This window comes from Python bivittatus, unplaced genomic scaffold (assembly GCF_059951505.1).
Source record: "Python bivittatus isolate LINGU-HERP-01145 unplaced genomic scaffold, Pbiv_v1 ctg000080_np1212, whole genome shotgun sequence".
Taxonomy (NCBI): Eukaryota; Metazoa; Chordata; class Lepidosauria; order Squamata; family Pythonidae; genus Python; species Python bivittatus.
In genome coordinates this window covers 51025980-51098068 of record NW_028277035.1, presented here as the reverse complement: position 1 = coordinate 51098068, position 72089 = coordinate 51025980, and the positions used below count along the sequence as shown (strand labels likewise).

Genomic DNA, 72089 nt, shown 5'->3' with positions numbered 1-72089 from the left:
TGCCAGGGATTATAAGAAACCACTTCTAAACATTGCTTTTGGCAAACACCAATATTTACTGAAGAAGTTCTACCAAAGTTTCCACTGGTATTATGTCTTACACATCCTCTTTTTATATTAACGCAATTGTTTTACCCTCAGCGGATGTTATTGACCTTGAGAACAGCATTTTTAGGCAGCGAATGCCATAGTGAGTGGATGTCTCACACTTCCTCTTCCTTCTTCATCGGAATCAACAGAAAGCCTGTCTTCTACTGCTGATGTTCACAAGGGGATGGGTTACAAGGGGAGTGAGATTCCCGAAGCAGAGGCAGCCTTTGGTGCCTGAGGCACAGAGTGAATGGCGAGCACTCCTTAACACACACATGCACCCCAGTCACATTACACATCATCCAAGGCCAGATCCATTCTGGGGTCTGAAGCAGAAAATCCTTCGGGCATTTTTATATGGCAGAAAAAATACAGCAATCATACATTAAATCACTGGTGATTTGCTACCTTTTCATTATGCTCATGCATCCTTATGTCTAAATAGGGCTGGCCCTGATAAAATATTGTGGTTCAGTGGTTGCTTTCAGTTAGAAATCTTTTTCAACACATGATTTTCATACAAGGTCCAAGCCTTTTCAGTGGTAGGGCCCTCATAATGGAAGACCCATCCTTCTATCAGGCTATTGCTAAATTTTCAGTGACTGTTTTCAGTCATGATTTATTAAGTTAGTTGTAGTGCATATATTTTGTATGCAGATGGCCTAGGCTCCATAGGTAGGATTATCAGACTGAAGGATTTCAGAGATAAGAAAAAACTATGGTCGAAACTCTGGAAGATTTCTATGATTTCTTCAAATCATCAAATTCTGCAGTCTAGACAAAGCTGATCGTTCTACTCAGTGATGCAAATATATTAGCAAGCTATTATATTATAGAGGGAAACCACATGTAGGAAAAACCTGCATCAGTTCCTTCTGTGCCCTTGGCATTCCCATGATATTACAACAAAAGAAAAATAGTAAATTCAGATCTATTAAATCAATACCAAATGAAACATTTAAAGCACAGATTTTAAAAACTGCAAGTAATGTATGACTAACAGGTAAGACAATTACACAATGCTGCAAAGAGGAGACAGTAAACATTCTCAATAACACTAGAAAAAATATAAGATGCGATAATTGTGTTAGGACTTTCTATCGCACCATTCTCTCATGCCTTTCTCAAAAGTGGTATTTTAGGCCCACATGAGATCAGGTTTGAAATGTTTGTTCCATATACGTAGAGTGAGGGAAAGATGCACTACAAAATATGCACTACAATATTGTACAATATTGTATTGATGCAAACTCTCCCACTTACATACTTGTGTGTGATGTTGCCACCTTGGAATGCAAGTACAGAAGGGTGGAGTCTGTGTCGTGACATCACAATGTGTCTTGTCATTTTGGCATCTTTGTAGTTAGGAATGGATGTCTGTGCTCCAATATAGAGTAAGTGAGTTCAGAGAATGGAATTACAGCACCACGATAGAAATCATATTCAGTGAGACTGTTTCAAGGGCTGTCCTTATTAGTTTAGTAGGTACTGGCGGTCAATCAAGAACAACGTGACCTCAGTATCTCTTGGATTATCAAGTAGCCTAAGCTGATTTGCTGCATGTCCCATCCCTCTTGCCTGAGTCATGTTAAGTCAAGTCTTTTGTGAAGCTTATTTTGCTATGTACCCCTTTTCCCTAAGAAAATAACAAGCCCAGATGATGAAATAATAACAGCTTCTGACCATGCCTCTGATGGTTAAATGTTCAGCACAGCATAAACTTGGCTTCACACCAACAAAAGGGAATTAGTTGGTCAAGATGAGTCTGTTTCCATTTTTGATAATACTCAGATTTCCAGTGGATTTCTATTTCCAGGGTGTTTATTGCCTACAATAAAACAATACAGTATAGAAGGGCTAGTGCAGATTATTTAAAACATATGGATAGTTGAGTAGAGGGAGAAGCTGAATGAAACTTGTTTCTGAACTCTTCTTGGAAACTCCTGTACAGCAGAACTGTCATGCATGTACATTTTAGTTACCTTTGATATGCACAGGGACTGACCAAAAAAAGACTGATGAAGATATAGAAATCAGGATTGGGACTTGTGGGCATAATCCTGAGCATAAAGTACATGTGGGTTTGTTACAAAGTGGCAGCTATATGAAATATGAATCTTTTGGAACCTGTTGTATTGGATCACATCATTAGATCATGTCCTGCTTTCCTTTTTTTTCCCAATGAAGAGAGGAACTTATGAAAATGAAAAGAAAGATTCATTCATCTGACATGAATGTGCATTCAGAACCTGAAATCCCGACTATCTTCAGGGGTCCCCAATCTAGTTTTTAGGTTGATGGGCAAATTCAGAATTTTGAGAGGGTGCCATGAGTAATATTGCAAAATGGCTGCTGTGGTACAGCAGGCATGGACAGTCACCATTATCAAAAGGCAAATGGATGGGATAGCATTCAGACATCTCTTCTAAGCTCTTGCATCTTGAGTTGTATCTAAATAAGCAGTTCAAAGAAATTGGCAAGAACAATTGAATGGGAAAAAATTGAATGACAAAAATATTAATTAAGACCATTTATACAAATTAAAGGAAACACTGCAACTACTTTGATGGCTTGAAATGGGGAAGACTTAAGAAATCTCTAGTTAAAGGTGAAAGAAAAGAGCACAAAAGCCTGTCTGCTGCTCAACATTTTAAAAAAAACAAAACATTAAGATTATATCAACTGGCAATGCCAAACCAGAGCAAATAGATGGAGAATAAACTGAAGTAACAGGCTGTGTTTTCCTATAGTGTTGACTGAAGTCATGGCAGAAAGAGAAGACTGCTACCTGGCAGAAAGACTGTTACAAGTCTAGACACAGTGTGAAAGTGCAGAGGCGTCACATTGATAACAAAGGTACATATTGCAAGACTATGGTTTTCCCAGCTGTGGAAGGTGGATCTTCTGAAAAGATGAATGAAGAAAAATTGATGCCTTTGAATTGTGGTGCTAGACCTCAAGAAGAACAAATCTTTTAGGTGCTAAATGAAGTAAGACTAGACTGCTCACTGGGATGTTACCAGTGAAGCGTAGATACTTTGGACATATAATAAGAAGTCAAGAGTCATTGGAGAAGTCTTTGATGTTTAGAAAAATCAAAGGAAAGTGAGAAAGAGTCTGACAGACGTCATGGCTAGGTAATAACACTGATGACATAAGTGCGAGCGTACAAGGATTTGAAGAAGCAGTTACTAACAGACAATCCAGTCACAAAAGGTCAGAATGATTTAACAAATCTGTTTGGACTCGGATCCAAGATTCTTGAGTTCAAATCTCTGTCAAATCTCTGCCAGCCCTGGGCTTAGTTACCATTCCTCCTCCAAATCTACTTTACCAGGTTTTCACAAGGACACAGTGAAAAACTCCCCTGACATTACTTTCAGCCCCTTGGAGAAGAGTAAGTAGTACATGTGACCTCAGATTTTAAGGAATATGTTTGTAATGAAAGGTAGTATTTTTTGCAGGTGATTTTGAAAAATATCCTTCCATTCTATAACTGGATGAACTGCTGGAAGGTTACCTTTGAAGAAAACCCAATTCACTGGTGGACAAGTTAAAAACTGAGCCAAACATTCATGCCAGTTTGAGCTGACTTAAACTGAAATCCACATGATTCATTCTTGTAGGTTGCATGTTATTTGCCAGATGAAATTAAGCAGACAGGATATCAATCTCAGCATCTAGTTCTCTTCCTCTAGGCTACATTTTGTGGATGTGTTGTTGCCCCCACCCTGCATGATTCCTACTGCATTTTCAGGGATAGGCAACGTACATTTTTAGTTTTTCAGCAGTCCAAGGAAATATCCATCTCTTCTTTGTAAACTCCCTCATTCATCCCATTCCATTTATTGCTTTAAACAAGTTTTGGGGGAAGGGGTAGGATGACTTTTCTTCCCCTTGGCAGCTGCCATCTTCTATGGTCATCTTCTTGCCCCACAGTGCATTCAAGGAAGGACATTAGATGTGCATATTCTTTCTTTTAAGCATCAGCAGTTTAAATGAAAGAGAAGGGTGGATTTAAGGGGGGAGAGAGGGGAGGAGAGGAGAGGAGAGGAGAGGGGAGGGGAGGGGAGGGGAGGGGAGGGGAGGGGAGGGGAGGGGAGGGGAGGGGAGGGAGTTGTGCAACTGTGTCTGAGGTCACTGATCATTGTAAGTTATGATTGGCTTAGTGAGTTGTGCAAAACCAGCTCACTAGGATTTATTTAATAAACATCAATTAAGTAAACTATGGCTTAGCTAAACCTTTCTGGTCTGAGCTAGTTAACAGTGATTTTTAACTAAGACTGCACAGGGCTTTGCATTTGAAGGCTAAAAGATGCTTCAGAACACATGGAGGTGAATGCATTGCTTCTGGCTGCAGTTCCTTAAACCAAATGCATCTTCTCCTAGGACTGGCTTGCAATTGCATGATCCTGGGAAGAGATGTAGCTGCTTTAAGGTGTTGCAGACATGTGCTAAGGGAGGGCCCATGCTTACACTGAAGTACCTTTTTGCTTTTTAAATCCAAAGCTCTGCACAGCCCTAATTTTAACTGTTCTGTTTAAATATTCCTTTACCCATTAGCTACCTTGAGTGCGCTGTGGTTGGAAAGCTGGGGAATAAATCAAATAAATATGAGTAAATAAATTCATACAATATGTGAACTCAATCTGTATTATATGCTGGACAATAATTTCCTGTTTTTTGTTTTTTTCCAGTTCATCTTTAGATATGCAGAAGTGATTCCCCATCTGGAACCCTCACCAAAGGGCTGAGAACATGAGGAATCCCTTTCTGACCAATCCTAATCTTTGGAATCTTCAGCTGAAATGGTCTGCCAGCACAAAATGAGAATCTCCTCTTCCTGAGATGCTGGGAAAGAGGCCAACAGTCAGTAGATAGACTATAGTGAAATAGTTGGACAAACAATATAAGATAATGTCTTGGAAGCCTTTTGTGATATGAGCTTCAGAAGGTCAGAGCCTGTCCTCATACTGTATGAACAGAGAGGCTGGTCTACAGCCTGCATTAAACATATCATAGTCATTTCGAGTGTTTTTGAAAGTGTATATACCTTTCTCAAGCTCCTTGTAAATTCTTCCTTAAAAGAGCTTTCTTGGATTGGGTTGGGTTGGCTCTTTCACAAGTGCAACAAATTAAGGTTTTGTTTTCCTTTTTCAGAAACCCTCCTTCAAGGAGTGGCTCAGGAACAGGTTTGTACTGGTATGGCTGGATGTAAACAAGTCAAAGGGAAAGAGGATGTACCTGTCAGGTACTTTGATGCAGCATGCACTCTGAATGGGCTTAAGAAAGCATAGCTCATGGTTGGCCAGCCTCCAGCAACAGTCTGTTAGTTCACAAAACTAAGGCTACTTTTTGCTGTAATTGGAAATAGGCGACTGCTGTTTAAAAGCAGTGATGAAGTCTGATGTCACACTTCCAACATGGACTTCTCTGCTGCTTGATGGGGTGTATGACACAAGAACACTGACAAAGAAACACTAAGTCCCTTCATTAATTGAATGAGCACACCAACCCCACTCAAATAAAGGATAGTAGCTGATATTGAATTATGAAAGTTCACTCATCCTTTCAAGTCAACAGCATTTTAATATTCCAGCTATTACTGTAAGTGATGAAATACCTAAGTCCTCCTCAGCCAGTGATAAAAGAGCCCTTAGGCTTTCCACTACAATCAGTGTATAGTTGAAAAAAGCACATTGCCACCTAGTATAGATCTTCTTGAGCTCATGGGATATTTGACAATATTTGACTGCCATTAAAATCATGGATAGTCAATTGATAATGCTTAACAGGTCAATTGTCTAGCAACCCAGTTCTAGATCTGAATATGTAAAATGGTATCCCAGTGCTGTAATCACCTCTGAACTTGTTTAAAAAATGGTTTGAAGTGTACATTTAAAAAAAAAAAAGATAAAGAAAATAAAATTAGACAAGGCCCAGAAAGATAAAATACTCTTCTGAGAGAAAATACCAGCAGCACACTTGAAATCAAATCCAATCTTAAAACAGATAGAACACTATGAACGTATAATTTCAATCATTTTGCTCCAAATTTTTGCTACGAAACAAGAAACTGAGTAGAATCATTTCAGAAATAATCATCAAGCAGTCCTAGTAACTAATTTTCTCCTCCACTTCTTGGTATTTGTTCCTAGTCTGCTTTATGTGACAAATATTTTTTAACATGTGTGAAATTTATATGTGATATGAATAACACAGTGAAACAGTAGCATAAGTAGAGTCTGGCTGCAATTCTATATCTCAAGTGGGTTTAATACCCCATGATAAATGGGATATAACCCCCACCCCACTGCCCACCCACCTTGGCCCTCTGTAAACTTCAGCAGTCTTTATATAAAAGGGAATATGTGTAGCTCAGGGTTGAACTGTGGAGTTCAACTGTGGAGTTGAACAGGTGGCAAACCCCACATTCACTCACTCTGATGATGTTACCTAGTTGGATAATGAAATGTTTGCAAGCAAAAACCAAGCTCAGAGAGCACAAAGAATGCCATAGTCTTTATACATTTACCACTGGAACTCTGGTGTAGGTGAGAGGAAAAAAAAGTCCCATCGGGGGGAATTTCTGGGATAATGTGGTACCTCCCATCTCCTGGATATTTTCTCAGTACAGGCTGAAGTTTACACCAGTTCTGGACCTGGTATAAAGAATGCCTTCCTCTGAAGAGAAAGTGACCAAAACATATTCTTGGCTGTCTGAGCATTTCAAAACTATATATTGCATTGCATCTTGACTAATATTAGAAATAATGTCATTATTTTTAGTTGTTATTTTTACTTGATGTTTTAATCCTCTGGTGTAAGCCGCCTAGAGTCACTTTGTGATGCAGGTGACATACAAGTTCACCAATACAGTACATATAAATAATGTGAAAGAATTGAGGTAGAAGAGTGTGACTATGGACTTTATTACAGAATCCCCTTGTATTTCTGTGACTCCTTTTGCAAATCTAAGCAAATTTCTTAGCTCCCTTCTGGATATCTTTCTCAGAGTCCAGAGTAGATTAGTAATAAGATGCAGCAATGATTCTCTGTGGCTTTGCACAGCCCAGGAGTGAGTGGGCACATTTCAGACTTGGGAGTTTCTCTATTAGCCACATGCAAAACAGCATAGAAAGGAAAAGAGAAGAGCTGAAAAAAACTGGTAAGGAAATAGTACCAGTTATTTACTGTAATATATGATCATAGCCTGCATATAGAAATCAGCATCTCAGCTAAAATAGAAATGATTTTACAGGTGAAGAACACTGTGCTGGGAGATATAGTAAACTATTGACAGGAGAACAATCATCACAGGATTTTTTCTTACTTGGGTTTTATTTACTGTACTTCAACAGTTGGATCTTAGGCACTCAGAATCTAGTAATCTCAGACTGTCTTCTGCCCACCATTAGAAGGGTGGTTGTTATGGCACAGTAGGATGGACACCCATGGCTGAGTGGCAACGCTACAACATATGGACTTGTCCTCCTGGGGGCTAAGGATGTGCAAAGTTTTGAAAACATGCTTTGCTTCCCTGATGCTGCGACACTGCTTGATGAAGCAACAGGGGCCTTCCCCTGGCCCTCCCCCCCCCCCCATTTCTAAAGAGTGAAATGAAGCGTCCATGTTGTTTTGGTTCATGCTGATCTTCCAGCATTTCTTATAGCACCGCATACACAGATCACTACTGGAAGCATTAGAGAAGACTGTCAGGACCACACACATTTTCTCAGTGAAGCAAATGGTATCACTGCTGTGCATTGACAAAGCAAATAGTGTCATCTTCACAGTGCAAAGTGTCTCATCAGGACTAATTATGACTGTCTTGCATGGGCCTATTATGCATGCTGCAATGCAAACATATCTCTTTCATCCACTCCAATGCCTTTTCAATCTGAATAACATTAAAGCTGCGTTAGATATTTATAAAGCATCACTGTCCGGTTTTTGCTAATGCAGAAGTGTTACTTTCATACAATATAACAGGGGTGGTTAGCCTGCCTGCAGCTTACCACCATCACCCCTTTTTAACCCCCCCTTTTTATCTCTCTGTCAGTCAGGGGTGAAAAGGTGAGACTCACACACCCCTTCCCAGAAAAAATGTATTTAAATGCATACAATAAAATACATAGATATAAATTGTATTGCAAAGGAACCTAATTATGCTCAGACACAGTGAATTCAAATACTTTTAGATAGTGAGATTTATTACAGCTAACAAACATTTTTGGAGACTAGAGACTATACATTCGTTGCCTACAATCATTATTGAATGAAAAGCTAAATTTCAGCTAGAGTTTGGTGAAAACAACACTGTAGTTTTTTTCCCATCCAAATTCATGGACTTCCTGAAATCTCTAGCAGATTAAAAATCCCTGCTCTAGATCTTCCAACTGCAAATGCCAAGAATTGGCAGCAGATTTTCTTGATGTTTTATGACATGCTGTAAAATAGTTGAAAAAGAAAATCTAGAAGTCCCTTGCAGGAAAAAGAAAAGGGAAATCTTTCCTGGCTCCATCTTCTGGTATGACATGATCCCACCCACTCAGAGTCACCACAACACTCACGTTCCTGCAAATATTAAAGGCATATCTAAAAATCACATTGCAACTTATCCTTCCAGTCTATGAAATGGAGATACCCAAGCTCTAGCTACAACCAGGAAACCCCGTCCTTCAAAATAGTCTCTGGAGATGTCACTGAATATTGGTTGATAAGCTGCAGCCTGTGACAGAATGACTTTCTGTAAAAAAAGGAATATTTAATATTCCTTTTTAGGAATATTTAAGAACACCAAGTGAAGGGTTTTCTTTACAATATGTTCAGCTCAAATATATATTATTATTCAAGTCTCAATTCAATTTCAACTAACTTATGGGCAATTGTGGAAAACAGTCAATGCAGCAAAGACAGCCAAGAATCTTGTGGTATCTTTTGTCCCCTTCCAAGAAGGGCAGAACCACAAAGGAAAATGGAACGGTTGCATAAATTAAAGCGGCATTCACAGGAGGCTTAGATGTCGGGGGGCGGGGGGAAGAGGGGACTCAGTTTTTAATTCCAAAGGGTCACAGATTTGCTCCTCCATGGAAAAATCACTGGAAGGACAAGGCAAAGATTTCACATCTTTTATGACTCAGAGGAGTACCTCTCTATACTTCTTATAATCTGGAAAATCTAGAACACTGTATATTTATAGCTGAAGCAAAACAGGGAAACAGAAACCCTTTCTCCAGGATGGCCATTTTTCCAGTTCATTACATTTTGGATCAGGAAGGAAGAGCCAGGACTCTACACATTCCATCTGATACTTGATCAATACCAAAATAAAATGACTTTTTAAAAATGGGCTCTGTGATGCCCAAACGTGCTCCAGCAAACAATGTTAAGATAGGAAAAAAATGCCTCTGTAAAGAAATGACAGATGATTAAATGCTCCCCTTTGCATCAGGACTTAGCCAAAACCCTGTCATCATGAAATCCTGGGAATTATTAGAAACTGTGCTGTAGATAAATTTAGGAGATAAATGTAAGCTCTTCCAGTTTGCAGAGTCAGATGTTATAGAATGGCCTACAACTCCAGTGGTGCCCAGTTCATGCTGTAGCATCATTCTTCAGCCATACCACCATTCATTAAACTGGGCATTGCCAGCTGGTCATACATTTCAGCATAATCACTTTTTATCCTATAGTCCAAAACAAACCAGAAAATAAAAGAAATATGGAGGGGGGGAAAGGGTTTTCTCAATACCATTGTGATTTGTTGCATATGACTGGTACCTTAAAAAAAGAAAAGCTGTGCCAAAATCTGTGCATTGGTTATGTATCATATACTAACAGCTCAGTGCTGGATTTCTGTCCCCTTTGCTGTATATATTGGGGATGCACAACACTGTTGTGCCAGAGGTCATTGTTCACCTTTGGATGGCATGCCACAGGCCACGCTCCAAAAATAAGGAGGGCCAGATCAAAGAACTGCCTTGGGCCAGGACAACCATTAAAATAAATGAAAGTTGAAATTAATTATAATTATATTAATTTAATTAATTACTGTTAGTATGTCTATTCCTCGTGTGTGTAATCATTTATCTTCTCTATCACTTTAAATATCAGCATTGGGTGGAAATTTTTGAGAGAAACGTAGGGTTCGCATCTGGCTTTGGAGAACCACACCTCTGATTTAGGATTCCATGCAACATAAAAGAGCAATACAAGCTCAGTCTCAGCGTGTGGCTCCTTGTCCCTTTTCAGAAGCATAATGCATCTTTTGGGGTAAAAAGCCCCTCTCCTTCCCCCAATATCCCAATGAGGAAGAAGGCCATGGCAAACCACTTTGAAAATGCTGCCACAAAAACTGCAGGGATCTGTCTAAGCAGTTGCCAGGAGTCAAGAAGGATTCAAAGACACACACACACACACACACACACACACACAAAAGAATCAGCTCGGCCCTGAACTCCGTATACACAGAGCTGGCCTGTTCGTGCTGATCCAACATAACTAAAGTGCCAACGCACACATGCATCACACATCAACTATCTGTGTTATTGCCAGCACAGGACAGGAAGCGATCAACTAAGCTGTGATAAGGAGACATGGTTATCTGCTTGACTACCATTCACGGAGCACAGTTACAAAGTCTATGGTTACCAAATTCTTCACAGACCTTTACCTTTTCTGTTACGTAATTCAAAACATGGTTAGAAGAGGCAGTGAAATCCAGTTGAGGAGGCTGATGAGAAAAAAGATAACACTTCATCAAGTATCTTTTTTTTAACTTGAAGGATTAAATCTGGTTGCAATATTCTACAAGCACACTCATTCTTTTCATGAGATTAATTATTTCTCAGTCCTACCTTGAAATGACCCATCATGCAGGACTATGAATGTAATCTGTGATCTTTCTAGCAGTAAAATGAAGACCAGTTAAATGAAGTTTCTCATTTGGCTCTGCTCAGGCTGAAGTGAGATGGACATTTCATTTAGAGGAAAAGCAAATTTCACCACATACAAAGCAATCCACATCACACTCTTTGAAATCAGTAGCCTGAATAAGATAATTGCATTTGGGATTAGGAAGAATTTCATTTCCCCACACTAAAATTGGACTAAAAGTAATGTAATGTAATATAATGTAATTCTAGTGGTGACCTTTATATCAATTATGCCTGTTTGAGACATGATGTAAAAAAAAAAAAAATCCTTACTTCATATACGGGTGAAGGGGGCTATCTGAAATCACTGGATTGTTCATCTCAGCTTTTCTTTTTCTTACTTAAAGATAAAACTTCTTTCAAGTCGAATTTGATTCCTGGTCACTCTATAGAATGTCCCTACAGTTAGTTTGGCAATAATTCAGAAATGTTTTGCCAGAGTCTTCTTCAAGGAAGCTTTTTACACCCTTCTCCAGTCTATAACTTCCACCCAAGGACTAATCAGGCCTGACTCTGAGTAGCTTCCAAGTTCAGACAAGATCAGCAAGCGAGTTGCCATTATTCTAGGTGCAGTGAGCAAACAGACTTTATTCAGACTTACCTCTGAATAGTATTGTGCTGTTAATTAGTCATAGATAAAATCACAACAGACACCTTCTTTTTTCTTTGCTTAGAGGGGATGAGCTATAAACTCCATTCTGAAGCATGTGCTACATAGGCCGGAAGCCTGAGGTTCAGTTTGTAACCTGTCCAGCTAAATATTCCAGTGATGAGAAAGATCTCTATTAATTGGAAAAAGAACCCAGAGAGAAATTTCCAGACAAAGCAGACAATAATAGGCTACTGTAGATGAATGATTACTTTGACTACATTTTTCTTAAGCAGAATTAGCATGAACAGGCCAACTTCACATGCTCATATGCCAATAGAAATCACAAAATCACAGAGGGATAAGACAGACTATCAAGTCCAAACTTGCTATAAACAAGGTAAGATGCTCATCAGATACCATCTTTAATTCACTCTATATAGTGGAGACTAGAACAAGGTACAATTAACTAAAGGGAACCTGCAGATGGATGTCTGGTTGGAGAACCAGGCTCAAATGACTTAAACTAAGGAACCATGTGGCTTAGTATTAGAGCACACCCAAAGAATCTTCTGTTCTGAAAGGCTCTTGAACCACAAGAAAAGTCTGAAACGAATATGATGCAGAAGACAACATTTTCCTGAGTTTATTGCGTTGCTGGATTACAGAACTTTTTCTTTCTGTCTGCTCCTTGAGCCTTTGCAATCTCCTGTGCAACAAGTTTTACAGAAACATACATGTATAAGAAATAAAAAAGAAAGTGAGTGGGGCAAGGCTGGTGACATCTGGAGACCCAAAGGACATTTGGCTGAGGTTCACCTGTAGCCTTGAGGACAGAAGATTTTCACTTCTGTTGTTGAACCAGCCCAGGTCAGGAGACAATCTGAACTTGATTTCAGAACAAGGCTATAGTGATATGTATATTTAAATGTAAAACATCACAACAGAATTTTAATTGGTCAGAAATAAATTGATTCAGTGCTAATTACAATCTGAACACTGTTGCTCACTTATATATATATATTCATGGAGACACATGCCAATTTATATGCTAGAAAATGATAAAATTGAGAGAGGAAGGTAGGTAGGTAGGTAGGTAGGTAGGTAGGTAGGAAGGACGGACGGAAGGACGGAAGGACGGAAGGACGGAAGGACGGAAGGACGGAAGGCAGGCAGTTGAGCATATGGGCATGTCTGGCCAGGTGGCAACTTTATATCTGGATTATGTCCTCTCTTATCAGAATAGTGCTTTGGTGGCACAATACAGCTGGCTTATGTCCACCAGCACTTTGCCTCTTTCTTTTAATGGGCTGTTTGTCCAAGTCACTTTCCAAACACTCATAGCAGTATGATAAAGGTCAGTGCAATGCAAAAGGCAGAAAGAAGTCCCATGAAGCTGCTGTGCTTGGCAAGAAAAGCCAACAGTACGCCCAGGAAAGGAAGGACTGGAAATCTGTAATGCAATTTATGAAAAGAAAGCAAAGGGAGAGCATAGGTTGGGGCTGTCCACCACTAAAGCCCACTGGAGCAGAAGGGGAACTGAAAAGCCACCTTGCCACCTTGTACTCCTCCCCGGTGCTCCATCTGCTGCTGAACTGTAGCATGCCAAGCAGCAGGAGGAAACAGGTTAGCTGGCCTCCAGTCTGCTTTTCAGAATCAGGATCAGTTGTGAATCAGCACAGCACTGCTAGGCACAGAAAGCATTACTGACAAGGAAAAAGCAAATTCCATTAACTCAGTCCTGCATTTTCTTTGCAAACTGTAATAAATGGCAATTGCGGGGGGCGGGGGAGATGTTCCCTTCTTAGGCAGAGCATGCTATGACCCATGAAGGATGCCTTTGAAATGCCACCAGTGGGTGATTTATATAAAAATCAATCTATGGGCCCACTGACTGAATGCAACAAAATCCGATGAGAGTAAGTGTCCAGGAACTCAGAGCATTCTAATTCTGCCATACCAAAATGTTTATTAACTGGAGATAAGGGGCCTTGAATCAGAGCTCTTCCACATAGAAGATAAGCACTCTGTTGCTGAGTGTGGCTCCTCACTGAGTAGCAATAAGATGGCCAACACAGGCACAGTTTTCTAGAGCTCCTTTGTTATTAGGGACTGTATAAATGGAGCTTCCATTAAGCCCCCCCAGCCTCCCCCCCCCCACTTCATGCTCTTGGGAGTGCAATTATCACTACATACACGCTTATCACTACAGAGCTGAACTTCTATAATATGTTGTAAGTGGGGGTGCCTTGGAGAATTACCAGGAAGCCCAGTTGGTACAAGATATGGCAGCCCACTTACTGACAGGTATTAACTACCAGGAGCCTCTTACCCTCACGCTGAGGCCTCTGTATTGGTTGCTGAGAGGCTTCCAAGTACAATTCAAAGTGCTGATTTTGACCTAAATAAATCCATATTAGGCATATTTGCCGCCTTGAGTTATTTATAAAAATAATAAAGACGAGATTTTAAAAATCTAAAAAAATAAAAAGGGACCTTCAGGACTACCTACTCCATAGTGTGTTCATCTTGGAAGAAGCTTTTGGGGATGAGCCCAGGAAACCTTGTTTATAAAATAGTCTCTGTTTGGAAATTACATTGGTCCCCACGGTGATTGTCTTTTGGAAATTGATGATTGTAGAAAGCCTTTGGTGGTTGAATGCCACTGTGTATATGAACTGAAACATAATTTTAGGATGTTTGTTGCTGGTTTAATTGATTAAAATTTAATAAATACATAAAGGTCCATAAAAATATTCTGCAGGGGTTCTGAGATGCTGAAGAAAATTGAAAGGGCTGCCTGTCATTGCCAAATAAGCTTTCAGTTGGAGACCCAGAGCTGGGCCAATGCTGGGACTGAGAGCAATTTATGGGTTAGTATTACCTTTATTTTTAAATAAAGCACTGGTCGTCAAACTTGGGGTCACTTTAAGGCTGACTGAATGGGACTAACTGCAAGATCATATTTATTCTCTGTGTCTACAGTATGATGCATAAACTTCATGTGCAGAAAAAAAAGGAACTTGTTAAGGCAGTACAGGTTTGAATATAAACAGCTCAACAACAAAGTGTAAAAGCTTGGAGTCCATTCATGGTAAAAGTACCCTGCCTTGATATCTTTGAATCAACATGCCAAGTTTTCTATCAAGTTTGTTCCTGCACAAGTGACACAATGTTCTGTTTCTAACTTGTTTCTGGTTGTTAAACCTTGACTGGAAAAAAATAAGTAAAGGAATTTGTCATCAAATTGTTTTTTCGCTGCTATAAGATTGGAACTATGCCAATGATTCATTGGCATAAAATAGTCTAAATAGGAAAAAGTGGGTCAGGTGCCTCATGCAGGAGTCTGATTTTCATTTTTTACTGTAAATAACATGTAGATAAGCCCAATGTCAGGTATACACTGAAGAGGAAAGCAACATTAGCAAAAGTGATTGTTGATTGGGGCATTGGGCATTTGCATAGCACACTTACCTTGGGAACTGAATTAACCAATTTTCTGGGTTCAAAAAATACCCTGAACCATACATTAACCAAATGAGCTGCATTTTCACAAGATGCTAAGCTACCAAAAACAAACAAGCAAAGAGTAATACTTTGAGCAAATGTATTTGGTTAAGCACTTTATATGAACAAAACCCCTGAGTTTGTAGCAAATGGTGACAGTCACAGCATCCAGGCACCAAAATAGACACCATTCAGAAATGTAAGTACTGTCCTGTTGACCAGAAGCATGGTGATTTTGCTGTCCTCTATGAAAGGATGAAGTGGCAAAACAGCCTCAGACAGGACAAGAAGCAGTAACTAGTCTGTGACTTTTTTAGCAATAACATTTCAAAGAAAATCTTCTTTGACATCCCTTTGATCTCTTGAGAAATTATGTTCAGTACCCCAACTGTACACCCAGTTGAACAGGCATCCAGTCCAATTGAGTATATGCACACTGATATTGTGGCGGGAAGAATGCACCAGTATTAAAACATGGAAGGGTTGTGTGCAGGAAAAAGAGTAAATGAAGAGAGTAAATTCAGATGAAAATCTAGAAGAAGAGAGAAGTGGCAAAAATTCTCTTTATCGTGTAGTGGGATGTTATTGGTACATTTCTCCAGCACTTACATGCATCTTATGGTCCTTGATAAAGGGCAGTCAGTTTTTACATAGCATTCACATCTGAGCAGGAATGTTGCTCTGTGGTACTGTATGAGGAGATGAGTGGTTTTTCTACCCTTTCATTTAGGTATAAGTGGGGATAGTTCCCAAGCAGCTGGTCTTTATGCAAGGCAGAGTCTGAGATCAATACTCTTCAGTTGTAGAACTGCTGGAATATAGCCACCAGGAAAAATGGGGATTGGTGTTTTGCACAGAGACACACTACTGGTCGATCTTGCTGTTCGTCACCGAAGACAGATTTCTTGTATATATTTTATACTTGGTCATTAAAGTATCTGTATTGTATTGTATTGTATTGTATTGTATTGTATTGTATTGTATTGTATTGTATTGTATTGTATTGTATTGTATTGTATTGTTGTAAGATGGGATGGGTGGGCTTCTTCCTTCGGCAAACTGATGTTGCCTAGCAATCAGAATTATCTGTCCAGGTGCCTGTCTTCTTCCATTTGCTCAGCCCGTGCATGTATTAACAGACATGATCCATCCACAGCTTTTTCTCACCCCAAAGGAAACTAAATCCTCTGGACATTCTCTTGAGAAATATAATGAAGAGTGTACAGCATAAGCACAAAGTTAGTGGTTGTTCTCCATCCATATATGAAGCACTCCATGCTGCATTCTGTAGCCACCTTGCATGTTTTTTCTTCTACTGATGCTTCCACTTCTTCTCAACACCAGGTATGTATGTGTCTAAGTGCACTTCATTCCTACCCTGAAAGGAATTTAGATGCTCAACAACTTATGTGACAATAAGAGGTTTTCATGCAGCCTTCCGCATTGCAGTGCTCTCCAGATGATGTCTTCCCCAATTTAGTGCCTTTCACTGGTTATAATGGTGGCTAGCAGTCTCACGCATGTGTAGGGCACCTCACTGAGAATGACTAGTGTCAACTGTTACTGGATTATTTGCTTCACCCCAGTCTTAAACTGAAATGTATTAATAGAATCAGAAAGTTAGAAGGGGCAATTTGGGCCATTCAATTCAAACCCTTACTTAGTGCAGGAATCTGCATTAAAGCATCCCAGACAGATGGATGTCTAACCCTTGCTTGAATACATCCAGTGAAGGGAAAGTCACCACCTCTCTAGGTAATTGGTTCCACTATCAAATTATTCCTACTATTAGGAAGTTTTTTCTCACATTTAGTTGGGATCTGCTTTCCCTTCCTATAATTTTAACCTATTGTCTTTTATCCTGCATGGTGAAACCATGAAGAACAATTCTTGATCTTCTTCTCTCTGGCATCATTCAGATATTTGAGGAGCACTATCATCTCTCTCTCCTCAGGCTTCTCTCCTCAAGAGTAAATATCCCCAGTGCCTTCAGATTCTCTGATTTCTTGTTCCTTGATCATCCGTGTTGCTTCTGTTTGAATCTGTTCCAGTTTGTCTGCAGCATCTTTCTTAAAACTGTTCACAGTACTTAAGGTGGGGTCTGACCTACTGTATGTAAAATAAAATTGAATTATTAGTTCTATAAAGCCATATTTCTGTTGTTGCAGCCTAAAATTGTATTTGTCTTTTTTGCCACAACATCACACTGCTGATTCATTTTCAATTTGCAATCTATTATTATTCCAAGATCTTTGTCACAAGTGCTATTACCAAGCCGTGCATCTTCCATCCTATAGCTTTGCATTTGATATCCCTAAATGAAGAACTTTGCGTTTGATCCTTTTAAAATTTCATTATATTATTTCCAGCACATGTTTTCTAATATGGCAAGAAAGTTTTAACTTTATTTTGTCTTTTGTCTTCTGGGTATTAACTATCCCACTCAGCTTTATGTCATCTCCAACCTCTTCAAACTGATTATAAAAATACTGAAGAATATAGGACCCAGGACTGAGTTTTGTGGCATCTTCCTGAAGTTTGATGGTGAATTATTGATGAACAGGGTACCATTTATAAGCCAACTGCTTATCCACTTAATTGCCATGCCAGCCAGCCCACACTTAAGTATCTTACTAATCAAAATGTAATGTATTACTTTGCCAAAGTCCAGATATTTACCAAAATCTATTAAGGAAGTTACTTGTTCAAAAACGATATAAGGTTAGTCTTGAAGACTTATTCTTGACAAATCCATGTTTATTTCTATTAATCACCACATTGTTTTCAAGGTGCTTACAGACTGATTTCTTTAGGAACTGCTCTAGAAGTATTGATATCAGATCAGTTAGTCTGTAGTTTCCTGGATATGTAATTTAATTTAATTTATTTTGACAGGGATATTTGCCCTCCATAACTTCACCAGTTCTTCAAGATTTTTCAAAGATAACACGTTCAAATATTCAACTAGACCATCAGCGGTTTCCTGCTGTATCCAATGATGCAGTTATTCTGGCTCTGGAGATTTCAATTAACTCAAAATAAAATGACATTCCAATACCATGTTTCTATCAATCCAAGTTTATTCTCTGTTTTATGTTGGTACACATTCAGAGTTGATAACCCCATACTTAGTAAATATCCTGGTCATTCTGACCAGCTTTATTTACAGTTTTTATTTTCAGATATATGTGAGCTGTAAAGCTAAATTATGTTATGTCATATGCAAAATACACTGTTGTTTGATACAGTTTATTTTATGTTTTGCACTCAGCCATATATTATATTATAATATATTATAGTAAAATATTATATATATAATCTATTTTACATTAGTGAGTTTTATTACGTATTGGTCTTTGACACAATGCAATAAAGATGTCTTCCACTTTTCAATCAAACTTCAATCCTACCCTTTCATTCTGTTCTTCTTCCTAATTGCTAGGCAGAACATCTATACCCTTGCTGGAGAAGACTAAGACAAAATCGGAGTTGAGTAACTCATCCTTTTCTTTGTTACATGTTAGTAATTTTTTTTATCTTTGTTTATGCTTTTCTTTTCCCTTTATTTTGAATCTACCCAAAGAATCCCTTTCTGTAGTTCTCCTACCTCAAATCATTTTGAGCTTTACCTTTTCTGACACTCTCTCTTTTACAATCCCAATACGTTTTCTGACACTCTCTCTTTTACAATCCCAATACCTGTTGCTGTTCTTCTCTTGTGATTATCCTTCTTTCCATTTCCTATATGTAATCATTTATTTGTTTGCTTGTTTGTTTCAGATATTCCTTAAGATTTTTATGTAGCCACACTGGTTTCTTTTCCTGTCCTCCATTTTGTCTTTCACTGGAAATGTTTGTTTGCAATTCTGCTTGTAGTATTTCTCTCTATGTCTGACTCTCCTCTCTTTACAGTTCCTATTCATTGTATCTTATAACCTAACTAATGAGAAGGAAAAAGAAAGCTTTAGCACCTAAAAGAGCAGTCTTCATACATTCTTTCTTGACCCATTTCCTTCCATCTGGCATTTTCCAGATACGTTGGATTTTCAAGTCTCAGAATTCTCAGCCAACAGGAGATATAGTCACAAAATGGTAGTAGAGTATCTAATTGGGAACCACTTTTCTAGACGTTTCTATGGCTTGTTTCCCTTAGACCTATATCTTTTTACTTTGCATTATCATAATCATCTTCTTGAAAACAGCTTGATTACATCCTGCCATCATAAATTCTGCATGGAAACAGTTGGGACAGATTTATAGAGGATGTGTTGCTAGAACTATCTATGATTCACAGCACGTTTGTTCTCCAATGTGTTTTGCCCAGAGGAGATAAGATATCTTCTGGTAAATCATTTATAGATGTTTGGCAGCCTGGATTTCCAGGGTTGGGCAGTTATACTGAAAGTGAATCTATCCCTTAAAAGCCATGATGTGAAAAATTGTGATGGTGTGCCTGGCTGGGAATTTCCATTAGGGAAGAATAAATCAATACATTTTCTTTCTTTCTTTCTTTCTTTCTTTCTTTCTTTCTTTCTTTCTTTCTTTCTTTCTTTCTTTCTTTCCTTCCTTCCTTCCTTCCTTCCTTCCTTCCTTCCTTCCTTCCTTCCTTCCTTCTTTCTTTCTTTCTTTCTTTCTTTCTTTCTTTCTTTCTTTCTTTCTTTCTTTCTTTCTTTCTTCTCTCTCTCTCTCCATTACACGCACACATACACATACTACGCCAAGAAGTTGAATGTGAAAAGAGTTCATTCCTCTTATTTCTAGTATTTTATTAAACACTAGCTATAATGTGTGTGTATGTGTATAATAAACCTTTTTCTGTATCATGACAAAATAGCTCCAGAAAATTTGTCCAGATTATTTGCAAGCCTTCTTTGTTCATTTGCTGAAAAAAAAAATTAATTCAAAGGTTCATGAATGACACCATTTTTCTGCTTCATTCCACAAAATTCCTCCAAAAGCATTCTAGAAATAATATTAAGACAAGGTGAGGGAACAAAGTCACAGGTATTTATTTACTCTGCTGCTCACCCATGAAAAATATTCCTAGTAGGAACTTGCTGAGATGGCTAAATTGACTTCTTTGATTAGAGAAAAGACAATATCTACGTTTATTGCTGACTGCAAACCCCTTACAGACTTTTTGCGTAAAACAGAAAAAAATGAACTTATGATTTATGGTTTTGATGATTAGATAGGACAGATTATAGAAAGAAGAGAGTTATGTTGTAACCATAGAGTAAGAGGTAAATTTGTAATTGTGCTTATAACTGCTGTAAAGAAGATTGGAAGCTACTTCTTTGTATTTTTTTTCTTTCTTTTCTATTTTTCTTTTACTTTTTTCTTTCCTTTCTTGCACTTTTAGCTTTCTCTTTGATTTCTTTCTTTTTCTTTTCTTTTTTTCACTTTATATTAGTTTGTATTGGTTTTTATCTTCCTTTTTTAAGAATATATATATTCTTAAACTATATATAACTATAGATATAACTATATATATAACTTAACTATAACAACTATATTCCTAGTTGTTGCTGTTAACCAAAATTGCTAATTGCTAGGCGATTAAAAATCACCAAGGCACTCCTTTTGTATGGACTGAATTATTACAAATGCCCAATAGAGAACTGCATATTTTGAATGCTGCCCTATGTTTCAGTTAAAAAAAACCCCCAATTCTGGACATATATAAAGTTAGCATTATGGGTTGAAGTATTTTAGTCTAGCCTTCCCTGTGACTTTGGCTGTATGTGCATGTGTACATGTGCAAATAAATTGATGCACACTGAGAAATGGAGAAAATAAAGTTCTACCCTTGGTGTATATGAAGTGGGATGGGATAAGTTTTCCTCCTGGCACATTCTTCCCTTGGTGAAAAGTCACAGGCATAGATTCAGCCAGAGTTTTCACACAGCCTGGGGCTTTCCACACTCAGTTACAAACACTCTGGTTGCTTGATGAGGTTCTTATGTGAATTGTAATCCTACTATATCTTGCTCATTTCTTCTTCTGTTTTTAACTCTTGAGGTCTCTGATTTTTTTCCCCTCCTTTGAACTGGTAAAGTGGGGTGGTTGTTTTTTGTTTTTGTTTTTTCTAATCTGAACAAGGTAAAGTTTATCAAGTTCTCAACTCTCTGTATTGAGCCTGCATTTACCGATGTAGTCTGGCAAGCAATACAAGAGGCTTTGTTTAAGTTTTGTTTAAACTTCAAGAGTGGACCTTCTGTGTTTTGTCTCAGTACAACTGTCATTGCAAAATACTGGGGAACAGCAATAGCTGATGACACTCTTCAGAACATTTCATGGCTCAGACAACAAGCAGAGCATGATTTTCACTGGGAAATCTGTGAAAGAGAACCTCAAGAAAATGTCAGTATACAAAGGTAGCATTACAAAGACTTTCAGATGACCCTGAGCTCCAATTTCTTTAAGTTCAAATTTGTGTGGTTTATAACTTTCTGACAGTTGTCTAATGCATGGCAAGTTTAAGGTATGTTAATGGCAAATGACTGTAGGAGCTCTGATCTAAAACATTGAGAGGGCACTGGGTTGACTGTCTCCAGGTCTAGAATTAAAGCATGGATGAGTGAAACCTGAGCCAATCTGAACGCTGAAATGACTAGATCAACTTCCTTCCAAGTACCTAGGAGAATCAAGAATCTGCTGGAATTCAGAATTCTGCAGTGAACTTCGCATCTGGAAAATAAAGTGCTGGTCAGGGGAAAAGATAGAAAATGACATATATGAGAGAAAGATGCACACAAAAAAAATGTGGGTAGAAAAATGGTTTTAACAAGTATGTAACTAGGTGAAGTGTTTAGAAAATAAAAGTTGTGCTGAAATCTGCCCTCATTTTTCCTGAAAGGTGTTGTCCTCCTCTCTTTAATCAAAGAGGCTTTGGCTATTCTACCTTTTTCTACTGTTCAGAATTTCTTCTGAAGATATATTTCTGCACTTACTCAGGGGTGTGGGGTAGTCAAGGTGGTAGAAAGTGCCACTGTCGTAATTTTTCTGTTATATTTCTTTCCGTCACTCTGCAGCCTCTCTGGCTGCCCCTTTTTATGACGTAAAAGGCGTTTTCTTATGATGTCACTCTCTTTGGATGTAATTGCAGCCAAGGAGACTATGGAGTGGTGGAGAGATGAGGCCATAATAAAAGGCAGGATGCTCATACAAGTAACTCAGGTAATGCAGAAACCCGCTACCCAATCCAAGGGAAGTACACCTCCATTGCCCTCCCCTTTGGGACAGTTTTTAGAATCAGTTTATGTCCCATCAGACTGAATGTGAAGGGTAAAACAAATGCAGAAGAAACTTTTCTCACAGCACCAGTACAAAACTGTGTGTGTTCCAGGTTCGCTATGAAAATAAGTGCAAATATTGTGGAGACAATTTCTCCTGAATGCATACACTGTGGCTCCAAATGCAGTTTGTGGCTGGCCAGATAAGAAATGTGGCCAAATGAAATGGATAGAATTGCCCATACCCATTAAGGCTCGGCATAGGTATCCAAAGAGCAGTTTAGGAATGATCAGCTGATAACCTATCCCTTGATGCTTGCAAGGATGCATTATAGTTCTTTGTTTTATTCCCTACCTTCCTATAGATCTGGAAAAACCTAAGCTGGACCTGCTTAGTATTTGGATGGGAGGCCACTAGGCAATTCCAGGGCCTTAGGCTAGACTGGAAAGAAAAACCCAAGACATAATGGGAAAAATCACTTCCAGATTGTTTCCAAGAAAATTATATGGATGTTTCCATATAAAACATTACTGGTTAAACTCATACAGGGAAGTCTTTACCTTGTAATTCACAGTGATCTGGGCACTGCTACTGTACCCTGATCTGCCAGGCATGGAACAAATGCCTACATTCTCGTCCCGGTAGTTGTCCCTTGTATTCTTGGCTTTCAAGGGTGCTGTCTATAAGAGCTCCAACCATCTGCATAAGGCCCAATCAGACCTCTGTTCTCACAGGTCAACTTCAGCCCTTATGCAACAAAAGTTCCATAGGCTTTGGCTGCTGAACTCCAAACAGGGCACTATTGTTCCAAGCTCTTCCAGTAATCACTTGCTTTCTTCTTCCTACCAAGAATATCCCACACGGCTCTTTGCACTATTAATCATCTGTGCTTTGTTTTGTTTCTATGCGTTATTCAACATGAGTCATATCCCGTTGGGCCTGTGGCCCCAGTCCTAAATACACTTGCTGGTGAGTTCTGCTGGCTTGAAATCTCACTGAGCTTTTTCTTATGAAGCTTGTGGCTGCACTTTGATGAAATAATTTAATTGTACAAACCTGAGCGAAAGTTTGGCTGATCTGGTAGGCTTCATTGCTAAAGCAGTCCTGCTGCATCACATTTATTGGGGGAAGGGCAACCTGTGTCCCATCCCCAACCATCATTGCTGATGATTGATTGCATGCCAAAGCCTCAGTCTTAGCTTCTATAATAGATTTTACATATTTTAAAAACAAAGAAAACACCAAAGCTCCCATCATAAAACTCAAATTTTATGACACATCCCCACTCAGCTTTAGGATCCCCAAAATATGGTAAGTGGATCTCTCAGCCACCCACCAAGTTGTTCTTTTCATCTTAAGAAAATTTGATCTCAACAATGATATAACTACAGTTGACTTGTTAGGTCCATCAAAGACCCACTTGGTCCATACCCATCTCTAACAATGACAAAGTAGATATCTAGAAGATGACAGTAGTCTTTTGATATTCTTTGTGGAGAAACAAAGAAACCCTAATCCCGCCAAAGAAATCCTTAACAAATGTTTTCATTTGTTAGATTTCCACCCTGCCTTTCTATTGAAACAGTGGTAGGCAAACTTTGGGTGGCCAAGGGCCCTGCTGAGTATTTTTGGATGGGTGACAGGTAGAAAACTATGGATGAGTTTGGGTTTGGGGGATGGTTTTTACTGAAATGTTGAAATGTCTTTTTGACTATAATTTCCATCTATTGCCTACCTCAAAATGGTGAAAACCATGCCTTTGGTTTTCAGCAATCATAATTAAGGAAGCCTCTGTTGGCCACAAAAAGGGACACATCCCTGGGGCCATAGATATCTCAGTAGCTTCAGTGACTGAGTATGGACTTAACTGGGGTCTTCCCAGGCCTAGTCCAATACCCTAACCAATATACTACTGTAGATCTCAATAATAACAACAACAACAACAATAACCATCTTTTCATTGCAAGTTCCCAATCTTCCTTCAGGACATACTAAAGGCAGCATTCCAAGTGCAAAGAGGCTTTTACTTGTAGTCACATGTAAGCCTACAGAAGCGTTATCCTGTCCTTCCCCCTCAGTGTTGGAAGGACAGAGATCGGAAGAGCAAGTTTGGAGACATCAGAGGCAGGGCTGGCACCTGTAATCCTTCCTACGGCTCTTCAGTGCATCATGCTAGTTTGCGTAGACGTCGTACTTGAGAAGGACTTAATGAGCATCCTCTTTTCTTAATTTCCAAATTGGAGAAGGAGTCAGTCCTAATCACTTTTTTTTGTAACTAACCGTTGGGTTTTGAAACATTTCCCTCTTGGAAAATGACTGTGTTGGTCTTTCAATACGTCTGTCCACATATTGTCCTGACAGTGCTGCGTCTTTGATTTCCAAGCAATTTGATAATACCTGCTTACACTGTAAATGAGTTACTGATTTGTCTCCTTTCCTTATGTGTTTATTAAATTGTGATTCTGCCTGAGGCTGCCCACGCATAACCCACTGCAACAGTTCACCTGAGCAGAGGGAACCCAGGTCAAGCTATTCTTGCCCAGAAATGGATGTGCCTGGCTAACCAGCTGGCTGAAGATACTCTGTGCCCTGAGGTCAGCCAGTCTCTTGCAACGATGCTGGAGCTCAGCTGTGAATTCTCTCACTCAGCCGTCTTCTGAACCTGAGAACTGCCCACTGACAGGATCTCCCTCTTCTCGTGGATAATACTTACATAGGAAATCGCAGGTAGGCTGGCACTGATCGGAGAACAGTTGTCCTGCATTATCCTGCGGGTTGGCTTCTATTTAAATGTACAGGTTTGACAGACAGCTTCTTTTGACATTTGGAGCAACAGTGATTTCAGCAGCAGCAACAGCAGCGCCACTAGATCCTGAAACAGCAGCAAACACATAGTTCCCACTCCACTTTTAACCGGGTCAGTCCAGAAGGGAGTCTGTGTACTATAGAAATTCCAAACAGGGGTTCATTGATCCAGGCAACTAACCCCAAGGGAGCTAGATTTAGCTCTAAACCAATCCAAAACTGCACAGGGTTAAACTAACACCTTCTGGTCAGCTGGGTCTTGGGAACAGCCAGCCACGGAGTTATCTAACCCCTATCTCTCCCAAGATTGAAAAGAAACTGTAAAGAGTCCCCTTAAGTATTGTGAAGGGAGAAACAGAAATGGGTGAGAGGCAGATAAACATTTCACCACCATAGATTGTTCTTTAATGCTTAGGGGAAAGGAAAAGAGAAACAGAGCAGGAAATGATAGCCTCCTAGCTTCTATCACAGTGGTTTCAGTGACTGTCTTATGCTGGTCTATGACCATAATACAGATTTGATTGAGTGACTATCCAACAGATGGCTGCAACCCCAACCCAGCCATCCTTGATTAGTGGCTGCTGGCACCTGATGGGGGTCTATAGTCTGGAAGAGGGGATGGGTGAGCTATTTGTGTTGTGGGAACAGAGCCAGTGAACAGTAACAAGACTGTAGCCATAGCAGGCCACTGAGAAAGAAGGAATTATCAGCACATGCCTGTAACGTTGAAGATGGTTTTAAAAAAGGAGTTTTAGCAAAATAAAGAACACCTCAGTGAAGATTGTTTTGGGTGAGAAACTCCTGAAACTCGCTGTATAGGAGCATTCTGCCTTGAAACATTTTGTTGTAGCTCCCATTTGTTCCTTCGAATTGCAAACTCAAGTTGTTGAGTGCCAATCTTTTGGAAATAAACAATAGTTTACACCTATTTAGACTCCATAAGTCCACAGAATACATCAGTTTGTAAATTAAAAGAAAATGAATGTTTAGCATTTAGTTATTCTGAACTAACAATTCCCAAAGGCTCTAGCTTGTCCCCACAGAAAGGGCACTCTTAGCTCCCTTCTGTGTAGTAAGATTTATCTGGGGAGGAGGCAAAAAGGGAGTGAGCCAATGATGCTTTGAAACCAAAGCAAAGCTGGTGATGTTTCAGGTCTACAGACATTCGCTAAGAGACTGAGTTGATCTAGGGGCCACATCCATATCTGTAGACCTAGAACTCAGCCTATTGGTCTGTTTACATTTTATCAATGAGGAGGAAGAGGGAGTGCATTTAGGCAGCCTCTGGAGCTCTGCAGTCATGCAGCCCGAACAGCAGTGCTTCCTTTAGAAAGGAAATATCAGAGGTCTGGACCTGATGCCAGAAAATGTGTTGAAGTGTTTCCCCTCACATTTGCTCCTCTTCTGGGAGTGAAGGCTACTGATGAGAGGTTGGAATGTCAGGATCCATAACTGGCCTGGGCCCTGTTTCCAAAGCCAAGCCCTCAGAATCCTATTTAAGCAACACTTCTTTCCTAAGGAACAGATAAAAACTTCTAGGAAGGGATAGCAAGGTCACTTGTTCCCTTGGGGCATTTCCTTCTCTGACATCTGCTCCATTGTGCTGGTGCATGGTTGGGAGCTTGCCAGCAGGGCTTGTCCAATTATGTGCACAAGCTCTAATTGGAAGAAGAGGTTCATCCTCAGCCACTCAGCACTCTACTGCCCAAAGTTAGACAAGCATTCAGAATAAAGACCTCTGTACCTTGTTTGTTGCTTGTTTACTTACTCAAGGTATGTCCTACATTTCTCTTCACAGAACCTTCAAGGCACCAAGAACATTTTTAAAAAATACAGCCCTCCAAAAAAAGGAGCTAATGACAGTACTCTCCAAATGTTGTAACATAACAAAAGGTCAAGTCCTTTTCACCCTTTTTCTCAAGGACATAAAATCATGCATTTAGGTTGAAGGAAGGCAGATTCTGACTGAAAGTTAGAAATGCTTTTCTTATAGTACAAGCAATTCAACCATAGACTCAACTAACCAGCATAATGGGTGGTGAGAATAACCTAAGGGGACAGGGCAATGGTCAGACAAGAGATATTTCAGCCCACAGAAGGAATGGGGAAGGAGAAAGCATCTCAGAAGAGATCCTCCCTAGTTCTCTGGAAAGTAAAGGCAAGGGAGCGGAGAAGTTCTGTCAGCTTTGTGAGGTAGTCCAGACAAGAAGCACACCCAGAAGTACTAGCTCTAACTTTATTGTAAGGTTACATTAACAGAATCTTGCAAGTCTGAAAGTACATCTCTCCCTCCTCACCTTGACACTCCAAGAAACTAGGGAGGGTCTCTTCTGAGAAGTTTGCCATGCCCCCATTCCTTCTGAAGATGCAGCTGCTGCTTTTTGATTATTGTCTAGTCTGTGGCTCTTTCTCCTGCCTCCCAAGGTCATTCCTTCATACCATTACAAGTGCTTTCAGACTTGTAAGATTCTGTTACTGAAACCTTGCAATAAAAATAGGACTAGTATTCATGATTTTGGCCTCCTGTCTGAATTACCTTGAAGGGCCAACAACCAGAGAGGGGCGACCCTTGTCTGATGTGTTCAAACAGAATCTGGACAGGCATCTGTTATAGATGCTTTAGTTTGTATTTCTGTAAGAAGCAGGGGGTTGCACTCAATGAATCCGAATGGTCTCTTTCAACTCTATGATGCTTCAGTTCTAAATACCATCACTGTAACATTGGTTGCATTAGCACTGGTGACTTTTGTTGCACAGTAGCTATGAATAGCTCCTTGCTTGGGTATCACAAGGAAAGGAACCACTGGACAGTTTCATAGATAGAAAACAGTGAGTCTTGCATCTGTCTTGCAAGAAATAGCCTTGAAGTTATAAAGTCCTTTGCCCTTTCTTTCAAAAGACACTGACACTGCATTAAGAACTGGGACTCACTATCTCAGTACTTCTTTGCACTCATCATGCACACATGCACAACCACACACACATTACACACACATATACTGTATGAAGATTATAAAAACATTAGTGTAGAAGTCAGCAATCTTTTCAGGCACTAATCATCATCTTGTATTTGGCTGTTTCCCCCAAATAATTTTTAAAATATCATTATCCCAAACTCATGAATTGTTATGGTTTCATCGCTGAATCTCACACAATTTCAGGTTGAAAACACTGAGATCACCTGATATTTGGTGGGGAAATTATTTATTTATTTTATTTGTTTAAAAGATCTGTATGCCTGCCCATCATAGAGCACAATTCTGGGCAGCTCAGAACGACCATAAACCACAAAACCATAAAAGCCAATTTGACATTTTCATGCAAGAATGTTGAAATATCACAAGAGTTGGTCATCCTGCAAGATTCCAGTAATTTTTAAAAAATGAATGTTCACTTAATTTGATGATCTGTCCGACCCATCCCAAAGGATCTAGTATTCCTCTCCCTAACTATACTGATTGGAAAAGATAGCCCCTGAAATCACATGTTGCTCAGGCAAGTATAGAATACAAAATAATTTTTAAAATGGCACATCCTTGCAAAAGACATCTTGTACTTGAGCTCCAGCTATACCTTTTTGTGAAACATCTTCAAAAAAATCTTCTGGGCTGGCCAATACCTGAAGCAGGGAGAAGCAGCACTACAACAATCCCAAGGTTGTCAATGTTGTAGTCACATGGAGAGAAAGGCCTGCTGTTGTATCTTTAAATCTTGATGGATTATACTTCCCCATCTTGGTGTTCTTCAGGCAAGTTCTTCTCCCAGCCAGCTGGGCCATTAACCATGCTTGCTACCAGGTTTGGGAGTTGGGAAAGCTGATGTAGATTAATAGCTTACCCAACATTTGTTATCACCCTTTGAGGCCTTCGTGAAATAAGAATTTCTGAAGTTTGGAAAATTGATCCTGGAGGCGAATGGGTGAGGTAAAGGAGTTGCTTGAAAACAGTTTCTTCCCTCCTAGCTGGAGCTTTCTCTCTGCTCTTGGAACAGGGAATCGGTCTATCTCAGGACACTCTCCCAGGGGCATAGGATCACACGCTCAGCATGCCAGAAAGTGGCAGCTCAGAAATGTGAAGCCAAGAGGTCAAGAAGAGCCATACATGAATTAATTATGGATTTTGAGGGCAGGGGGCACTATTACCTTGCACATATGAATCACTGTAGCGTTCTGCTGCACGAAAGATGAATCCAGGCAACTCTTTTCTTAAATACTGCTGTAGGATCTGAAAAGAAGGATTTAAAATCTAGCCACCAATCGTGCTTCCTGGCTGTTGATTTTCAGCATGATGCAATTGTTCCTCTGCCACAACAGATTGCATGTAGAGTTGCAACAGGACTAAGAGTGAAGAGGGAAAGGAAAATGGACCTGGGATGCCATTGTAGTTGCTAAATTGTGCTAAAACACTTTTTTTGGGGACTGTATTTTTCAAAGGCTGAATATAATTGCATTTTTTTCCCAAAGAAATGAAATAACATCTATGACAGATTGCAAAAATCAGGGTTCTGACAGTGCTTAAATTGTTGTAGATGACTCCTGTTTTTTCTTCTTTGGCCAAACCCACTTCTTTGGGTAAACCAAAAGACCCAGTAGCCCAAGAAGAAAAAAAAGGAGTCATCTACAATGTACAATGTAAGGACTGTAACAGCCACTATGTAGGACAGACAGGCAGAAGGCTGGCAGAGTGCACCCATGAACACCAACTAGCAGTCAGAAGACATGATGAAAACTGCTTAATCTCACAACACATGGACAGACTGAACCATAGTTTCAACTGGTTAACAACCAAGCTCAGAGAGCTCCAAGGACTCCACTTTTGAGATATAGCTATATAATGTAAATTCTTGTGTCTTGTTCATGTTTTTCTCTCCCTGCTTTTGCCTGCCTTTTATCCCATTTTTGACAGTTTAAAGTGTTGATGTTTGCGGAGGTTTAATAAATAAGCATCAAGCTCTATTTTTGCCAGCTGAACTGAGCAGTGTGTGTGCTCGCTGTGATCTGGAGGTAGGGATTGATTGGGAGTATTCTGGGTGCAAACTAAGCTGGAAAATGCCACCAGCACTGTAAACCATTGGCAGTTTTTCCACTCTTTGCCATCCAAAGGGAAGATGATGTCAATATACATTTGAGACTGAATGCCACAGAGCTATTCAGATCATCTGAAGTGGCAGTCTATCACATACTACAAAGTTTCCTTGTTTTGAGTGATTGGTTGATTACGTCCCATCAAGTCACTGTCAGCTCTTAGGCACCACATAGATATATTTTCTTCATGGTGATCTGTACCTAACCTGGTTCTTCAGCTCCTCCAACAGTGCAGTCATGGCTACTGTAACTGAGTCCATCCACCTTGCTGCTGGTTGTCCTCTTCTTCTCTTCCATTCCACCTTTCTCAGCACTGGAGCCTTCTCCAGAGAGCTGGGTCTTCACATAATGCATCCAAACTAGGATAATTTGAGCCTGTTCATTTGTTCCTCAAGTGACAACTCTGGGTTGATTTGTTCTGTTCTGAGTGAGGCTATGATTCCACTTTTTCCTGGGTTTCTCCTCCCTTGAGGCTGGCAAAAATAAATTAATGAGTGCTGCTTATTTTTGATATTATTGTTTTTGCTTAATGGTTGTTCCTTCATTTTAACTGGAAGGATGTTGCCATCAGTACCTTCTCATCAACTTGTTGAAACAGGTTGCTTCATCTAATAGTCATTATTCTTTCCATTTTATCTGAATTCACTTTGAATTCACCTGAGTTCGTCTGTATTCAGTTCCTAAACATGGCTTAAGCCAACATTTCCTGGCCTGCTGCCCTCCACCCAGACTCATTAGACTGCTGGTCTCATACTTCTAGCCATTATTGTTCAACACATAACACATCTGGTTGGAGAAGATTGGCTTAAGCTGTTTGGCTTATAAACAGTTAATAGCATTCAGCCAGCATAGTAGATCGTTGATTTTACACACACACACACACACACACACACACACACCAATTTGTGGTCTGGGGTAAAACCAAACATCAGCTGGTGGTTTGGGGAGAGCTTTGATTTGGGTTTGTTTGTGCAGAAGAGCCAAAGTACATTCCAATGCTTCTCAAACCCCACACGTACTAATAAAGCAAACAATTTGTGAGAACTCTCATGAACCGGAGTCACTTTGAAATATTCATCAGTATTGAGACCTCACATTTTCACATTCAGGACTGTCTTCAGAAGCAACAATCGGGTTTGTGTGGCCTCTGTGTAGAATATCTGAGCAGCAGCCTCCATTCCAGGTTGGTTTGTTGCCCGTATGAAAATAAGGGCATGGATTTTGACATCTTGGTTGGCATTAATGGAAAGCAAAAGTAATTCTGGACATTTTTTTTTTTAAGCTTTGGGGGGATGTAGTAAAATGGCTCACCACGTAGAACAGCAGCCTCCTGCCTTCTCAGTGGCCATTGCTTGTAATCTCCAGGCACATCATATCCTAGACTAGCCATCCACATCTCTTGGCCTTCTGCTTCTAGCCAGGTCTCATTGTAGGAATTATGGGAGTCACCCCAATAGGAATCCAGAAAGCACCAGCCTGGGGCAGGAAGGACTGGTCCTTCCCCTTGAACCTGTCTTCTCCAAAGATTAACTTTGAATGTGTTCTTTCTCACTGTGGCCTTTTTGTCGCTATTGTTCTTGTTATGTCTCGAACTAGTAGGTATGTGAAAAGAAGCTTGAAAACAACATAATCATACAAAATCTGTTTTCTAAGCTGTAGCAAAGCAATTCTCTAACAGAGAATTGTTCTCTTGACTTTTACACTGGACACTTGAAGAGTCATCACATCTGACTACATTATCCTCTCTTATTTCTATCACTTCCCCTTTAGAACAGACATAATTCTTTTCTACTTCTTCTCTAAGCCATGATCGCTTCCAAACCAGATGCTCCTCAGCTCCTGTCCACTTTCCCCTCACCTTCAGTTTAACAGCTGCTCTGCCATCTATTTAATTTAAGTGCCAGTAGTTTGGCCCCATTTTGGTTCAAGTGCAGCCCATCCCTCTTGTCCAGCTTTTCCCAAAGTGTTCTTCAATGCCTAATAAATAGGAAGTCCTCTTCTTGGCACCAATGTCTCATCCATACATTGAGACATTTCAAATCTACCCAACTAGCTGGTCTTGCGCACAGAACAGGTAGCATTTCAGAGAAAGCTACCCTAGAGGTCTGGCTTTTGGCATCCTACCTAGCAACCTGAATTTGGCTTCTGGGTCTTCCTGGTTGCATTTAAGGATGTTGTTGGTGCCCACATGCACCGTGATAGCTGTCTCCTCCCCAGCACTGTCTAACAGCCTATCTAGATGGTACATGACATCTGCAACCTTCACAATGGGTAGGCAAGTCACCATGCAGTCAGCATGCCCATCAGACCCCCAGCTATCTACATTCCTAATGATTGAATCACCTACTAGCATGTTTCCCCAGGGGGAGAATCCTCAGTGTGAGAAGAAACCTGCTTGGCGTATAAGAAATGGGTCCCTTCTAAGGGAGAACTTCCCTTTCTCAGACTGACATTCTCTTTCCCCAGGAGCCTCATTCTCTGTAACAGCCAAGAAGCTGTCCCCCTACAGATGGTGTTGTGCTATGACAACCCAGACAGTACCATCCATCTCTCTGCCTCTCCTACCTATTCCAGGATGACTGCCCTGGCCTCAAAGGATAAACCTTGTTCCCTGGGTGCCAGGAGCTCCTGGCACCAAGCACACAACCATGATCTTTGTCCAGAGGCCAGATGTATGGGTCCAAGACATCTGGAGGGCACTTTATGTTCACCTGCAACCTCTGCTTAATTGTATGGGGATCTTGGATCTCAAAATGGTGTATACAGGTTTCCCATTGGTGTCCAAATGATTCAGCAGTACTTTCTAACATGTTAGCTCAGTAGAACTGGAAGAAGAAGACATCCAGCATTCAAGCAGCAACATGTCATGAGCTGGCACATAATGTCATCATTTCATCTCGTATCACAGCAGAATCTGGATTCTTATGGATTCTTATGGATGTACAGGAAGGGCTCCTTTTCTCCATAGATTACAGTTTCTGCAAAAGCAACAGATCTGTGTTTCATCAATATGAGGACAGGCACAAATTCTTGACTTAAATTATCCCAAGGGTGGAGAACCTCACACCCTCAAAATGGTGCTGAACATCAATATCCAGCATGCCTTGCCACTGTTTATGGCAGGAGAGGGCTCCTGAGATTCATAATGCAGCAACATCTCAACCCATTGTATGATAGTGCAGAGCCGTATGACAGTGACCAGTTCTTGCCCCACCAGGGTTATCTAAACAGAGCTAAAATTGGGAATCTGAGCCCACTACAGCTTCCCATAATTTTAATATGATTCTGAAACATATGCATGCTTACAACTAATTGGCATCATATTGGCCATAAAGCAGCAAGATCAAGTTAAAGCCAAAGGTAGAGCTAAACAGGAGAAAAGGGGTAAGCGGTAAAATGTTTTTAGTAAATGTTTGTTCATATGGAAACGTTCATTGGTTTCCATGGGGATGGCCAGGGAAACAAAGATTTTCAGGATTGTCTCTCCATTAGGATTAGCAGCCCAGTGTCTTTTACTGGAACAACTGTTAGCCAAAAGGAGTCACCGGTGTTAATTTATGCACTTGATGAGCACTGTTGCATTTTTAATGGTATGATTGTTAGCTGGCCCATTTGACATGAAAAGAGATAGGTGAGAAATGCTGAAGCCTGGTAACCTCTAAACGTAAGTTCCAGAATTCCCAGCCAGCCTAGGAACAGTTGCTTCAAAATAAATAAATTGCAAGCAGGAGTAAAATCTGATTGCTAAACTTTACGAAGAAGCAAGTCTTCTTTGGAAATATTAAGATGCTGCTAATGCTATTTCAGGACCAAAACACCAGAAATATAAATTTATTTGGACTTGTGGTATTTCTGAGGGAGGGAAGGGTAATGTATATAATTTATGTTTGTGTTGGTTTCACTGCCTGATTCAATAAAGTGTGTGCGTGTGTGTGTGCACATGTGTGTTTTTTAATCATCTTGGTCATTTTTTGTTACCAAGGTTTTGCATTTCTGTATTTTGCATTTTGTATTTTTTTTAATGTTTGCCACCTTGAGTGTATTGTTATGAATGAAAAGCTGAATTATAAACTGAATAAATAACTCATGCATAAGCCCTTGGGGCTTCTTTTTATTTTAATTATTTGTGAAAAGAGACTTTCCTTTCTGGCCAATTACTTGTTTTATACTTAGACACAAAAGTGTACTTTCAGCCATCTGTGGATTGCCCCAGACAACCTGGAGAGGTTTCTGATATGATTGTTTTCTCAAGGTTGTCAGCACTGGATTATCTCACACCATTCCATGTTGTGTTTTTAAAGGGGAAAAAAAAAACCTCCCATGCCTTTAGTGTATAATCTCCAAGTATGCCACAGAGTACCCTGCCATGCCGGTTAAAGGCACAGTGAGTGTCCTGTTTTTCGATGTAGAATCTCCTGTGGTCTGATGTCTCTTTGGCTTCCTACTGGCTTCATTTAATCCCAAGAGAAGAGATCCCGAGGAAACTCTTCCAACTGGTCTTTTTCCAGTCAGGAAGCATGGGCAGCCAGAGAAGTTACAGAATGATGGAGAATAATACCGACACCAACCAAATAGATGATGATGATGCGACACCCGCTGTGCAACAATAAAATAAACTCAGGAATACCACTTCCCAAAGTGACTTTTTGAAGAAAATTCTAAAGCATCCTGAGAATGGGATGAAACATTCAGGAAGCAGGACAACAGAGTATGGCACAGTATTAAAATGAATAAAGCAAGTGAAATATAAATACTTCCATAGAACACCTATTCGTACATTAATGTCAAGTTACCTACTGATTGCAGGGGACCTTCAGCAACTTTCATGACTAGACTCAGGTTCTTGCCACAGGACTAAAGCATGGCATCTGCTGAACCACAACTCCTATCACCCCAACTTGGGGATGTGGTCCAGCTCATCGGAAGGGCAGCAGGTTGGGAACCCATTTGAGAGAATATGGTTTTCTCTTCACTACATCTCCTTCCTGTGTTACACAACCATAGAGGCAGAGAGGAGACTACAAAAGGTGAAGCCCTGATGATCTCATTGTTGGCATGTTTTGTTCCATAGCTTGTTTTGACTTGTGAAGAATTTCCCCCAGGCTCCCCACCCCTGGAGACAAACATAAACACAAAGAGGGGGGTTCTGATGTTACACACCATGGTGCGTTCATCTGGAATAAGGTGTGGCAGCACTTAGGACAAATTCAGGGAAGCCTCTGGTAGCACCAGTCAGATAATTTAGAGCATTAGCAAGGAGTTAACATGTTTGAAAGTTCATTGATTTCCATTCACTCATTACACAACTGAAGACAGTATTCATGAAGCAATGAAAGATGAAAGAGTTGAATGGCACCAGAATGTCCTGAAAAGATGGGAAAGGAAATTAGAACAAAAGCAATTAATGTAGCTGAGGTTTCATGAGGTAATTACTCACAGTTTACGTGTGAAATTCTTACAAAAGGAAAGCAGCAAGCTTGCATGTAGGTGCCATTTCTACATTTTCTTCCAATCCTGTAACAAAACAAGCTGCCTACATCAGCTTCATTGATCTTGCTCAAACAGACAGTCCTGTCTAAGGCTCCTCTTGAGGCAATAAGGTAATGCAGGCACATTCTTATACATTCCCATCTCAGAGGCAGTTCAGAAAAAGAAAGAAAACCTTAAAAAGCAGGAAAATGAGTGAGAAAGAATATCAGAATGTTTGCTTCTACCCATCTCTGTGATGGTGGCATATCACCCGTCAATCACAATATTGTACATGACACAGTTAATATCAAAAGGAACATTCCTGAAGGAGAATATGGACAAATAATGCATATCTTCTCTCCTTAAGCATTCAGAGGAGAATATATCGAGCGATCACCCCTCTAAAATGCAACATTGACTTAGGCCTTTCTGGATATCAGAAAGTCAATGTGCAAAGAAATACTATTATTATTTCATATTACTCAAGTCAAGATATTCATAGGCTACTATATGAAGTATAATCAGCATTACAGCATTACACAAAGTTCAAAAACAGATCCCAGAGTCATTATATGGCTCAGGAAGCAAGGTTCAGCAAGCCAAGAGCGATCAAATTCACAAAGTGGTATGTTTGACAGAAGTTGCTCCAGCACTAGCTGCTAGGAACTGAAGGCCTAGAAAGCCAAAGGTCCTAAAAACCTATCTAGGCCACAGGTGCAGCTGTTAGATCACTTAGAAGAAATTTCTCCTGGCAGGTAGGCTCCTCCTTGAAAGGAAACATTTACTCATGACTGAACCTGTTCCTTAGTTAAGTGCTGTATCTCTGGGCTGAACCTCATTCATCTCTCCAGGGCTTGGTGGTACTTTAACCTCTCCTTCTGTATCAGATGCTTGGTGGTTCAGGCACATCTTTCGACAAGGAGTCTTCCAGGGATCACAGGAAAGCAATAGGGAGATAACATTGCACTTAAAATTCCCGAACATATACAAATGAATGTCTTGCAGAACCGTTGGAGGTCTTGGAATTGGGATGTGCAGAATCAGTGCAGCAAGGCTAAAGCATTTATGGGATTTATTCTGAGCAAGCATCTGGATAAGCTTGTACTGAAAATGAAAAGCAATTTGCAAAAATATTGAAGAGCATCTATGGTTCTACAAAGGAGAAATAAACACATTCAATGTGCAGTGCCTATAGTAGGAGGAATGTAAAGTATTTATTAATTTTGCAAAAGCTGAAAAAAAACAAACAGATCCACTGTTGCTTGAAGCAAGCTTTAATATGTGCTACTACATTAATTAGGCAATATTGTTTAATTAATCTACTATGCATATACCAAAGTGTTTATTCTCTCCCATTATTTTTGTAGAATATAATGAAAAAATTATGCATAGTTCCATACAATACATATTAATTAGTCTATTTTCTATGAAATACGAAACATTTATTTTAAACATCTATCTGGGAACAAAGATGATGGTGCCTTGTCTCTGAATTCTCAGACCAGTTGTGACTGAATCTGGTTGGCTTTTTCTGCTTCATAAAAAGAGGAATGAAGCAATTTTAAGAAGGATACTTGGATGTAGAAGAACCCCATCCAAAGTGAACAAATATGGCATCCAATCAGTTGTATTGTGATAGGTGCCAGGGGTGTCTCCACAGAGATAGATTTTGGGATAAAGTATGGCATGCCTACATGACATATACTTTTGGAAATTCTTAAATAAAGCTTTGTGTGGAAAAGAAGGCACCTAAATATGAAAAGCAGCTATAGATTATCCCTTGGATCAAGAGTTAAATCAAGCAAGAAGCAATCTCACCCAGGGTACCCCTTGCTTCATTGCACCATTTTGTAAGGCAGATGGAGTCTGGAAACAGAATGATGGGACTGTCAGCTTTCAGAGTTTTGAAGGCAATGGAGGTTACTCATCATGGCAAGCACAGAATGACGGGAAGTTGCTAGCAATTTATTCTCCTTTATGTTTGTTAAGTGGGGAGAAATGTATGTTTATACATAGACATGAGGGGACAAGAGGATGCACTTAGTTACTGGCTAGCAAATGAGCATCAATTGGATGATAGTTATTTGTGCTTAGCTGCTGCCAGAAAGAGTGAGCATGGGTTAGCTGGCAGCTCTGTCCCAGTTCTAAGAATACGCAAACATGTAAACATGCTGTTCTCATAGCATCTTTGTGTCCAAATAGATCCGGAAATAGTCAAGACAGTTCAATCGAACCTCAGGTGCATTTTCAACTGGATCCAGATAGCTCGAGAGACTGGTCATCTGGAAGTGACTGAAGAAAAAGCAAACTTACCCTAGAACAAGTGAAACGTTGTTGTTTTTAAACAAGATAAAAGATTGAACTATGTCATCAGAGGAATGGGGGAAAGGATGGGGATGGAAAGTTGGACAAAGTAATGGAAGGAGAATAGAGTGAGAGTGGGAATGAGGGTAATTAAAAAAATTAAAAGGATTGTCATCACTATACAGATAAGCACAAGACGTCTGTGGCAACATGGAGGTGGGGCTACAGTGACATTAAACATATATCAATCTCTCCCTCTACCCCATTCTCATAATCTTATCACTCATACAAAAAAAAAAAAACACATAAAGCTGAATTCGAGAGTCATTCTGATTTGAGGATGGATCTGTCAAGACCTAAATTCAATATGTCCTTTTCTACCAGAGTGTTAGATGAGCAAGCATCAAGGGCCATTGAAACACGCACACAAACCCACACACTTTTACAGTCCAATGCCCTGTCCTAGTGTGATGACTCCCAAAAGCATAGTAGAGGCAGAGACTAGATGGAGAGCAACCTTAACCTTAACCTCCAGCTCCATTAAATGCTCCAGAAGGTCAAAGACATAAAAAAAAACCACTGAAAGATCCAGGAACATCAACTTGGACACACACATTCTGTTTCTTCCCAGTACAGGTCAACCATCAGGTTGACCCAATCCATCTTCATGCCAATTTCTTGCCTAGTTCAAGACTGGAAAGGACCTAGATAATCCATTTCCTCTATTAATTCCTGAAGTAGCAATATCATTGCTTTCTCAACTGGGTTTGCTGAATTTGGAATATCAGATACTGACTTATACTTGTTAAAAATAGGTGGGTCTAGAGATGGCTCGCTATGGTCTCACCGTCACTTCTTTTAAGATGGAGAGAACTCTGTAAAGAGAGAAGTATTTTTGTTCTTCTGAGAAATCACTGGCAGGAGGAAATCCTTAAAGAACTTTCTAAGTCAAGCTGAGGAGAGATCTGATATACAAGTAGTAGTAGATACAGATCTAAGAACCTTATTCATTTCCTTAGGATACTACCAGTGTAACTGGCTCGCCCATATTATTAGATTATAAGGTGGACACCTTAGCTACAGTGTTGTCAGATGTGGCATCAAGCCTAGCAGGAATCTGATTTTATGAGACTACTCCCAACGGAGCTCAAATGGTACTTGGGGGTGGTGATTCCACACCACCCCCAAGACTAACACAGCTGTCTTCCTACAATGTCTAAGAGAGGAATGTCTCTTTTTACATGCTAAGCAACAGAAGCTTGTCTGGTCTTTGGGATGCCAACGTGCCCTTTGGGGTTTTGTATTCAATAAAACAGCAAACGTAAGTTGTAACTGAGAGACAGTAATCAGATAAGCAGACCTCTTGAAACGAGTAAGTCCCAGCCCACAAGAAGGCAGTGACTGAGCAGGAATTGTGATGTATCAGATGGCCAATCTGAGTCTGTTTTTCAGTGGTGGTTATGTGAAATTACAGCACAGAAAAGAATTTGGGAGCATGGCTTTTGTGCCTCACATATGAAGAATCTGTTCATTACTGCAAACAAAAAATCAAGTTGCAACAAATTCCTTCTTCTTTGTTGTTGTTACCTGCTGGGAGACACTGTGCCAGTAAATAAGGTTCTGCCATCAACTGAAAATCTGAAACCCGAGGGTTTTTTTGTTTTTTGTTTGCAGGGGAGGCAGGAACCATGGCTTCTCCATTAATGCTGTCTTTTGTTTTCTGAAAGGCAGCGATACAAAGTACAGTTGATGGGAAGGGGATACTGTATTGTGCTGAGATCAGACTATTCCTGCCTTTGTGCAACATGGCCTTGGTGAACTGCACTCGCAAAGGCCTTCTGCTTATCTCTGGTCCATCTGCTTGAGGCTTTCTTTGCTTAGATGTTTTCCTCAACTGAGTTGTCATCTAGAATGGGAGGGTGCCCACCCCAGGCTTCTTGTTCTGCTCAGAGATGTTGCTGCCATAGGCTTTCTGAGCAAAGAAGAGAAATTAATTGAATAGTCTCACAGAGGTAATTTATTGAGATTCCTGTCCAGCTTTGTCTTGGGTGGAGACTACAGGAGGGCTAATGAATTATAATGGGAGACACACCAACCTCAGAAGGCTGATGAGATCCAGAAGGCACTGTAGCCATTCTTAGCTTTGATAAGTTGCAATTAATTAAAGTTTCCCTCAACGGATACACAGTCTAGGACACTTGAGCAAGATAATTAGCTCTCAGCTTTTAATAAATTGCTTTGTGATTTCTCCAAGTTATTATTTTGTTCAACTCTGTCATATGAAGGATGAGTAATAAAGAAGTATTCTGAGCACAAAACTTTTAAAAATATTATTAAATGTCTCAGGCTTATTAACAACAAGAGGCCACCACCCTGATGTGCAAAATGATAACCAGCTTCTGTTGGCGTACACCAATTGCTCTGATTCAGTCCAAGACTCCAGACAAGTTTGAACCAAAATTTTTCAGAGTAGAATTAACAAAGCAATGCAATGAATAGTAGCTCTTTAAGATCCAGACATGTCAGGAATCTTTGACTGAATACATCTGAATGTATCTCTAGAACTGGCTCTATCTCATGTTTTACCTGAGAACCTGAATTGCATTTTAAGTATCAATATTTAGCTTCAAGATGATCCTCAAAACCATGGCAGTTTTCAAGTAATACTATTATTACTATTGCTATTATCAGTGAATTCTTATTATAATGGCAACCTCTGAAAACAATACATGACCCCAAGGTTGGAAGGAGGGAGGAACAACATAGTATCAGGAATATTTTTCATTGTGTAATGTTACTATGTATAATTCTTCTGACTGTTTAACTAGTGTGTTACAAATAAAATTGCTTTAAAATGTTGCTACAATCACTGCTTTTGTTCACTCACAATTGTGTTTCACTTCATATTTCTTTGCTATAGTTTATAAAGCGCTCCTGCTTAGAGCTTCAGCCAACCAGCACTCTTCCAGGATACTCCACTACCCTATATCCCATTTGTAATTTTTTGCTTCTTTCTCCTCTCCTCCTCTGTGGGAATTGAATAATGAACACATTGTTAAATTTTCATTAAGTAAGAAAGTACCACACTGAATTCAATAATGTTGAGTGGTAGACTAGAAAACTCTCTTCTCTTGAGTTAGGCCCTTGGGTTATCTATCTTGGTACTGTCTATGTTGACTAGCAAGTGGTTTCAAGGACATACCAAGTGGTACAGAGTCTGTTTCAAAATGTTGAGGTTGGGGGTTGAATGTAGAGATTTGGCATGAAAAATAAGCATCATACACTGAGCTACAGCCCCTTTCTGGTGTTCAGGAATACTATCAAAATTTGTAATTTCAGATTGTGTTCTAATTGTCTGTTTAAAGCAGAATAGAGAATAGCACTGAACAATTTGCATGGTTAAAGAAATATAAGAATTGCTCAATGTTGCAAAAAGGAAACATTTTATATTATGGGAAAAAACAAATAATTTGAATTTAACCACCACATTGCTGTAATATTTAGAATTGCCTAGGAGAGATTTCATATTTATTTGTTGCAAGTTTAAGGATGGAACAAGCCCAGGCAAATACAGGCCAACTTCTATTGGGAAAACTACTTTTATTATAAAAGAGAAAGCTATAAAATCAAATCCTTTTTCTTTGATATAAAAGTGGTGCGTGGTCCCTTACTTACAGTGAGAGATTTATAACAACTTATTCCTTCTTTATTGTATGTCTGTCTTTTCTTCTTCTTCTTCTTCTTCTTCTTCTTCTTCTTCTTCTTCTTCTTCTTCTTCTTCTTCTTCTTCTTCTTCTTTACTTAGCTCTTATCTTAATACTAATCTCCTAAATTCCCATGGCTCTATTTCTAGATATCTTATTTCTATTGTTTTGTCTTATTTCTGTTTCTTACTTCTACTTAAGAGGGAAGTAGCCTATTCTACTTCCATCTCAACCTCATCCCCTGTCTCTTATTTCTATTTCACCATTATTCCTTGATTTTACTTTTAGATATTCTTCTTTCCCTTGTCCTCCTCTCCTTTCTTTTCCTAGCTACCCAGATCTCAACAACCACCCACTGGCTCTTATTAGGGACTTAGCTGGCCTTGGCCATCTGCCAGCTATGTCATGAAGGAGAGGTCAAGACTCTTGTCCTCCATTATTCCAGTCCTAAGTTCTGCCAGATACCTCTGTCCCAACTGCCTTTCTCCTTGGGCTGCTTTGCTGAGGGCTATCATTTGGATCTTTGTGTGTCCTGGCCCACACTTGTTGCTTTGAGTGCAGCACTTGCTCTGCTGCTTGGACTTGCTTGTGTGATTGGAAGGAAGGAAGGAAGGAAGGAAGGAAGGAAGGAAGGAAGGAAGGAAACTCCCAGTGCTCAGACAGTTTGTAGGTCCCTACTGCTTTCTGCACCATGTCTGGTTTCTCTACTTCTGATTCAGCTGATGCCACTTGCCACTCTTTAGTTGACAACACCACTCTTGGGCACCTGATCTTCTCACTGCTTGACTCCAACCACCAATTTTCTGCCATTGGCAATCAATGACATTCTTGATGGCTTCTTCCTAAGAATGAGCAGGATGTGTGAGAGAAAGGTACAGGCAGCTTTGTTGCTTCAATTATCATTTTACAATATTATTTCAGACAGATGCTAAACTAGATTGTGATCTTCATGGGCAGGAAGCAACTGGAGACAGGGAAATAATAAGCAACAAAACTAAGTTCAGAGCTTACCTCACTCAACTTTTCATCCAGCCTCAGCAAATCTATGGTAGAAGAAAGACTCCAAGGCTTGAATTTCCTAAGGAAACAGTGAATAGCCGGGTAATCTCAGATGTTCATCATGCAACAAGGTTTCTATTGTTGCTGACTTGCCAAGTACATCTGAGCATTTGAAGAAGTCAGCTGAAAAACCACCTCTGACTCATGGTTACAAGTTAGGATTTTACGGTGTGTCCCTCAATTGGAGATAGAGATAGAAAAGAGAGAGAGAGAGAGAGGATGGATAGACAGACAGATATGGTAGATATGGTAGATTTATTTAAAAAATAGACATGGTAGCATGTTAGGTTTTTTTTTTTCATTTCAATTAGATATTTTGATTTTTGTTTCAGTTTCTCCTGTTCAGCTGCAATAACATAATTGGAATGATGAAGCACTGACCTTTCAACCACTGTGTGTATAACTGAGTTAGGATTGCAGAGAAGTCTCATCTAAACTATCCCTACCTCTACTCTGCAAAGCTGGAAATTGCAAACTGGATCCTTCACTCTGACAGTTCCAATAATTCAGAATTATGTATACCTCTGCCATTATCAGGTAGGTTGTGCTTGCTTCAAAATGTTCTGAAGCACTTTTTTCAAAATGCATTTATTTTTTACTTTTACATATTACACTTTTACCCTGCTGCAATCTTGCAGGAATCTTGGTGGTTTTACAACTTTAAAATATCCATGGTCAATATTAAAACAATGATAAAAGTTCTAAAAACATGCAACCCTCTTGCCCCCAAAAATAAAAATCCTAAAATTTCCTCTGTAATAGGACATCTGCTTTCAGCTCCTTCCAGAAGGCAGTGAGAGTTGGTGCTAACCTAAACTCTAGCAGAAGATTATTCCAGAGTTCAGTGCTGCTGCTGAAAAGCAATGCCTCAGAGTCATGGCCCCCATCCCCACGGCTCCCAAAATAGGGAACCACCAACTTTTCCTGGCAGTTTCAATTGGTCAAGCCAATTCTACTGGGTAAATGCAGTCTTGAAGGCAACTTCATGCCAAGCCATAAAAGGCTTTAAAGATTAAAACCAGCACTTTAAATTGCACCCAGAAGCCCAAAGGAAGGCAATGCAGGACTTGTAGCACAGATGCAATGTGCACCCACCGGCAACCCACCCAGCTGCATTTTAGACCAACTGAAGCCTCCAAGTGGTCCTTAAAAGCAGCCCCATGTAGAATGCATTGCAGTAATCCAAGGAAATGGCGATGATGGCATGAGTCACCACAGCAAGATCTTCTCACTCCTGGTAGAGCTGCAACTGGCACACCAGCCAAAACTGAGCAAAGGCTCACCCTTGCTGTGGCTTCCACTTGCTCTAGCAGAAGTTGCAAGTCTAGGAAAACCCCCAAATCATGGTATTGCTTCTTTCCAGATAGTGTTTTCCCATCCAGAGGCACCACTGGAGCTGCCAGAATATACCAATGGATAAACAGTAACTCTGTCTTACTAGGATTCAATTTAAGCCTGTTCCATATACTGGGAAAAGACTTCAGCATTACTCTAATTCTGTTAATTCGACTGACTGATTTATAATAGTTTATCATATTGTTCTTATTATTGTTAGCTACCCCGAGTTCACATGTAAGATGGGTGGTCATATAAACTTTCTAAATAAATAAATGAAGAAAGAGCATCACCAGCACGGCCTGGAGTAGTGATGTAGCATTATATTCAGAATATTAATATCTAACCCTGAACTGCTGGATGAATTACCCCAGTGGCTTCATGTAGAGCCTTGATGGATTTGCCTGTCAGATTGTTGGAAAAGTCCCCATGAATCCACTGGAAGCCATCTGGATCCACGAGGTACATGGGAGGGACCATCCAAATGGGTCCAGACCTGCAGAGGTCATAGGCAGCTCTCAATCACATCTGGACCAGGAAATTATCTGACCACAATAAAGGGGTGATAATAATGCCCTCCATACCCAGGTTGCATAACAACTTCTCCAGTGCAAGGTCCAATAACTGGCCAGCTTTGAAATTACCTGAGACAGAAATGTTTGCATGTCAGATCCAAATTACCTGGGACAAATCTAAGACTGCCATGGAAGCTATGACCCAGCTTCCACCATGTGGATCATTGCATAGGACTGCAGTAACAGGGGATCTGTCAAATGTTTCGTAGACTACAACATAGGACATGAATGCATTTGATTTGGTACATTGTTGTTCCACAGTCTAGCACTACCCTAAACACTTTTAAGAAAAAGCAGACGCCACGGCAGCACAAAATTGTATTCATTGATTGATTGATTGATTGATTTGTTCAAATCATCCTTCAGTACTCTGCAAGAACCTGTCTCAGGCCTTTCTGAATCTAAGCAGCCATCAAGCTGCTGAGGCCTGTTCCCTGTTCTGCTCAAGGAAAAACTATTCACACACAGAGTCACCAGAAATCTTCTGCTCAAGAAAATCGCCTTTCACCTGATATTCAGGTAGAAACGAATTACTTGTTCAAGGCAGCAACCAGCAGGAATTCAATGAAAGTTTACATTTCATGCTGAATCTTGATATTTTCTCTCCCAGATTCATTTTGAATCCTCTGCCAAAACGTTGGAGTTTGCATTGAGTAAGATATAATGAAGCCCACGCAGTGCTTGGACATAATGATCAGACAGGGGGAGGGGATAGAGGCAGCCGGAGGAATAAGGAAAGAAAATTCATTTCTGAGATGGATACGCATCCATACAAAAACACACATGCCTATCCCATTCAAGAAAGTCTGGGGCACATTATAAACTGTCTTCTTGTTGGCCTTCTGCTTCTTTCCTTGCAGGCGAAATAACGGGAGTCGCATAGCAAGGGGCCAGAGAAAGGGTTGTGCTCTGCAACTGCATAAACTTCACTGCAAAGGCCCCACTTGGATGCTCTGCCTTGTTCTTCCAGCGCAGGTGAGGCTGAAGTCACCTCCTCACCGGTTCCCTTAATGTATAGATAGCATTGTCAGCAAAAACACACGTGCAAAAGATCAGGTCTTGCTTCAACAGCCTACATATTTAATTTAGTCAATTAACATGTCATTAATAATTAAACATTAAATAAACATATAATCATGAATATTGAAACATAATGAAGGAGGGGAGAGAGAAAACAGCAAAAAGTTTGATGCTGAGCATTTAATGCAATGGCATATTTTCACTGATGCTGAACCCACATGTTAAAAATGCATTTACCTCTTATAGGATGCTTCCATGCCTGTTTATGTATTATGTATTAAATTTCTCCCCTGCCCATCTCCCCCCAATGGGGGAACTCTGGGCGACTCACACAAAACATTAAAACCATAAATATATATAAATACATAAAACATCAATTTTAAAACATTACTAAAAAAAGAAAAGGAGAGTCCAAGAGATGAAGAATCTGGGGCTGAAGACAGCAGGCCTCTATGGGGCTAGCCATCCCCACGCTTGAAGTATTCCCTCCCCACCCCAGGCCAAGTGGCAGAACCAGGTCTTCAAGGCCCTTCGGAAGGCCAGGAGTGAGGGGGCCAATCGCACCTCCAGGGGCAGAATGTTCCAAAGAGCGGGGGCTACTAAAGAGAAGGCCCACCTTCTAGACCCTGCTAATCGGAGTTCTTTTACTGAGGGAGTCTGAAACATGCCCTCCCTGTGTGATCAGGTGGGACGGGTTGAAGTCATGGGGGAGAGGCGGTCCCTTAGGTAACCTGGTCCCATGCCATGTAGGGCTTTAAAAGTGATAACCAACACCTTGAATTGGACCCAGAAGCAAACTGGTACCCAATGCAGCTCGCGGAGCAGTGGCATTACATGGGCCCTCCTTGGGGCTCCAAAAATAGCCCGCGCAGCCGCATTCTGGACCAGCTGTACCTTCCGGATACTCTTCAAGGGTAGCCCCATGTAGAGCGCATTGCAGTAGTCTATCTGGGAGATAACAAGGGCATGAGTGACTGTTCGAAAGGCATCCCGATCCAGGAAAGGGCGTAACCCGAAGTTGTGCAAAGGCCCTCCTTGCCACAGCTGCCACCTGCTCTTCAAGCAGGAGCCGTGAGTCTAGGAGGACCCCCAAATTACGCATTGGGTCTGTCTGGGGCAGTGCTACCCCATCCAGCACCAAAGATGACAAAGTCCCAGATACAGAGGAGCCATTAACTCACAGCCACTCCATCTTACCAGGGTTCAGTCGAAGCCTGTTGCTCCCCATCCAGACCCTTACAGCCTCCAGGCACTGCGAGAGGGCAGTCACGGCATCACTTACCTCACCTGGGATGGAGATATATAATTGAGTATCATCAGCATACTGATGATACCTCATCCCATGATGGTGGATGATCTCACCCAGTGGTTTCATGTAGATGTTGAAAAGGAGCGAACTGAACCCTGCGGCACCCCACAAAGGAGGAGCCAAGGATGGGACCTCTCACTCCCTATCACCACCGATTGGGATCGGCCCTGAAGACAGGAGGTGAACCAGCACAATACTGTGCTGCCCACCCCCAATTTCCTGAGTCATCCCAACAGGATACCGTGGTCCACGGTATCGAAAGCCACTGAGAGATCAAGGAGAGCAAGGATGGTCGCACTTCCACCATCCCACTCCCACCAGAGATCACCCATAAGTGCGACCAATGCCGTTTCCATTCCATAACCGGGCCTGAAACCTGACTGGAAGGGATCCAGATAATCCATTTCCTCCAGAACCCTTTGGAGCTGTGATGCCACCTGTCAAGTCCACAAAGTCCAAACCCCAATTCAGAAGAATTCTCGTGAAACCAGGCCTTGTTCAGATAATGCTCCTTTATTGGCTGGTACATGCAGCCTGAAGCAAAGCATTGCTAAAACTAAAGCCCATGTAAATTTCCCTCTACTTTTCCCTCCCCCACCCCCTTCTATTTTGGCACCTGATTTCTTTCTCACAGGATTGTGGCCTTGTAAATTCCTCCCCCTGATAACACAGTCCTTCCTGGCCTTCAGGCCACCACCGGTTGTGTCTGCTTTCAATTCTTGTTGTAAATTCCCATATCAATGTAAGTACCTTTCCATCTCAAAGCAATACCCCAAGCACACCTATTAACTAGTATTTTCCCCCCCCCCATACAAATGGCAGAATCAAATCAAGCAAACTCCTATTGACTACTATAGCTATTAAATCATTCTTCTTGTGATTAACATTTGATTGATGCAGGTTCTGACACCACCACTTTCTCAACCACCTTCCCCAAAAAGGGGAGGTGGGAGACTGGACAAAAATTGTCCAGTACAGTAGGATTCAGGGAGGGTTTCTTGAGGAGGGGGTGCACCACCGCCTCCTTAAAGGCAGCTGGAAACACTCCCTCCTGCAAGGATGTAGTAACCATCACCTGGATCCAACCACATGTCACCTCCCGAGCTGCTTTCACCAGCCAGGAGGGGCATGGGTCAAGATGGCAAGTGGTGGCCTTCACAGTCCCTAGGATCCTTCCACTTCCTCAGGAGCAACAGAATCAAACTGGTCCCAAATAACTGGGTAAGAACAGTCCCCCAGTATCTCCCCAGACCCTGCCCCACACTCAGAGTCTAACTTGGAACAAATCCGAGTGACTTTGTCCTGCATATGCTCCGAAAATTCCTCCGCACAGCCCTGTAAATGAACCCCCACATCCTCCTTGCCAAGGAGGGACCTAGTGATCCTGAACAGGGCCGCCGGGCAGCATTCTGCGGATGCAATAAGGGCGGAGAAGTATTGGCGCTTCACTGCTCTTATTGCCACAATGTAGGCTTTGATAGTGGCTCTAACCTGTGTTCAGTCGGATTCGGTCTTTGTCTTCCTCCAGCAGCGCTCTAGACATCTCTTGACCCTCTTCAGCACCCTCAACTACTCCGTAAACCACGGGGAGTGTCGGGGCCGATGTGGCAAGAGAGGTCGCATAGGCGCAATCCTGTCCAAGGCCCTGGCCGCCTCCCTATTCCAGGCAGCAGCCAAGGCCTCTGCTGGACCGTGCAGCAGATCCATGGGAATATCTCCCAGCTCCCTCTGAAACCCTGACGGGTCCATCAGGCGCTGGGGGTGGACCAATCACATGGGTCCTGCCTCCCTGTGGAGGGGAGTGGTATAGGAGAAACTCAGGGTCACCAGGACATGATCTGACCATGACAACAGGGAAAGCTGTAGATCTCCCCTCAGATCACTTTGCCATTGCTCTGACAAGAAAACCAAATCTGGCATGTGGTCACTGTCTCGGGTTGGGTCCCGCACACTTTGAGACAGGCCCATGACTGCCATGGTAGCCATGAACGCCCGAGCCACGTCCAAGGACCGCCCCAGGGATGGCAGGTTGAAGTCCCCCAGAACCATAAGCCTGGGGAACTCCACCGCCAGCCCTAAGATGGCCTCCAGCAGCTCAGGCAGGGAGGCTGCCACACAGCAGGGAGGCTGGTACAGTAACAGCACTCCCAACTGTTCATGGGAGCCCAACCTAAAGAACAGCGTCTCACAGCCAGAGACTTGGGGAGCAATCCCCCTGAAGGCCACTAGAGATTCCCAGATCACAACAGCCACCCCTCCTCCCCTGCCCTGGCATCTTGGCTGGTGCCACACCGTGAACCCAGCTGGGCACATTTCCGAGAGGGGCACCCCTCCCCTCGGGCCCCAGCTGGGTTCACGGTTGCTTTCTCTAGTATTCATACAATTCAACCATATATTCCTCAGAATATATACAGTGATCAGCTTAAACTTCCATTCCCCTTTTCCTGTGCTGTTGGTTTATTTTCTATCAAGTTTATATATATATATATATATATATATATATATATATACACACACACACACACACACACACACACACACACACACATATAAAAAATATTCCCATTACAATTAAATACATTACAATTACATTCTTATTATTGTAATGTAAATACATTACAATTGACATACTTTTCAAATTCAAATTCAGGCTAATGGCTGTATGATTATCACACAATGCAGAACAATCAATGCAATTCCACCACTCTAATCTCTGTCTTTTGCCATCACCATTTGCTGTACGGAACTGTGAAAATTGATCTCAACCTCTTCATACTGTTTAAGGATGTCTGATGAAATGAAATAGTTATTACCAGTGCAGTAGCCCTCTCCAGAGTTCCTGCAGTGATGGGAAGGGTGAAAGAAAAAAAAACACCTTATTAACATTATTACGCAGGTAATCCAAATCAGGAGCCCTCAGCCTTTCATCTCCTCGGCCTCACCATTCACTCCATCAAAGAGGAGAAGATAGAAACAGAAAGGTCACTTTTTTCAAGAAAGTCATATATATGTTCACAAGTGTTCAGTTATGACACTGATCAATTTTAAGGAAATAAAGAATTGCAATACACAGTTGACAACTGTTTTACAATTTTTCTTGCTATAACTGTACAAGAATGGGAGCAAGCTAACTAGGGTTGAATCAGGATTTCAATGACTGCACTAAAGCCAACCTCCCCAGAGATATATAAATAAAGAGAATAACTAATGCAAACCCTATTATACTTTACTTTGACTCCTATGGCCTAAGCTTATATAGGTAGTCCTCAAGTTACAGCCACTCATTTAGTGACCGTTCAAAGTTCCAATGGCACTGAACAAGTGTACTTACAACTGGTCCTCGAAGTTCTGGCCAATGCAGCACTCCCGTGGTCATGTCATCACGATTCAGGACTTGGCAACTGGCTCACAATTATGACGGTTGCAATGTCCAGCAGTCATGTGATTGCCATTTGCGATCTTCCCTGCTGGCTTCCCATAAGTAAAATCAATGGGGAAGCCAGCAGGGAAGGGCGCAAGTTGCTCTTGCCATTTTTTTTCCTGAGGAGACCCACTACAGAGTACGAGATCCCAGGGATCTCGTACTCCGTAGCACCCCCCCACCCACCTGTACTCCATAGCACATGCCCACCCGTGGCAGTCCCCCACCCACCCACAGCACCTGCACACACACACCCTGCGCTTCTCGCCTGGGACTCCTGCCTCTTCACATGACCCATGCAGTCCTGAGGTTACTAAGTTGCTAAGTGATGCAGGCCCGTTGCTAAGTGATGTGGTCATGTGACATCTTTATGACTGCATTGCTTAGCGATGGAAGTTCCAGTCCCAATTGCCATCATAACCCAAGGACTACCTGTAATTTAAGCAGTATTTAAGCATTCAAATTTAGAGCCTGATGCTTCTCTTTCAAAATTTAATTTTAAAAAGCGTATTTAATTTTTAAAAATTCTCCTACATCATGTTTGATAAGTGATGCATGTAAAAAGGGGTGGGGCTCCAATTACACAAGTGCAGCTGCCATCTTGACTTTTTCAACCCATCCCTTCATTTGCCACTCCCCTACTGTGAGGAGAATGTAAATAGAGTCCCTGTGGCATTTTCCAGAATCTGCCTCTGGAGCTACTAGAGGACTTGGGGGTTTCGGGTGCAGGGAGAAGAACCATACAGGTAAGTATTCAGAGTGGCAAGAAACAGCTTCAGGATTGCCTCTGGAACAAAATGCAATTAAAACCCCATGGGCCTGCTGCAGAGGTTAGTGCTGCTTTGAATTTTCTGTAAAGGACCCTTCTTCTCAGTGAATCTCAAAGCAGTTTTATACTTGCTGGCAAACAAAATAAGAAATGAGAAGAGGTGCATCTATGGACTTCTGGCATGTTTGCCTCTGTCAGAGGTGAGTGTCCTCCTGGGTCATCAGCTCCCATAACTCCCAATCGTTGGCCATCATTGGCCGTGGGCAAGAATTTGGGCAGTTGTTATCTCCAGGGCATTGCCTTGGGGAAGGACGCTTTCCAGTGCCTTGTGTCTTGAACGTGCCCATTTGTTACAGCCTTCCCTCCCCCTTTTACATCTCCCAGTGTGGGTTATCTTAATATTGTCCATAGTGTTCAGCGTTACTGAAAGCAGCCTTGGAATCTTGGATTGGATGTTCCTTGTGACCTTTGTCAATAGAGCTGTGTGTATGAAAGAGGTTTTGTATAATAGCTGACTCACTGATTTGGGTTTTGTTTTGTCTTTCTTTCTTTCTTTCTTTCTTTCTTTCTTTCTTTCTTTCTTTCTTTCTTTCTTTCTTTCTTTCACTGACAGTTATGCATGATTAAGCCTGCTTGCCAAAGTAATCATATCCTGAGGAATGAGATTTTCTCATCCAGATACCTCCTGTAGCCCTGGCATTTATCCAGACAGTAAGCAGCAATCTAAGAACACTTCACAAAGCTGGGACAATAAACCACTGGTGAGAGACTTCTGGAAAAAGATGGCCACCTCTTTAGCCATTTTGTTTTTTTTCATGGCACTCCTGAACAATTAAGTGGGCCCATTTCAGTCCTGCTTCTGGCTGATATATGGGACTGGGGCTATTTTGCGGAAAGCTGGAAACTGGATGAGGGATCCTACTAGTTCTCCAAGACTTCTCAGTGGCTTTCTGTACTCTTGACCATGAAGTTTCCCAAACTGCCTGTCAGGGCTGAGTGGGTATTATCTTAGTTCCACTCTTTTCTACCAGTTGAGGAGGTGGAGCTAGGTGAAGTTCTGTTCAAAATCTCAGAACTTTAAGTGTTTTTCAAAAGCCTCCACTGATGTAGGTCTGTATGGAAGAGGTTCTTATCCTGCATAAATTCCAAAATATGAAAGATCTTTCTTGGGAGTAGTGATTGACATCCCCCTTGTTCTGTCTGTCTTTAGAAAAGGAAGAAGATGTAGCTTTGCCCCTCTGCATGGTTTGAATGTCAGTTGTGGATGTGTTTAATTTTTCTTTTAAAAAAATGTGTTTCACTTTGTCATTAACAACATTGAGTCTCCTTGTCTGAAAAGGAATGAAGCAAATAAATCAAACCAATAAATAAACAACTAGTAGCAACAAATCAATAAATAAACAAATAGCAAAAAATAAACAGCAATGAATAGAACATTCTTAAGTAAATGAAGAGGGAATGCCTGTGAAATATTGATTTCTTTAGTTTCTTAAAAATCATTGTTCTGGTTCCTTAGTTTTGTGGGAAAGAAAAGGATTCTGGGTTTTGTTTTATTGTGTTTTACTTCATTTCAGCTACCCTTGTGGATCTTTTACCAAGTGGAAATTGATGGTGATAGAGCAATACAATTCTTATGAGATAACATTTTGAAGCTGGCACCTGCCTTAAATCAGTGAGGCTTCTGTTGGGCCTGACATCTTTTCCCACTGATGTCAACAAACCTAAAGAGGAGCAAGTCTAGTGCTGGGCAACATAAGGCAGCTTATTCCATTGCACTGACAGAGATTGGCTGTGTCTCGGCTGTTGTCATCCCTGTCCCCATCTTCCAGTTGACAATAGACAGCGCCCTTGGGAAAGGCCATTGACTGGGCCAGTAAGTAGAAAGGTAGGTAGACCTGGCCCTGCACTCCAATAGCCATTGTACGTGTGCCTGATGCTAGGCAGCATCTGTTTGAGTGGGTAGTGAGTAGGTGCCAAGGGGCAGCATGATTGAACTGTGTGTACCATTTGGGTTGCATTCATTTATTGACCTCCTTCCCAAGACAGTGAAGGGTGCTGTCCCACCACCAATATATTAAAAAACAACAACAACTGAACAGCCAGTCCAGATGATTTCTATGTCCAGATTATTTCTGTGTACTTCATCTTGGTCTTCATGCCTGGCAGTGAAAGAACTTGCCAGACCTAGGCTGCTAGCTTCTTCGCAAGACTAGACACATGCACACATTGATTTAAGCATAGGCTTTGTTCCACCCAGTCAGACTTGATATGAATTATATATCCTACATATATACTGTAGAATGGCAGTGCTACTCTGGATTAGAGGTTAATAAGGTTTGGGAATGCCAAGGGATCCATAGCAGGAATACCCTAGCCAGGATGCGGTCTAGGTAGCATTGATCCTTTCCCAAGGGAAAAAAAATCCACTGTGAGGTTTTATAAGGTGGCCAAGGGGCCACTTTGTTCCTCATGCCATTGGCTACTGAATCTACTTGCCAAATCTAATAATAGCCAATTAAAAATTAAACCACCTTGGCTTAATAAATAACTGTTTTAAGGCAGCACCCAGTTTTGTCTTGCTGGAAGTGAGTGATTTGTATATGTGTACATGAATAGCACCAACGTTCTTGGGTTTTTGGTTTCAAACAAATATAACTAAATTTTACTACCAGATTCCTTTTTGTTAGACACATATTCACTCACATATGCACAGATACTGATGTCTGGAAACAATATACAATTAAATATCCATATTTATTTGTTTGTTTTGACTTTAAATGTGTCATCCCTCAAAATCCGGCAGGCCACTTAAAGGTATCTGAGTATATCTGTTGGCCTTAGCAAAGCTTCTTAAGAAATATAAGAATAGGACAGTAAATCTCCAGGTAGAAAATAGCCCCTAACACTGGACTCTTTTCTCCCTGAATCTGTGTACCTCCCTAATCAAAAAGACTTGCTGGAAATAATCACTTCATCTTTCCTAACCTTTTGTGCCAGAGAACTGGCTTGACTGCCTGGATTTCTGAAGCGAGATAGATAAGATGAAGGAAACAATTTTACCTCCAGCAAGTTTCTTAGACATAAAAAAGCTGTCTTTGTGCTGGGCTGTTTGCTCATTTTTGGCTTGGACACCATTTCCTCAGTCCTCCATGTGGTTTCTTATATTACTGCATTTCACCTTCCCCAAGGCTATCAAGGGGGCCAAAATCAATTTTCCAAAGGCAGCCAGGCCAAAACATGCAATGGAGTTGGAGTTCTGAGTACAGGATAATTTTACAGAGTAGCAAAACTAACTTGTCACACTTGGCCTTCTATGGAGGCCTAAACAGAGTATAAAACAAGTACCAAGTGGTTAATCTCAGAATAAGCAACTCCAGTGTAGCAGCTTTTGTGTAAGAATCTATGTAAAACCCTGCTGGATCAGGCTGAAGACCCAGCAAAGCATCTGTTTGCCACTATGATCAACAAGATGCCTCAAGGAAACCTGTAAGTAGGATATGAACACTCTCAGTCATATTCCCTGGAATGCATTTTTGTTTTTGTATTTTGTTTTTAAAAGGGTTTACTACTGATGACTATCTGCATAAATTTATATCATGGTCTTGGTCAAAATATCGAAATGATTTGCTATTGCCTTCTTCAGAGATACTTTGTCAACTTCCCCATCTAGCTTACAGCTGTGGAATTTCCCTGTAGCTTCCCATCCAAATACTAACTATGTCTAACCGTGCTTAGCTTTGGGATCAAGCAAGGTCCATTAGATGCGTCCACCTACTGTGGTTAGTATGTAGTGTCACAAGCTGATTCAGAGTATATAGACATCATTAAGTAGCCATCATCAAAAACCTATCCACCATCTTACTAAATTCCTATGATAGTGAATTCCATAGTTTGTCTACTATGTCAAGAAGTATCTCCTTTTGTTCATTCTGAATCAATATTTAGCTCCTTTGGATGAGCCTAAATTTTTGAATTATGAAGGGGGAAAGCCCATTATCTCTGTATCCATTTTCTCCACAATTTATGTAATTTTATACAAGTATCATGTTCCCATTTGCTTTCCATTTTTCAAAACTAAATAACCCCAATATTGGACATAATAACCATGGAGTCCAAGCTGGAGTCTGTTTCTTCATTAAAAATAAAGTACAAGTCCTGAGGGAGAAGGTTCAACATGACTTCTGGAGAGATAAGTCCTGTCCACCAACCTTTTAGAATTCTTTGTGTGTCAACAAATTATCTGACAGAGGCTCTTTATTTGAACTTTCAAAACCTTTTGACAAAGTCCCTCACCAAAGGCACCTTTGCAACCTGAGGAAAGATGGGACAAGAGAAGAACTTTTATAGTCGGTTAGTGAAAGAAGAGAAAGCAGAGAATAGCAAATACTTTGTGCTGTGAAAGGATGTGAACTTGGGGTTTTGCCAAGGATTAATGAGGTTGAAACATGTGCTAAAGACACCAATGTTAATGTTAAAATAAAAAGGAGCTGTGAAGGGTTCCCAGAAAATCTGTCTAAACTGGAGAATTGACATTAATATGCAAATCAATGTAAGCAAAAAAAATTAAAATAAAATAAATCCTAATTTCACTTACTGTATATACTTGTAGAGACAGAGAAAAAGATCTTCAGGTCACGGTTGCTAGCTTCAAAACAATGTTGACCCAATGGCTGTCTGTGATGAAAAAAACAAATTCCAAATTGGGGAACATTAATAAAAGAAATGAAAATTAATTATGTAAGACTTCTATGCAATTCCATGTTACAAGTACAGTTGGAATACAGAGTACAATTCTGATCAGTGTGATTCATCTGCTGAATTGGAAATGATGCAAACAGCAGCTGAATTTATCAAGGATAAGTCACATTAGGAAAAAAGTCACCATGCTGGGGTTCTTTACTTTAAAAAAATGGTATGTGGACATAATAGAGATGCATAAAATAATGCATGATATGGGAAAAAGAAGATAGAAGGGTTCTCCCTTTCTCTTAATACTAGACTTGAGGGCCATCTGCTCATTACCGATCATGATGGTTCAATGTTATCTGACTACCAGAAGCAGCATGCTTCTCAGCTGAGGGGCTGGAAAACTTAGTTTTCAAAAGGAATTAGACAAGCTAACAGAGGATCAGCTTCTCCAAGTCTACTAATCATGATGGTTATGTGCTGCCTCCAATATTAGAGACAATATGCCTCTTGATATCAGTTACAGGAAAATTAATGGGAAAAGCTACTGCCCTCATGTTCTGCTGATGCAATTTCCATAGATCTCTGTTGCAAGTGAGGAAACAGAATGGTGGAATAGAGACCCCTGGTTTACTCCACCACAGCATTTGGGGGCCCTTAACCTTTTCTCGTAGAAGATGTGTTCCAGCCCCAGAATAATATTGCTGCTTTATTCGGAGGGACTAGCTGGCTACTGGGAATTAGGTTTTTAAGATCAGATGAGAGGTTTACTGTTGCTTAATGTTGCCCTATGCACAACTCCTGAATTTTTGCAGCTTCTAGTTCATAGAGGAACAATTCAGATTTTTAGTTCCTTATTTGGAAGCTGCTTCAGAGCTTATTGGTGCCATGCAACAGAGAAATGCTAGAGGTCACCTGATGCTCCTGCTGTTTGCATTTCTCTTACAGAGCATGCAACAATACTCATGCATTTTGTCTACTATATAGTCAGTTGATCTGACTATTTAAGGACAGGTATAAGCCTGCTCTAAAGATAACATTTTTTAAAAGCAGGTTACCCTATTCAGAGAATATCAATATTGAACAATTACAACAGTCCAATTAACGACTTTATAACTAACAAAAGTCAAATTTCCAGATTAAAACCAGCCAGAGATAAATCAATAGGGAACTACATTCTTGCTCATCAAGAACCCTATATAAGCGTCAGCAGGAAATAAGTTTCATAAGTGTGGTGCCACCAATTTTTTAGTGGTGCTTTCACTTAACAGGGTTCTGTTTCTTGGATCCACTAGATCAGTGTTTCTCAACCTGGGCAACGTTAAGGTGTGTGGACTTCAATTCCCAGAATTCCCCAGCCAGCATGCTGGCTGGGGAATTCTGGGAGTTGAAGTCCACACACCTTAACGTTGCCCAGGTTGAGAAACAGCATACTAGATATTCTCAAAGCTGGGCAACCCAAACATGTCTCGGTTGATGATTTCAGAGTCGTGGCAGGTTTGGAGCTAAATAAAGGCTGAAAAGGTTTAAAGGGCAGCAACTCTCTGAAAATGAGCTTGGCTCCTGCTGACTACAAGGTCATGTCCATGTAAGGTACTTGGCAGTAATATAGAAATTGTTTGTTATTAACTTCTTCCAGATTTTTTTTTTTTAAACTTCCCAGTCTAACCTTCAGCCCTGGAATTTCCTGGTGGAAAGTACTAACCAGGCTAACTCTGCTTAGCTTGTGAGGTTAGCCAAAATCAACTAAGTGCTGCCACTTGATGTGAGTTAAAGCTGTACAACAGCACTTAAAATTATGCTTGGTTAAAGCATTTGTTAACCAGTGAAATAGCACGAAGATTTTTTTAGACCTAATTGTTTCCTTGAGCATATAATTCCACTCCAGGTGGGATTGTGTCCAATGGCTTTCACTTCAGATGTTAGGGAAGCAGCAATAAAATAAGCTTTGTAAGATTGGTTCCCTTGTCTTTTGTCCTCATTCCCTTGCAGCAATAGGATCTGTCATGAAAAGTAGTTGATTTCAGTGGGATATAAGCATCCTACCATACTTTAGAATGACTCTCTTGTATCATGTGCTCTATTATCTGCAAGGATAATGTTTTTATTAGTTATTTTTGTATTCCAGTAGTATGGTCTTTTCTTTAGGAAAATTGCCTTGGGGCACAACTTGGATAAGATCTATAGACCAAACTCAATTACCTTTTTTGCATTTGTTTCTACTGACCTTTCATAATTTTTTAGTGCACCCTGTTCCAACTTGGCCCCTTCAAATGTGTTGGATTACAACTCCCCTAAATCCCCAACTGAGGGTTATGTAGTAGTACAATACATCTGGAGAACATCAGATTGGAGAAGACTGCCCCAGGGTTTGTCATTGTGGTACAATGTACTCTTAAAAAGAGAACATTCCTTATATAAGTGTACCCTTAACAGAAGTGTCCACTTATGGAAAGACTGTTATTAAATCTAGGCAAAGCTCATTTTCAAGCACTTAGTGTCTTGCCCGTGAAAGTCTCTGCTTGCTTGTTGCCAAGGCGCCACAAGATGCCTCCTCTTTTTCCCCCCTGCACTGCACTTTAAAAAAAAAAAATCTGTCATTTTCAAATCATTATTGTGATTGAACAATCAGGTGAAAACTAATGGCTTCCTTCAGGACCTCTGGAGAATGTGAAGCTAAAAGTTCAAAGAAATAAGACATGCACGGAGTAAGAAAGCAGATCAAACAGACATTGTAGGCGCAGGGTGTTCTTTAGAGTAGAATAGCTGCTTAGCCCTCAGTGGCCTGTCATGATATTACTGGACTTCCAGTCCTCTGTACGCAAGAATCCTATTTGTTAAAATACTTAGCCATACCTGCAAGGTACATATATGCTAAGTATTCTTTAGGTGCTGAGCAACGCCACCTAAAATTACATATGTTCAGAGGCAGGGAGAGTGGAAAAGTCCATAGAGAGGGGGCATTCTCCTACTGCTGTTTATCTGTAGGCCTCCACATGAGCAGGAGTCATAGCAGATGGCAGGACCTGACTGATCTTCATGAACCTTGACAGAAACTAAGTTGGGTCAGGTTTACTTAGATGGGAGGCCACAGGAAGCCTCGTGGCTATAGCTAGCCTGGGACATCAAACAAACATCCTGGCAGGAGGCAACAACAATTCACTTCCATATTATTCTCAAGAACTTCTGAGCTGGAACCCTTCATTGTCACTGCTTTGGATTCATGCAGAGACTTCTTTGCATTGGGTGTTTTTTGCATACGGTTAACATTCACAGACACCCACGTCTATACAAAGAATATTGGGCTATGGCAAGAGGAGGAACTATTTGATAGGTACATGGGTAGTGGAGCTACATGGCGCAATCCTGTTCCCTGTGGATATACTGGGAGAAGAATGATGAACAATGCCTTGAGAGATCTGGTACTGTATTTCATTTGCATATCATGCTATGCTGCATTGCAGAAAACATGCTATGTTCATTTTAGCAAAAACAGGAATTACATTTCTGTGCAAACAGTTCACCAAGGCCTCTTCTTGAACGATGATTTGTGGTGTCAATAGAACTTTATTCCCTTATTATAAATTAGAAATACAATTTTCACTGAGTTGCCACACAATTATGGATATGGTACTTCTTCTAAAAATTTATTCTGCCATCGAGAACAGTGTTCTGATATACCTGCTGGGGTGGAAAGGATGAATTCGCATAACCAGCGATTGAGGGGTGGGTTGGTGGTGGATTCTGAATAATCCTGAGCATGCACACTCACGCATAAACACACAAGCATTCAATTACTTCTTCAAGTATGTTTGTCTATTAATAACTATGAATGCCAAAAACAAAATGCTTAAGATTCGTTTTGAATCAGAAATATAAATTCAAAACATCATTAGAAGGAAAGCACATAACTAAAATGCCTGTCACTGGAAATTTATCTCCTTTTCTTTTTAAAATTAGCAATATACTGTTAACAGGAACATAAGACTCTTATTTGTTATACAAATTAGTGTTTTTAGGGATTTTAACTGTTAATATTTTTTCTTTTATTTCTGGGAGCTGCCTAGGCCTACAAAATGGGAAAGGGCAGCCTATGCCTTTAAACATTTTAAAACATGTAAAATGTTTTTGTTCTCCTTGTGTGTGTTTGTCTGCTTTTGGGGTTTTTTTCCCCTTTCCTCTTTTTTTATATATTAACACAATAGAAATGAAAAGGAAAAACAGATACATAGGTAAATTACATAAATTTGCACTTTAAGGGAAAATGTAACCAGAAATGTATTTTAGTGATAATTTAAAAAACATTTTTTAGAAAATGGAATTCCATGTGCTAAGCAGTGAATGTCAGAGCTTCATATGTCATTGTCTACACCCAAACCACAGACGTGGTTTACGGAGAGGTAGAAGAATCACATTAAAAGCATTTGCCCTGGGAGATGAAGCCTTGAAAAAGCTTGAGAAGATTTGAAATGTATGGTAACACAATGATGAGTGCGTGAGGCACAGTGATTCTAACGTGATGCCTACTGTGGGAACAACCTAGGAAATGTTTTGGCCAATACTCTGGCTAGATTTGCACAATGCACTAAACCATAGTTTGTTTTCTTATTCATTTTTTAGCAAGCTTTAACACCCTTTTTCACACATAATGGCAAGCTGTAATAACTGCATTCACAGTAAATCAAGATCAAACAGACCACATTATGTCTTAGCACAAGCTAAGTCTAGGCATTGAGTCACCTAAACATGTTAATCGTTCCACCAAAAGTGAAACTTGAAGAAAGTTTTTTGCTGGCTCCCACAGTTCCAGCGCTTTACATCAGTTGAAAGATCTCCTCTAAAAAGCAGTGTCCTCTCTACTTATGCAACTTTGGGGAAGCGAAATATCAGATCATAAACTTCCATGTTTGCAAACAAAGTGCTTCATCTGCATTTAAAAGCCTGCTTCCCCTTCTCCATTAGTCTTAAAAATATCAGTTTTCAACTCCTTATGCAATCTTTGAGCTTGAATTTCCTAATCCTTCTGCAAATAACAGCAGACCTTCCCCCAGCGTCTGTCTGCACACTTTCTGCCCTTGAGAGGTGTGCTTGAGCTTCCCAAGGAGAAAGGTCAAGCCTCAGACGAATCAGGCAGCCACCAGTGGTGCTGAGCAAGGAATTCCAGCACCACCTCAGAGAGGAAGAGGCAGACTGTAGCTTAATCCACCATCATCATATGTGACATAATAGGATTTCATCTGAGCCAGGATTGGAATAACAAATATGAAAGAAATATTTGCACTAAAGTGAAATCTGTGCATCTTCATGTACTGGCTATTACACGAGTGCTGGGTTCTGCTGGCTGGCTGTTACATGTAGTTGTGCCTTTTATACTCTGTTGACATTATCCTGACCATGTGGGTAAAGAATTCATTGTCCTCAAAAACATTTAAATGCAGAAATAAATAAGCAGTAGAATCAGAGGCTTGAGAAATTGTTAGAAATAATGCCCTGAAGGATTGCTGAATTTTCCAAAGTAATCCTCTGACTAAATTAAAGAGAGATTCACATGCAGCCTCCATCATGTAGAACTGTCTTTCCAACTTGGGGATGACCAGATATGTTGGGATGACAATTTTCATAATTCTTAGCAATACAGACAGCAGCCATGTTGGCTGAAAATTCCTGGAATTTTCATCCCAGCACATCTGGATGGGGTCAGTTTGGAGAAAGCTGGATTATATTGTAACAAACTCCTCCCATAGAAAGCAGACTGTCGAAATACCTATCTGACAACCAGGCCACCACCCAACTAATTACTTCACATGGGTATCTGCAAATTGGCCAATATGGAGACTTACCAAGAACAATAGACCATTCCAGAAGTCTTCCTTGGTTTCTTGGTATTCCCTGAGCTTGCTTTTCTTCTCACAGACGTTTCATTACAAGACTAATGTCATCAGCATGTGGGGGACTGAAGCCATCAAACTTTACTCTTCCATGCACTGATGATCCTAATAATTCAGCCCTGAGCTACATATATTCTCCAGAAGTGTTCTTATCCAGACATACTAGCTGATGGAATGCCACCTTGCCACTTCTCAAAATGCCTTATGTTTTCTATACCAATAAGAATTTGCTGTTGGTTCCATAACATTCATTCCAATCAGCTTTAACTGAGTCAACCAGCCAAGATCCTCCCAGACTTTATTTGCATTCACCTGAATCAGATTATTGGTGCACTTGTCCTTCCTCCACACAGCTTCAAGGTTGTGTTACCAACAATGCACAGCCTCCCCTATGATGAACTACATAGTTGTCCATTGAATGACATTTTGAGGCTATACTCTAAAAATTAATGGATGGACACTGGACAAAATTGCAATTTGATTTAATTGTCCTGTTTAAACAAGCCCTAAAAACCTGGCTGTACCCCCAGACCATGGATCAGAAAAGTGGTAAATCCCTTTGTGATGTTTTAGCCTTTTGAATGGTTGTTGGGGGATGGGGGATGGATTTTCTTTTTTGACAATGGAATTCTTTATTTCAATTCTTTGTTTTTTATTGTAGTATTTTACAAATTGTCCAGAGTTATAGGACAGATATGGGTGGCCTATAGATTCTACAGACTTACATTTAATAGTTAATATCACTAAACTTCGGTCATCTATTGATCATTTTTCTCTTTCATCACATAAAAATAATGATTTGTAACAACTTTTGGACACCTTTGTAAGCCACATCCAAAACTTTCATAGACTAGATGTAGCCCTGAAGCCTCAGAATGTGCAGCTTTATTTTAATGTCTAGAACTGTTCTTAAGCCTGGGTATTGGCTGTATTTTCTGTTTATCTGGACATATGCAGGTTTTTGCAGGTTTTTGCTCAGCTCTAAGTAAAACCCAACTAGCCAGACTTCATAGAGTCTCCACAACTGTTCTTCATGATTCTTTCCCATGTTTTCTTTGCAACACTTGGTGCCTAGCCCGTGGTTCCAGGGCAAGAGCTTCCCATTTCATTTTTGGAAACCATCTTGGTGATTGATTTGCCTTGAAATTCCACTTGCCTTGAATACTCAGGGGGAAAACCTCACTAGCTCCCCAATAAAGATTTCCCTTATGCATTTGGAAGAGCAAGAAGCCCTAAGATGGTTAGGCACTCATGAGAATGTTTATGCTGGTGGATAATATGCATAAATGAAGTTGTAGTATGACACAGCCTTGAGTCAATCATAGAAAAACTTGATAGTTATTAAAGACAACTGCATCTACACCAGTTTAGCACAAAAATAGGTTAAAAAGTGGTCTAAATGATTGCATTTGGCATTAGAACTCTGGGAACAGATTCCTGATTGGCCGTTCCATATTTCCATAGCACCAAGGTGAGTGGAGGTTGATTAGGTTTTATGCTAATTGTTAATTATCGTGTTTCATTATGTGTTTATCTCTCATGATGTTAACTGCCAGGAGTCTACTGTGCAATGATGGCGGTATATAAAATTGACAAATAATAAATAAATGTGGTGTCCAAGGATAATTATGTGCCTGTGAACACTTCCCTTGGTACATGCCTGGCTGCATATCATGCTTGACTTTAATTTCTATTAAAGATTCATTTCATGAAACAAATAAGAAACTGCCACCATGTCTCAATTAAAAGTGACCTCCTCTAATACTGTATCGTTTTTATTTATAAGAATGCATCTGGGCCCCATACTGAACCCACTGACTTTCCTATAAAATAAAAATGGTAGTTGCAGCCTATCTTCTTTCTCTCTGAAAGAATGTCCTACTGTCTAGAAAGCAGGCAAAGGTAATCTGGGCTAGTAGAAAAATCCTGGGAGACCAGAGGAAATTGGAGAAAATAGCCTAGTAGGTTGATGGGTATTTTAGAACTCCTTGCCTATTGTGGCAGCTGTTGTATGAATTGGCAAACTGTACTCCATGATAGCCATTTTGTGATCCAGCATGGAATGTGATCCAGCATGGAGCCAGCCAGCATGGAATTCTGGGAGTTGAAGTCCACACTTCAACTCCCAGAAGTTGCCGTGGTTGAGAAACTCGGATCCATGGCATGCTCTCAAAGTTCCAGATGTGTCCATTGGCCCCAAATATTCCTATTCCTGGCAGAGCAATCCCTTTCACTTCTTAAAATGCTTCTAGTTTTTAACATTTTCTATCTTTCTATTAAGACTAGTAGAAATGGCATTCTGTTCCTTCTATCTGGGTTGAAGGTACACTGCTTTTATGCCTCTGCATGTACAAAAATGAATCTGAATTTTGGGACTTGAATGGTTGTTTGAGCTATTTTCTTTTTTTCTCATTTTAGAAGGTGGATTAAGTCTATTGCGTATGCATCGCACCTCTTTCTTCCCATGTACATTAATACCCATGCACGTATGTGACTTTGCATGTGCATATGATGGGTTAATATTGCATTTAGTTATTTATGTAATAGAGTGGCATGGCTAGTATGATAATATGGAATGTATTCCTGGGGTAAAACAGGGCCTGGTTGTGGGCTTCCCTATGACTATCTCTTTGGTCACTCTTAGGAAATAGGATACCGATGTGAATAAGCCCTTGGACTTTTGTTATGCCCCTATTCTGTCTTGAGTTCAAGATTCAGAGGATGGTATGCACAAAACTGGAGCATTCAGTAAAGCCCTTTTCCCAGAAGCTGCCTTGTGGGAAATTACCTCCAGAATTCTTTTCAAATGTGCTTGAGTTGAAAACTAGTATGACAGGTTGGCACAAAAGCTGTTTGTAAAGGACCTTTGGGAAGCAAGGTGAAAACCACCATGGTCCTGTGGAAAGATAAAAAGCCACTCTTGGGGAAAGGCCACACAGTGGGAGCCACATGAATGAGTCACCAAATTGTTGTGAGGTGAAAGCAATAAAGTCTGTAAAGGACTGAAATGATGATTAGCTGTGGGGGGAACACATCCACACTGGCAGCCTTTAAACAAGTCAGGTATCACTCTGTATGTTCCAAGACCCTCACTTATGCCTGGCCATGATCTCAGAATACTGATCAGACTGCTGTGAAAGCAGAAAGTGGAGTTCAAAGCATTCTGACATTGCTAGAAAATGCATAGTTGGTATGAAATGGTCTGCTTTGGAGGAATACAAATCCTTTCTTTCAATCACAAAGACAAGAAAAAGTTGTGAGACTTTCCTCACAACTGTGTATGTGTAACTATTGTAAGGAGAGCCCATATTACCCATTGTTTTAATTCAGGGGTACAGAACCTGAGGCTTATCTGCCCCCTCCCCAATGTTTTGGGTGCAATGCACCAGAACATTTTCCAAATTTGTTGTAGTTGTGTGACAGAAAAAATAAAGAGTAATTATGCTTATACTACTTAATTAATCTAATACAATTTTAATGAAACATACATTTGGGTGAAAGGAAATCAAAGTGAGCTCTTGTCCTGGACTGATCTATTTCTTTGTCCTGGCTCTCATACTTTTGAGGATGCAGACCCCAGCGGTCTTCACTTTTGTTCAGGAGCATGGCACTCCTGTCCATCTCCAAATGGTGGAGATGTTGCCAGTGGGTGAAGGGACCCAGCCTTCCTTCAGAGGGAGGCCAGCTTCAGTCCCAAATCCCTTTCACATGAAGGCAGGGCTATGGCTCAGTAATAAAGCATTTGTTTTGTGTTCAATTCCTGGCATTTGTAGGAGAGCAGAAAGAGCTGATACATGAAAGCTGCTGCCAGTCAGGGGAGAAAATACTGATCTGCTTCATAGGCATGTGCTAAATGAACCACTTTAGGATTTTTAGTTATAGTAAAAATGCATAACTGTATTGGTACATGTTGACTCCCAACCCTGCCAGTTCCAATGTGTAGCTCCTGCTCTAAGCTGGTACAAGCATTAAGAAGATGGGCAGGTTTACATAAGGGGAAATTTGTTTGTTTGTTTGTTTGTTTATTCATTCATTCGTTCATTCAATTTGTATGGCTGCCCATCTCAACAAGTGACTCTGGGTGGCAAATAAAATTAAAAATAGAAAAAAACAATGACAATAATACAATACAAACATTAAAATATAGTACATAGCAGCTGAGGATAAATTGTACACCATAACCACTAATATAACCAAGAAATGGGTCCCTGCATGCACTCAGGGCCCCCAGCCTGCCTCTGCCTCCACCCCAGGTTCATGCTTAAACATATCCTCCTTCCTTCTCTCTAAAGAAAACACTTTTGTGGCATTCCCTCCACGTCATCATGTTCCATCCCACCTTTCCTTATATAAGTGCTGCTGTTGACATGCCAGGAGCATTGCATTTTGACTCCTTTGCAAGAGCAGGAAAACAGGCTCTCCACCAGTGAAAGTACACAACACCCATCCAGCTGCAGAAGCGTAACCAAGTTGTCATTGTTATACTGTTCAGCCACAGTATCATCAGATGGGTAGGCGGCTTATTATAGTCCTTTGCCAGTTTGGAATTTCCATCTGGAAGTGCCTCTAGTTGAGTTTTGTAATGCATATTGATTTTTTGTCAGCTGTCTTTCTTGTGCTTGTACAGCCCTCCTCTATGATACAAAATGTTAGCTGGAATAGAATTAGGATCTTTCCCCCATGATTTTTTCAAGGGATGGAACATCCTCCCCCACCCATTTTTTTTTAAAAAAAAACAAGGAATTGGGGTAGGGGGATATATACTTCAGGGATTCTGAGGAGCATTGATTAGATTCCTTTTTACAACCACTTACTTCAAAATGCAATGATCCAGAGCACCTTGTACCTCAACAAGGTATGAGAGATGAAGCGGTGATTAAATTGAGACAGTTTCCATGGCACTGGAGGACAATAACAGTGTACAGGCATTACACTTGTCACATTTTTTTTTTTATAGCCATAATCCTTTTTCATCTGTAGAATCGCAGAAGCCTCAGCGAGTGCCTTCAGTTGGGAAGATGATATTGGACACCAATTTAACATGCATGCCCTATCCCAGGACCTACAAGATCGATCAATATCTAAGCAGCTGAAAACTCCTTTAGATGAAAGTGTCTGGAGAGTTGGTCACAACTTTCCCCACATTTGCTCTTTGTTGCTGTCAAAATGGAAGCCCCCTTCCACAGTGCAGGAGTCCTCAAATAGGGCAGTGCTTGACTGTGCTTCAAGGAAAAGGCAATCTTCAAGAAGGAACCCCAAAGACAACAATCAGAATCAAAAGATAGGAGTCATTGTATAAATTTAGAGGTTATATCATGTCATCATTTTATTAATCTCATTTTGTCTCCCCGCCCCTTTCCCGCTCCTTTGGCAGCTAAACATCTCCTTCTACCTTGGGCTGTGGCACTCAGCTTCTGAGTTTGTTGTTAGCATTGATCAGAAATGCACAGCTGAAACCCAGCCTCCCACAGCCTCAAATGTTTTGAGTATGGCTTTGAGTGTATCCTTAAAGGACAAGAATGTTCCAGAAAAAATGATGCATGGTCCCTGATATAGATGCTGGTGATGATACAATTTGATGTGCTGTTTGACATTAACTCATTGGTAGTCTTGGCTATAAGAATAGCACCTGATACATAATTATACATCAGTAGGGCTTGCAGGTTTTTATCTTCAGGAAATCGATCATTTTGGTAGATCCGTCTACAAAACTCAAGTATCTGCCACCAAGTTTGTGTGTTGCTGCTGCACCTGAAAATGCTGCTGCACTTTCTGACTTTCAAAATTCTGGTCCGAGCCATTCTTATCAATGTTTGCACATTCCTCTGAATAGCCTGAGTGTGATTGCCAAGAATATGCATTTGAAAGATGTGAACTTGTTGGTGCTTCCTAATTGTGCTTTAGAATCAAGATGCTCTTTTATTGGCCATATTAATTAGATACACAGAACTCTTAGCTTTATCCATTAAAGAAGTAGACATCTTGTTATGGTAAACAAATGCAGGAATATATCCCACGGTGCTAGCTTGCCAGGCTGTTCTGTTGGCTTTAGCTTCAAACTTCAGTAATGTGCAAGTGTTGTTAGTATGGAAGTGGTTAGCAATTTGTTGCAACAGCATCTTTTCCCACATTCCACATAGCAGCGAGAGAGTTCTGAAGCCACACTGAAGCATCTCTGTTGGGTTATAGTCTTCCTCATTGCAACATCAGAAACTGCATTCAGAAAATCTATAAGCATTGGAGGCAAATGACACATCCTTGAGACTCCACAACTTTTGGGCACATCCAGCCCTAGGCAAGAAAAGGTAATATATAAAACAGGCCCCAAGAATAAATTTCAATATTCACAGTTCACACAAACCACTGGATGTTAAAGTCATGAGGGTAGCTCTCTGCATAGCAAGTCTGTTAAACAAATACAGGCATAAACCCAGACTTGTTTAACTAGCAAGTACAAAAAATCAATTAGATTTAAATTTTTGCTTGAAATTTATTTGTTTATATATACAGGGTATACCAAAAATCAGGTCCTATAGACCAATCACAATATGTTTTATTAATTTTTTTTCCAGAGAAAATGTTATTGTACTTAGGAATGTTCAAAGGTCATGTGTCGAATGAGTAAGGGAGCATTTAGAAGAAAATGCCAACCAATTCGAACATTTAATGTAATTTATATAATAAATTGCCCAGGGGCCTGACTTTTGGTATACCCTGTATATATATTTGCTGAAGTGTTTTGAAACAGTGTACAATAAAAGCCAAAGTAAAATATATTATAAATTAATGCCGTTAAACAATTTAAGACAATATTTAATAAAACTTTCATAAAAGCGGGGGGGGGGAATTCTTCCAACATTCATATCAGGAAGGCCTGGGTGAAGAGAAGAGTTTTCAAAGAGATGATAATATAGGAGGCACCTCCTAAATTTGAAGGCAGGAATCATTCCAGATTACGAGTTCCGCCACAAAGAAGGCCCACCTGAACAGTTGCTAGGAGACGGTCAGTAGTTCTCAGTACATGTAATAGGACTTTCCCTGATGATCTCAGTAACCAACCAGAACTATAACAAGAAAGGTTATTTACCAGGTATCCTGGTGCCAAGTTTTTTAGGGCCTAAACAACTCATTGGGAGCCAGTACAATTCCTTCAATAAAAACATAACATGTGCAGCAAAAATGTCATATGCATGGTCTGGTGCCCCTCATAGAGAGTGTGACCAACCCTGGCTTTATGTAAAGTTTACCCCGTTCGTCTCAGAGAAACTCTCATGACACGTGTGTTCAGCAAAGAAGTTTACTCAAGTGTAACATAAGTAAGTACAGACAAAGCCAGGGTTGGCTTGGCATAGCTTACATGGTATTTTATAGCTTCCCCATTCCCACGCTGTACCCGTTGCTTAGTTACAGATTACTCGCAGTAATCCCCCCTCACCCAAATGGCAGATTCAGTCCAGTGCTTTTGTCTTTCTGATTGCAGTCTATGGGTTGTGCTGTTGTTGCCTTTGTTGGGTTTGCCTCTTTGCGCACAAAGCCAGGAGTTCTCGATTGTTAATTGCTTCGCTTCTGAGCCTCTGCCTTTCCTTTGTTTGCAGTGCCCGCCCGAGGGGAAGCCGCGCTGATACAAAGTATCCGCTTGCGGTTTTGAGTTAAGCACCGCCACCTGTCTGTAATCTTGGTGGTGAAACTGACTTAGGCTAAGCTGAGTGGTGCCTTCGCCCTGCCGGGCTGTGCTGGCTGAATCTGACAAGAGAATTTAATGTTGAGTTTACTAGTGCATTAACAATTATAAATAAATTGTCCCTGCCCAAATATAGTTGGTATACCAACTAGCTGGCAATAGGCACTCCTTGTCCTAGTTTGATTGTTGAAAACTGTTTCTAATTTTCAGAGTTTTCTTCCTAGTCACTGAAAGCACATTTTCATCTGTTTTAATTGCATTCTTCCCACCCCACCCCACCCCACCCTTCCTCCTCCTCCCTCCGTTTTCTTTGCTTCTAGCATCCTTCCTTCATTGGCCAAAAGTGACATTAGGTCCTATTGCAAATTGATAATAAAAAGAGAACACTCACTCTACAATTGATCCCCCGCCCCCCGCTTCTTTGTCGGCAAAAAAATGCCAATTGCCTTGATTAAAATAATGGATTGCATTTTATTTTTGCCCATTTTGTTGTTGTGGGAAAAATAGGAGGCAGGAATATTAGCTATGTTCACCACCTTGAATTATATATATAAAAAGGTGGAATAAATATATCATTGTCGTCGTCGTCATCATCATTCAACTAACCTTGGATGGTGGACATTTTTAATGTCTAACTGAAATAGTCGTGAAACTTATGCCTACCATCAGTTCAGTCTTTGTCTTAAGCTTTTGCTGCTGGGCAGAAGTGTTCTAATGAGAAAGTAGCTGCTTGTGCCCCCATCTTGGTACAATGTGCCATATGACTTGCAGAATACCCACCTCTCTATGATGGTCATTCTAGTTCATCTATCAGTACTGGCTGCTCTGCTTCCTACTGCATAGATCCCATACAGCTACTAGGAAAGTAACCTTTGCAGGAGAATTGAATAATAGAATGATTGTTCTGTTGGATGATACACTTCAAGCATGAGTGAGTTTTTTTGCTTTTTGAGTTTTTTGGTGTGTGGAGGATTTGTGGCAAAACAGTAATGCAGCAGTGTCTTCCAAAATAACAGTACTATTATATTCTTTACAATAAATGTCCTATTTTACATCTTATTTATTTACAAATATTTGTATGCCATCTCCTCTCTGGAGTTCTAATTCAATATCCTTTAATGACTGAACATGACACAGCCCAGACCCTTATTATTTTATCCTCCACTTTGCACCTCCTTTCTCTAGGAATTTCTCATTTTAGTGCAAATGACTTGTATTAGCTGGATTCCAAAAGCAGAGTCCACCTTCTTATATATTTATTTCTAATCACTGCCTTCTGGAGAAGGTTGACCATGTTTTTACTACTGACCTGACCTGACCCAACATTTTTCCAAGTTGTGAAACAATCCAATGTTGTGTTGAGGAATCATTACCTAGGTTTCCACTGTTAAATGCATCAGGGGAGGGAGGGGGATTAGACTGTATGTTACAATTCAGAAAGTCTGTGACTATAGGACATGGAAGTGATGGAAAGATTATGAAAACTCCTTCTGAGGCCCACCTTCTACAAGTCCATTTCACTGTTCTTGTCTTGCACCTTCCCCCTGAACTCTCAAAACCTTTCCAGACTATTAATTATCTGCTTGTAATGTTTAAACAAATGATGTATACATTTTTGTACTCCATTCTAAGTTGTGACCTGAACCACAAAATTAATGAATATCAGTGTGCAGTGTGTTGTCTGGTGTACAAAGTGAATGGGTTTGTTTTAAAATGCAAATTGGTGTGTGTGTGTGTGTGTGTGTGTGTGTGTATTCTTCCTGCTATATGGAGGGAGGGAGGTTCTTACTAGAAATCTTCAGGTAAAAGCTGGACAACCATCAGCTGAGAATGTCTCAGTCTTAAATGTTCTTCATTAAGCTTGGTTCTGATTTAAATTTTCCCCTCCAACTTCACAGTGCCATGATTTTCTTCCTTTGAAGAACCCTAAAGTGAAGAATTTGGCATATTAAATGTTCCTTATTACATATGAAAATGTGATGAAGGAGCAATTTGTGGGAGATGGCTAGGAAAAGACTATATGGTAAACATAGAATACAGATATTTTTTTGTCCAGAGTCTGAAAGTCCATGAAATCTGACAACAGCAGATTCTACTGAGTAAAAGATTCTGCCTTGTTAACACATTTCCATGCTAAGAAAATCTTTACCTATAACCTTGCTAGCTGTCCTGCACTCTGCCCAGAAAAAGAGACAACAGGAAGCTCCTATCCTTCTGAGAGTTTCTCCATTCACTTAGATATCTCTCAGCAGCCAGTTTATGAGCATAAGAGTCATATTGGATCAGACCAAAACTTTACCTTATCTAGGATGCTGTTCCCACAAGAAGAAACCTACAGACGTCCACAGCAGAGTGTACATGAATAAAATTGCACAGCTGGCTCCTATTCTCCAGCAACTCAGTTAACAACTAACTCTGACACTGGAAATCAGATATAGTCATTCTATTCCCACAGTGACCAGCCAGATGCCTACAAGAAGCCTTCAACAAGACACAATAACATCTTACTCATGTTCCTCAGCAATGGATACTAATAGAATACTGTCTCTAATAAATATATAGCCATCATGATTAGAAGCCATTGATAGACTTTTGTCCTCATCCAAGTTGATGATCATCGCT

General features: G+C 40.5%; 1 long non-coding RNA gene and 1 pseudogene across 2 annotated transcripts; both read right to left on the bottom strand.

Annotated features, from left to right (window-relative positions):
* Window positions 1-43125: 43125 nt before the first annotated feature.
* Window positions 43126-62016, bottom strand: LOC112540353 (uncharacterized). Of its 2 annotated transcripts, XR_015794846.1 has the most exons (5): window positions 61739-62016; window positions 55807-55886; window positions 55421-55523; window positions 49654-52543; window positions 43126-45699 (listed from the first exon to the last, which is right to left on the bottom strand). It is a non-coding gene; the product is annotated as an uncharacterized LOC112540353 (long non-coding RNA). The 2 variants fall into 2 exon arrangements; XR_003084435.2 differs by lacking the exon at window positions 43126-45699 and having other exon boundaries at window positions 49539-52543.
* LOC148216696 (uncharacterized) lies at window positions 45693-49480 on the bottom strand (annotated as a pseudogene).
* Window positions 62017-72089: the final 10073 nt, after the last annotated feature.